The sequence below is a fragment of the Drosophila ananassae genome, chromosome 2R (assembly GCF_017639315.1).
Source record: "Drosophila ananassae strain 14024-0371.13 chromosome 2R, ASM1763931v2, whole genome shotgun sequence".
NCBI classification, from domain to species: Eukaryota; Metazoa; Arthropoda; class Insecta; order Diptera; family Drosophilidae; genus Drosophila; species Drosophila ananassae.
In genome coordinates, this window is record NC_057928.1 from 11,859,189 (window position 1) to 11,929,833 (window position 70,645).

The window sequence follows — 70,645 nt, forward strand, 5'->3', positions numbered from 1 at the left end:
ATGAAATTCAGTAGCGTCAAACGCAAATCCCAATCCCAAATACAAATCCACACAATGTCCATCGCGATTGGTTTTCATTTGGCTTTCGGGTAACCATGTATTCACTTTAAACAAAACGAAATTGCCGGCACGCACTTTGCATTTAATCAGCCACTGACTGCTCTGCCAATATTAGAGACTAACTATGTTTTTTTGAAAATCGATTAGTTGACGTGTCCCACAGGGATGCCAACACCTCCTGCCCTCCTGCCCACCTGAATCCCACTCTATTGACAGTTGGCGCGTGTGAAAAGCTGCCACGCCCCCGAAAAAGTGCGAACCTTGATTATTCCAGGCACACAGAAGCGCTTTCATGCATAATCTCACCCACAACTACAACCTCGGAACGGAAACGATTCCAAAAAACCGTCCAAGCACTTGCCACACGTGGAAAAGTCGTGAAGGTTTTGAGGCTTTGGGGTTCGTGCGGCTTTAACGTCGAAAGAAAAGCGAAATTTCCGTCGAGACAGCGACAAAACGCTGGCAATCAAATAATTTCATGCTTTTAATTGTCGACGGGGGTCGGTTAGTGAGGATAATTGGATTGCCTGAATGAGCGCGCCAGAACAATAATGAGCCTTAAATGAACAATGTACGTGGCGGTGGGTGGGGCCTTTCGATTCGGGCGGTTACTAAGGAGTTTCATGGCCGAGAAGCGGTTGAACGATAATTAGTGATAAGCGGTTTCAGTTAAAGTGGTGGGGAGGGAAGTTATTCCCAGGGGGTTTAAGAAATAAGGATGAGATCTAATGGGTTTTGAATAAGGAAATACGACCTGGATTGCAAATCCTTTCCACAGTAAGTTGGCTTCAACTTTTCTTTGGAAATTCCCCATTAAATTGCTATAAATTAGCCAAAAACTTCTCACAAACTGCAATCTTTCCGCCAGAGTGGTTCCTCTTTTTTCCCCATTCTCTAATTAAAACTATAGACACTTGACATGTATTATTAATTGCAGAATCCACTATAGTGCTAAATAGGCGGGCGGTAAACTTTCAATTAGAGCCGCCAATGACTGGAAAAGATTTCCAGCGAGTGGCAGATGGCGGATGGCGGTTGGCCGGAAGAACAACAACTAGTGCTACCAAAAATTAATAAACCGGAAAAACTTTTGGCAACCCCCCACCGCGGCACTTGTATTAGCCAAGACTGAAGTCTAGCAAGTTGGGCCAAAAATTAATTAGTCAAATGGAGCAGGGAAATAGCTAAACACCCTCGAATCCACCTCCTACCACCACCTACTACTAGTACTATCCCTCCGGTTTGTTTACTAAAATGTGTAAGAGGAGAAAGATTTTGATTAGCCTGGGGCGAGGGTGTTTTGATGTGATTGTTTTCCCCTTTTTGGGTTTGCAAACAACTTTGCCACCTGGGTGACCCCAAAAGCCAACAGATGTCAGAGTGTATTAAGCCATTAAAACGTTGAATTATATGGTTTCTGAACTTCTGCCGTGGCTTCCCTCAAAAAATAGTTAAAGTTTGCCCAACCGGAGAGTGTTGCCTTGAAATGAAAGTTGATTTTTTTTTGTGAATTGTTCAACAAGCATTGTTTTTGTTATTTCTCAGATTTTACTCTTTTTTTTAATACCAACTTCCAACTTCTTTTTTTGTTATTTTGTTTTTGGCACATTACATAAAATTTCGTAACATTCTCTAAGCCTCGGCAGTCAGTCTCTCGATTTCAGTTTCGGGCTAAGTTGGAAGTTTAAGAAAACTCCACTGACCTGTTAACAGAAATGCTGTGCAGAGAGTTACTGCTTACTATGCTGTGTGTACCATTCAGCGAGTTGGCTCGAAGCGACTTGGGGCCAGCTCGAGTTGGCCAATGGCAGCCCCCACTTGCGAAGAAAGTTATAGACAGCCAGAGCCAGAGCACTACAGTAAAAACAACTTTTGCCCAAGAAGCGGTGGCCATAAACGAGTAGAACACGTTTTACTGTTGGAAGCGTCGTCGTCGTCTTGGCCTGTCTTGGCCAAAACCTCTGCCTCTGTCTCTGCCAGCGTCTCAGCCTCTGTCAACCAATTTTCACGCGTATGGGAAAGCTTCGAGTTCGAGCCCCAGTGCAGTGACTGTCAATTTTCCTTATCCCGGACACTGAAAATGAAACGCCAGTCAGCGAGTCAGCCAGTCAGCCAGTCAAGGCAAATCAAATTAATTACACCTCAATTTATCATCGAATGTGTATTATTTTCTTAAGGCACTTTACTTTTTTGTATCTTTATATTTTTTATATTTTTTTTTTTGGAGCTACCAATACTCCAATGCCCAGCAGTGCGATTTCACTTTGATGTAGCAGAAACAGAAATTAGCACTTGAGGAATGCTGGCACATACGTGCATGTAAATATATCGCCGGCTATATATGCATAATATGCGAACATCATTGCCGGATCGGGGCCAGGAGAACGCGGAATGGGGTTAGGGTGCGGAGCGGGCCGGGCCGGGCCGGGCCGGAGCGATGACTGAATAAAATCAATATTAAGTGCTATATGGCCTCTGATTCGCATTTCCAGGTGCGAAAAAAATATGCATGTATTCTGAAGTGATGGCTTTGGGCGGGAAAACAAGGAAATCAGTGAAGGGATCTTTATTGATTGTGGAAATAAATCAGAGTAATTGATACAGCAGATAAAAGTATATATTCGAAAATAATGATGGGGCATGAAGGTATTTTTCAGCATTTTTATAAAATATTTCAACCCATTTCTCCCGAGCCAAGAAACCCTATTTTAATAATAAAATTTCATCGTTTAATCGATTAAATAAATTTTAATTTATTCCTAATTAAGTAAAGCACTATCTCCTGTTTAAAGTTTCTTGAAAACCTTTTAGATTAATTACAAATGGCTCTTAAATTGGAGCATTTGGATAAGCTATCACTGGAGCCAGTTTTATGGCCTGGCTCTGTTCTATTTAGAGCCACTCCGGTCAATAAAACCTCTTTTCCAACCCACAACTCATTAGCCAGAAAACTCAAATCCAAAAGCCAAAACCCCCGATCACACATCAACGAGACTCGCCCGTCTTAGATCATAATTCATGAAGTGGCCGCTGCTGACAAGCCGCTAACTGTTATAGCTGGCCGTTTAGTGTGCCAAATACTTTCCCAGGCCAGACCAGGCCAGCCCAGACCAGCCCAGCCTGTCAAATTAATTGAAGAATCGAGCTGGGAGAGCTGAGAGCCGGAAGACTGAAGACTCAAGAGCGAATGAAAGCCAGGCGAAGCCACGCAATGCAAGTTCACGCTTCGGCCGAGCTTCGGATTTGTATTTTTTGTAGCTTGGTGGCAAGCTAGTGAGTTGGGGAAGTTGGCTAGCTGGTAAGTTGGTAAGCTGGTAAGCGGAGCCAAGAGCCAGCGATCAGTTGCAGACGGTCAGTCGAGCGAGACAGTTGAGTATTTTGAGTTGAGTGCGCGGCGGTGCTGGAAAAGCAACCGAGCTCCGAAATCGAAATCCCAAATCAGAAAGCCAGGCAGCCAAGCTCAGGCCAGAATCCACGCCACAACCCACTATCGACTCGAATCGAATCGAATCGTCAGAGAAATACCAAAAAAAAAAACAACAGGTAAAGAGCAGCGGCCTCGGCAGCGCTGCGGCAGTAAAAAAAAGAAAGTCTCCGAAGAATCGGGCAATCGCAGGTGGCGGGACTTGGGGGGGCGGCGTCGAAACTCGAAGCTCAAGACTGAAAACTGAAAACTCAAAACCATCCAAGAAGCAATTCGCCAGCGACAGTCTTCGACGGCAACTCGAGGAGAGCGCTACGGTCTAAACTCCGGTCCAAAACTATACAATATATATTCAAACTATATAATCGGTCATTATCGGTTCTGTGCCACAATCAGTGAACAATTGTTAGTCAAGGTTAGCCATTGGATTCGAAAGAGAGACCCACTCTCGCAAAGGATTATCATAATTTTCAAACTAGTTTGTGTTTCATTTCCCCATAATTAATATTTCCAAACATAAACTGATTTTTCGTGAAAAATATTAAATATTGTGAAAAATAATTGCTCCCTATATAGGAGTATAGAAAAATAAGCTTCTTTAAATATTTTTCCACATTCCAAGGTTACAAATCATTGTTAATTGATAGTTTCTACAATCGATTACAAAGAAATGTGTTAGATTTAACGAATTGGCGCTTCTAGCCAGGGCAAATAAAATTCTCGAGCTAATCTCTATTTTTCGGACAAATATTAAAAGCAACCAATACTGCGTCGAAGCTCAAGGGATTATTCAGGCTTTTGCTGTGTGAAAATTTGAGTGTCCTGCTCTCGAATATTGTTCTTAAAGTCGGGTCCCAGGGGCATTGAAATAAAAACTGTGTGAACGTGTAGAGGATTATCAGCGACTTCTATCTGTTTTCCGCATATTTTTTTTTGTGGGAAATCTAAGCGTTTGCATGTCCCCCATGGAAGACCCCAGCCCCCTCGGCTCTTTTCTCTCAAGAATCGGGCCATAAAGCTCTGCTCGACTGGTCTTAGCCTTGGTTGGGGCAAGACGTCTTGGGCAAGAACTTTTAATTGATTTTCAACTGCGGAAGGCAACTTGTACTTGTGCTCGGAGAGTCGGACTCTTAACTGGCCGGGTCATAAATTGTATCTGCGGCAATTTAGGGCCAGCACAATACAGTTCAGCTGGCAATTTCTCTGGTTTTTATGCGCTCTATTTTCACATGTGCTGCTGATGTTGTTTGCCGTTTGAGGGTCAGGGTATTGGGGATTGGGGACTGGGGATAGGGGGTTCTGCGGCTAGAAGACCAAACCAAACAAAACTATTCCAAACCGAACCGAGTTGAGTAATCATCTCTCATGGCTCAGCACTCAGGTTTCTTCTGCCCAGCTGACCCACATTCGAACGACTTGGAGCAGTTAATTTAAGTGTTTCCTGGCCTTCCAGCCGAGCAGCAGCATCTGAAGCATCAGAACCAGCCACCTCAACCAGTTCCTACCAACCAAGCAACCATCTAGCTAGCCAAGCCAAGCCAAGTTATAGTTTACACTGTTTACATTGGCCAGCACTTTGCTGCCAAAACAAAACACACTCAACATAAAAAGGGGCCAACGGGGCGTATGAGTGATACGGATGGGAATGCAGCCAGGAGCAAGGATACTCTAGCAAGGACAAGCTATTAACGAAAGGAGCTGCTATGTCTGCGGCAAATTCGAGTGGCTCCAATTCATTTTGCACTTTTTCGCACATTTTTCGGTAGTGTTTTTACGCAGTTTTTGCTTTTTGCTCTTCTAAGTAGTTAGTTCATGACCAAGTTTATGCAGCTTGTCACTTTTTACGTCCTTTTTGGGAATGGGGGGCTTCCTCTTTGCAGCTCAACCTGCCAACTTGTTCTGCCAGGTGGCAACAAAGTCCTAATTTAAGTGACGGACGAGTACTCTCGAAAAAAAGCAAAAAACTTAAAATGTAAATTTAAAAACTGTGGGAAAAATTAAAGAGAAATTTTAGTATCTTTCTCTGTTAGCTTGTTAGAATTTAAGTTTTAAACTCGCCCCAAACTTGCCGTAAATTTTGGTGGGGCGTGGTCGTTGAAGCGGCACGTGTAAAGCTTATTTTTCCACGCCACCTTCTGGGCCATTGTCTTGGAAAATTAACTGCACCGCAGCTGCGAAGACAAGGAGGGCTCCGCAAACATATGGGAGAAGCCGGAACAAAGAGGGATTTTGGCACGGATGGGGTGAAAATCAGGTGCACTGTCAGGTGTGTCTTGGAAGACGCGAATGCAAATCCTGTCTGCACGTGGCCTTTTGTGCGGCCTGAATATTTATTGATATGACGGCGATATGACAATGTGGAAGGATAAAGGACAAAGGATAAAGGAGTCAGTGCAAAATCTAATGTCAAGTGGCAGCTGCTTCGCCTGAGGCAAGGTCTGCTCCCCTCTTTCCAAGATTCCATCGCCACCCATGCCACTCTATCTGGCTCTCTCTTCCTAAAGTGGGGCTTAAGTAATTTTTGCTGGCTATGTGACGTGCAAGTGCACAGCAAACACTTCTAAAGTGCACAGAGAACAATCAGACACAGCATTTGAACTAGAGCTACTTTAAAATTTCATACCAGATCTGATATAATCTTTCTCTCAGTGCACTATGGCCGGTATCTTCGCCATCAGCATCACGCACATGAATATTAATGTAGAATGCACACACGGTTAGCTGCGTTTTCCTATGGGGGGCATTAAAATATTGTGTAGTGGGAGCAGCGTTCCATATGAGTTAGTCCCTACAATAGACAACACCATGATGGGGGTGGAGGAAACCAATGAGGAAAGAGAAGTGCTATCCTAAAGCTGAAAAAACTTGATAGAGTTTGGAAGAAAGGGGGAGTCTCGTACTGTCCCACGCTTGTCAGAAGTTTTGCATTGCATTGTTGCCTGCCCTTCAGCCTTCAACCCTTCCGCCTTAGCCACGCCCCCCCTTACCCCACTCATATAGCTGTTCTTCTTCTTATGGCCGTTGTTGCGGCATGACGCGTGAAATGCTCAGAGTTCGGTGAGAAAAATGGTAGATAAAAGCGCATTGTGGCAACGGGGGCTGGGGACGGTGCGAAAAGTAAATGAAATTTCCTCAAGACTTCAATAGGCGGTAGTTTATAAGTACTTTGGAACAGAAGGATGCTTCAGCCCGGGGGGAGCAGCAGACTAGAGAGGATTTGAAGGCAGTGAAGTTACAGTGGATAAGCTGGAAGAATTTTAAAACCGATTGCTCAGAAACTAGACTAGTTTTTAGGGTTTTAATTACATATTTCTTTAGTTCTTAAAATTCGAACTTTGTGCTTCAAATTTCTTCACATTTTATTCCTCATTTATTATGATTACTCCCACTGTTTTAGAGATTTTGCGTCCTAGACCAAGTGATATGGCGTCATATTTTGCCTAAGAACTTGCCTCATTTCCACCCACTTGCCGCCGTCTTGGCCCCCTCAGAAGGCATTCGCCGCGAGCATCGGTATTTAATAAACATCGCTCAGGAGTTTCGCATCGTAAAAGTTTTAATTAAGAGCCGCCAACGTTGCTGTGGCTGTTGACACTGTTGTTGCCGCAAATCCGATGCTGCCGCCGGCTGTCGGCTGTCTTTCACCTCAGAAACTTGGGACATTGGAAAACCATAAAACAGCGACTTGGTGGCTTATCTAAAAACCGAAACCGAAACCGAAACCTAAACCCAGAAACTAAAGCCCCATCGTAAAGGCTAGTGCCCTGATATTGCTGCTGTGGCTGTCGTTTATGTTGCAGTTGGCCAGTAGGTCACTGGGTTTTCACTTTGGTTTATGGCCACTTTGCCGTTTGCTTATCAGCTCTGGACTTGATTTCCAGAAAGCGTTTTACTCATTTTTCAATAGCTAGCAGAGCCACGCAGCCAGTCGGCGGCGGCAACAACAACAACAGTTGCTGCAACAAATCGTTGCGAACAAGTTTTTGGGAAAACGTTGCGTCGCAGTCGCGTTGGCTTATACCTCTGTCGCTGCCGATGCTGTTGCTGCTGCTGCTTCTGCTTCTGCTTCAGTCTCTGTCGCTTTCACTAAGCCCGCAGCAGCCACACTTGACACTGCGACAATAACAAAAGCAACAGCACCAGCAACAGCGGCAACAACAGCAACAATTGCTGCGGTTGTTTGCAATTGCCGTTGGCTGTTGGTCATGCCGATTGTCATGACTAAAAAGCCACCAGCAATGGCAGCGGCAACAGCACCACTGCCACACCGAAGTTGTAAATACCCTAGCAATGTGGATTTCCTACGAGAACTTTGGCAAGCGTTTTTGCGATGCTACCCGCTCATCTCACTCGGATTTCAACTGCCACAGTGCCACAGAGTGGCGCCTGCAGCTGTCCGAAAAAGGTGTTGTGTTGCTCAGGTTGCTGTTGCTGCTGCTGATGTTGCTGCAACTGTTGCTGTATGTTGTGTGTCAAGTGCCAGGCAACTGGACAAAGCGGACAGGCGGACAAGCGGACAGCTGCCGGCGGTGGCTTTGAGGCGCTACTCGAAAACATGTTTACAGTCGCACTCTCACACGAGCGAGGAGCCGCTCCTTTGTCCGCTGCTGCTTTCTTTGCTTTGAGCTTTTTTGTATTTTTTGTTGGGTTTTTTACTTTGTGGCATGTTGCCTGGCTTATTGACCGAACGAACGAACGAACTAAATGTGTAATTTGTCCAGTTGTGAAAAAGAAAGTGACTGCCTTGAAGTAAAGAAGCGCCAATTGCGGCCAATTTAAAAGTTAAAAATTTCGAAATTTAACAACCATTTCCACTCTGTCTCTTGCAGATCTAACAGAATGAAGTTCGTGATTTTGCTGTGCGTCCTGAGCGCGTTGCTGCTGCAGATTGAGGCATCCCCGCTGCAGCGGCTCTCCAGAAGCGAACGGGCTGTGGCCCGCCAGCAAACTGTGAACAATGATGTGGCTCCTCCGGCGGCTCCCGCCAGCGAGGATGACGAGGACGACGATGATGACGAGGACGATGATGATGAGCCCGATCTAGGGGATCTGATCGATGATGATGATGGTAGGTCCACTGATCTATGATTAGGTTTTTAGCCCACTGATTGCACCACCGCAAGGCCGCACCACCAGCACCACTGTACGAACTACTCCACATTGAACCACTGAGCAACCGCAATGATCTCGCACCCAGCCATCATACTTGTCATGCTTATATTAACCGAATCCTTTCTTGTGACTCTTTTTTGTGGTCCCCGCTCCTTGGGTAACAAAGTTCTTTTGATTTCGGGACTTTCAGATGACGACGAGGAGGAGGATGACGACGATGACGAGGAGGAGGACGACACGCCACAGGGCCAGGCTGCTCCTGCGGCCGGTTCCAGCGACGATGATGAGGAGGAGGACGACGATGATGATGACTATCTGGACAGGCTGTTCGATGACATCCTGGGAGGTGGGTTATCATAGCTTTTCTTCTTTATTTTTGCGTCTTTTCCTGAAAAACAACGAAAAGGATAATAAAGTTCCTATAAGTTCTGAAAACTAAAGATTATAACTTCCTGCCTCCTTTCTAGACGACGATGATGAGGATGACGATGATGAAGTGGCTCCTGCTGCCAGTGCCCCCCAGAACGCCGTCACAGCTGCCCCTGCCCAAGCTCTGGATGAGGTTGCCCCCGCTGGTGGCTCTTCGGTGACCTCCGGCATCTCCGATGGCGTCGACCTGCCAGCCGAGTCCGGAAATATTGCGGAACCTGTGGCCGCCGGAAATGCCGCCGATGAGTCCGTTTCCGCCGCCGTGGCACCCGCCCAGGCAGCCGCCGCCAGCAGCAACAACGAAGGTGAACAAAATGTTTTTTACGATGAAGATGCACTTGTAGATGGTGTTAGTGGTGGCACAACTAGTTTAAGTAGCACCCTTGCAATTGACGAACAACAGAAACAAACAAACGTACAGCAACAGTTGCAACAGCAGCTGCAACTGCAACAGCAACAGCAACATGCAACCATTATCGGTCAGGCATCATCACAGCATGCAACAACTACAACAACAACAACAGTCACCAAGAACACTCTAACCAACAACAACAGTAACATCATTAACAACAACAACAACAACAATGTGGTGGGCGGTGGTGCGATCTTGGGGCAAGCGGCGACACCTGTTGCAGATATTGCCACTGCCCCGGGAGCGGGCGCTGCTGCCACCACTGCCGACACTGACGCTGACGACGATTTGTACGATGATGACGAGGACGCGGAGGACGATGGGGAGGAAGATGATGATGATGATGATATTGATGATGGAGTCGATGAAATTGGTGAAATTGCAGGTATCGCCGGCGACGACGACGAGGAGGGCGACGATGATGATGAGGACGACGACGACGACATCATTGGCGAGGACATCATCGAGGCTCGCCGCGAAGCACGTGAGTCCAAATCGAAGTCCGAGACGGCGACAAAAGCTGTCAAGGCCAAGAAGTCGACAAGTCCCTCCAAGAAGGCCAAAAAAGAGCTGAAGCATTAAACCAAACAATTGCTAAAAAAAAAAAAAAATTAAAAATCATGAACAACAACAACAACCACCAACAGAAAAGAACAACAACTGAAGACAGGGACCAACAACAACAAAAAAACAAAAAATAATAATACTACGATACTACAGAACAATCGATAGCCCCGATAGAAAAAGGAAAGCGAATTTTCAAAACATTTCTCCCTTTTTTGGGGCAGGACGCGATCCGGACATTTGCAATTGCATCTTTGCCTGCACTGACTATCCCCCCACCCCCACCCTCTATCCTCTAATTTATTTAAAACTGAGTTAAGTATCGCCTGCCCCCTCAATTGGGGATGGGAGTTGTTTATCGAGAGTTTGGTGCTAGTCGAACTATCTGCAAAAAAAAGCAAAAAACAAAACAAGGCACAATTGTTACTTCCCCCAAATGAGCATTCCCACATTCCTTTTCCACAAAACCGCACAATTGTTGAGTTATTTACGCACGGACTGTTTCACCTGACAAGAGATTTGCAACAGCAACTGTAACGCACTACTGCTGCAAGTGGAACATGCCACTGCAACAGCAACAGCAAAAGCAACATGTTTAATGCCCAAGCACAAAACACGAAAAGCATAAGAAGAAGTTGATGATTGATGAAGATAAGAAGATGGCGCAGAAGAGGCGGAAGAAGGAGTAAAGAAGAAGCAGGAGCAGAGCAAGTGAAGCGAAGACAGCAATGTTCGAAAAATGGCTTCCCTCGCTCTCTTTCCCACTCCAACACATGCACAGTTATATCAGAGATGGGCCATATTAAGTATACGCACATCGAGTGCCATTCTGCCATTGTCCATCTCTGATTGGTGCATATCTCTCTCTCCCCCTCTCATTACACATCCCGCATTACACTTATAGCTAAATTGATGTAACAAAACCAACAACAACAACAACAACAAATCAACACCAACACAGCAATAAGAATTGTTCACTTAGTGTAATTTATTTATTTCTAGTTGTAATCGCTCTCCCACACTGATTTCGTATTTATTTTTGTAATTAAAACCAAACAATGATCAGATTCGGAATTTATTATCACGATGTAAACAAACAGCCTATCTCACTTACTCTCTATCTCTATACCTGTCTCTATGTCTATTTCTGTCTCATGCACACGCACACCAACGCATACCAGCACTCTAGCTCTCTTGCTTTCACACATTTGGCTTACAATTGAACAATTGACAAAAAAACACAAAAAATGTAATCTACTTTACATATTTGGCTTTTCTGCTCTCTTTTTCGGCTCGCATAATTTTCCAAACGTAAATAACGCAAATTTTGTAAAAAAACTATAGAAAAAACTGAAACTGAAACTAAAACGACAACAAATTGTAGCTAAAAGTTGAACGCTTGAAAGGCAGCGCAAAATTTCACAAAAAACACACACAAAATGGAAGAAAATAGAAAATTGTTAAACTTTGCGTTTTAGGTCATTTAATTTATAATTTATTTATTTATTTATTTATTTATTATTTATTGTAAAAAACAAAACAAGACAAAAAACAAACAAAAAAAAAAATGGACATCCACAAACCAAGCAAGAACATGAAGAACAAACCACAAAACAACATGAAATTTGCTTAAATAAATTTGCGAAATGAAATTCACTGAAAGAGCTTTTAATGGAAGTGTGGAATTTGTGTTTTATTTCCCATAGCATACTTTCAAGCGTCACCTTATGCGAGGTATTGGCTTTCTCTCCACTCTCTCTCTCTCTCTCTCTCTGTCCTTCAATGTATGTGTCTATCTCTCCTCACACACTCTCATCATTAGCAGTCCTCGGTCTCATTACTGTAATACTCCGCGGTATCTTGGCCAACTCATATCATTCATATCGCCCATCTGCAGCTGTACCATTCGCCCTAATTAGTTCTGCTCCGGCTACCGCTACTGTAATTGTAAACGTGCATCTCAGAACCTCCCACTCCCACGCAGGACATTATCTATTTCAGGACATGCCGCTTTAAATTTACAATTTTTGCTTCAATTAACTGGGCGAGGGAGTAAAGGGCAATCGCTAAAACTAAAACCGATTCTGGGTGTGGGCGGGCACTTAGCGCCGGAGTGCGGCAGTGCGAGGGAGGGGCTGACATGCAAAAAGGACATTAGTACCTCATCACGTTCCCCGGCGGTCGAGTGTGAGATTATATCCGCTTGTGGCACCCGCCCGAGGTTAGGCTCCGTCCGGCTGATGGGTCACGGCGATAAGGAGGAGACAAGGATTAGCTGGCGGGTGCGAAGGACACTTGGATGCTGGCCAGCGGAGGGGACAGTCTCGGAAATGGACTATTTTTGGGGTTAAATTGCATTCCCGGAAAGGTGTCACAATTCCTTGAAATGTTGGATAAATATTTGCTCGTAATTTTAGGAGCTTATAAAAAAGTCCTTATTTTGTCCTTATTCCTTCATGCTTTAAAGTGTAGAAATTGCTAAATTATTGGCTGGAACCAGTAGTCTAACAAATCACTCAATTATTAAATGATTAAGCACCCAATTAATTAGCACTAAAGTTGTGATGATTTATGTCTGCGAGGCAGGACTCGCTGGTTGTGGGCTGAGCTTCATATCTGGTGGGGGCTTTGATGTCAGTGTTTCTTTTTTACATTATTTGCTAACCCCAACCACGATCGAATAATCACTGGGGTCCGGGTCCTTTGTGTCGGTGTGTGAGTCTGTTCTGTGTGGTCAGGACGAAACAGAAACACACGCACTGACACTAGCACTGGCACACATTCCCCATGCACTTGAATGTAATTAGAGGTGGAAAACAAAGCACATGCCTATGGTATACTCACTCCGCCACACGCCCTTCCCGCCCACGCACACAACAACACACAGATACACACACACACATAGCAATTCACTAAAGCAAAACCACAATGTCCGCCCACTCCTTCTCCCCTCGAATTGAACTTTCATTGTGTTCAGTCCAACCGAACTAATGTGAACATTTTTCCGCCCCTCCATCCCGCCCTTCTGCCACCGCCCCTTTTCAACCACGCCCACAGGTGACCTGAAGAACAACGTCATCGATATGTCCACGGATGCTTTCCAGGCCCGGCACAACCACTTCATCGACGCCATCTTCTCGCGCATAAATCGCATTGTGGCCGACAATTATGATCCTTTTGTGGTGCGGCTAGCAGGTCGCTCGGCCACGCCCACTGCTGGAGCCTCCACTGGAGCGGCGGTTAAGGCCACCAGCAACAAGAACAAGAACAAGGTCACCACCACGACCAACCAGAAGGCCGGAGGTCATAAGAAACTGTGAGTGTAATTTTCATTAAGTCTGTCAGCTGATAAGTAGGCAATAGTTTTTTCAACTTAAGGGAATGGTAAGATCCTGGCACTTTTGGCCATCACTTTTTATCTATTTGGGTTTCAAATTTGTAGAATTTAAGAAAATTAATGGAAATTGCACTTTTTTTAATATTTATTGAAAGGTAATTTATAGAACTTGAATATATTCGTCCTAGCGTCAGGATAAAATGTAAAAAAGTTATTATTCCTTAGTCCTTAAAAAAAACACTCTATTTCTCTTGCTTTAAACCTTAAACTATCTTTCTAAAGAGAAAAATGAAATTGTGTCGCACTTTGGCAGGAAGAACACGCGTTCGGAGCCTCGGGCCAGCAATCAGCATCACGTGGAGGCGGATGCAGGGAGGCTGCAGGAGCAATTGACGCAATTACAGTCCGAGCTGGCCATCAAAGCGGTGGAGAAGAAGCCCAGCCCCTCTGAATTGGCCTCCGACCAGGCCGCTGCCCCCTCCTCGGACGCGGGAGCACCGAAAGCGGAAGTGCGCACTGTTTCGGGCACAAAAGTGAGCCAAAAGAAGTCCTCGGCCGGCACTCAGGGCCACAAGCACAATACCAAAAAGGCGTCTGGCCTCAAATCAGGCAACTACAATCAGCCGGCGGGTGCCACCAAGGCGGGGGCTGCAGGTCCTGCCCCAGGAGGTGAGGTGGAGAAACTCCAGAAGGCGGAGGGCAGCCTCTCCGGACTGGCATCCCTGAAGCGAGTCGGAAACGTCAAGGTGATCAGTGATGCCGAGGGACGCAATTCGACGATCAAGGCCAAGTTCACCCTGGGCCCCCTGATCCTGCGCGTCGAGAAGTCCTTCAAGAAGGGCAGCGTACGAAGTGTGAAGAGCGCCACGGCCAGGACCAACGAGATGATCGGCAGGATCAAGTTCAGTGTGCTGGATGATCGGGCCACCCTGATGTCCATCAAGGTGCAGCAGCCCAAGCAGGTGAGTGGTGGCTAGTCCTTTGAGCAATCACCCTTTGACATCCTTCGATTGGCACACAGGTGGAGGTGGAGAGCAAGGACAATCACGACCGCACCCGGGAATTTGTGTGGCGACGCACTCCCAAAATTGCCAAATTGGTCAACGAGAAGCTGAAATTGGCAGCCGAGTCGCTGTTCGCCCCCCAGGGTGTTGAGGTGGTTAGGCTCTGAGCTCAAAGGATTCCGCAGGATAACGCCATTTCCCACTGCTCTGCTCCAGCTATCAGTCTAGTATAGTCTCCTCTTAATCATAGTGCCTTATTTATTTATTTAACTTATTCGCCCAGCTATTTATCGCCCAATCTATCGAAAAATAAATGCAACTCTGTCTATAAAAGTGTCTAAATTTTAATTCTTTCTGAAAGGTACTAGGGAACTAAAATATTATCCATTTATTTGGGGGTTTCTTGAGGGGGTAACTCAGCCAGAAACGGTTGCAGCTTAAATTGCAGCCTTTTGCCGAACCATTAAGCCCAGTTTGGTTGGCAATTATCCTAGATCACCTGGAGGAAAATCAGGCACTGAATGGCTAAAAATATTGTCCAATTCTGGGAAAGCTTTGCCTGCCTGCCTGTCTGCTTGCAATCCTGCCACTCCCCCTGCCCCCCCACCCCCTGGTTGTCTGTAAATAAAGGTGCAGCCATGACCGTGTGTCCTTTGCCGCCTTTTTCCGGTTCTCTTGTTGTGCAACTCACACGTATCTGTGTCAGGTCGCTTGCAGTTTTCATTAATGTTGCAGCTAGGGCAGGCAGGCGGAGTTCGGATGGACTTTGGCGGAGCAAGTGGAGGGAAGGGGGCGGAGAAGGAACAGGAGCCTGGAACAGGATCCTCCGAACAAAGTAAATATGAGTGCGTTGTATATTGTGTTGCAACCTAAGGCGGAAGGACATGCAATTTGTTGTTGTTTGCCTTTGTTGTTACCCCAGCTAGTGCCTCCCTTTCCCTCACATATCATGCATGCTGTTTGTTTTGTCTTCTTCTTGTCTGCAGGATTTTAGAAAGAGATAGGTAGAGAGGGGGAGCGGGAGCGGGAGTGGGTTACAGTGGCAAGGGGCTTGATGCTGCTCTTTGTTGCACCTAAATTGACAACAATATCGTTTCATTTGCTCACTGAAGTGAACTCATCAGTGCCCACTGCCCTGCCCAAGCGGCTCTACACTTGAAAAAAATTAAAATAAATTTTCCAATAATATTTTGTACGAAAAAAGGGGAAGGTAGACAGGCCTGCCTGAAACCTATCAGATTTTAATAGCATAGTATTTCTTATAGTGCACCTGCCCCCACCTACACTCACATACCCCTACATTGGCACTTCATTTTTTGCCAGCTGCTGCCGCTTGATTATATTGGCTCTCAGCGAGGACATTGTGTTCCGACTTGGAGTTTAGTGGCTTCTTGTGACTACTGCTGCCGGCTGGCTTCCTACCCCCATCCCCATCCTGATTGCTGATGCATGGTTAAGATTCCTGTGCTCCCCGCCGCCAGGACCTCAGGAAGGCAACAATTTAAACAAATTCAATTGTCAAGGGGGGGACGCCAGTCGGCCCAAACTCATTTACACTTTTGCCAGCTGCGTTGCCGAAAGCCAAAAAGCACAAATAACCAAAATACGTAAAATAAGCAAGAATAAAAATGCAAAAATAAATTTGTAAAATTTTTGCAACTGAAAATTCTTGAGCTTAAAATTTGCATTTGTTATTACTCGGTCGGTTGGCAGTTGCAATTGTTGAATATGCAACACAATGCCCCAGAACAGAACCCCTTTCGCTCGCAGCAGCTAGGGGGCTGCTCCACCTCTGATGCTGTAACTCGGTTAGCAGATTTAATTCCGAGCCAGATCCTGATTGTATTACAATGTGGGCGGAATGACGCCCTCCTGTTTAGCTGGAAAAACAGAAGTATTCGTAGAACATTTTCATAAATCATAAAATTCTCGCTCGCTCGCTCGCCAAATGAACTGCATTTGTCTCGGGGTTCTTCGGCTAAAGGCAATCGTTTGTCTGAAGGCCTGAAAAATAACCTAAACGGGAAGAACTTTGGCATTTAGTCGGCACCCAGGAGTCTATGGCTTCAGTTCAGTATGGAAGTCATCAATCATTTGGGGAAAATATTTTAAACTGTCTGGTTTTCCGGGAAAGGAGCAGCGAGAATCGAATACCCTGAGAGATAGATTGAAAGATTATTGATAGACGATGGGAATATTTTATAAAGTATTCTATAAATAAAGTATGAATCCTTTTTTAATAGGATATTTAATAGATAGTACCTATCTACTATATTTAAAAAGAGACTTCTAGATGTATGAATGTTTATTTGAGTTTAAATTTTAAATTAAATTTTTTAATATTTTATATTAAAGAGTATTCCCATTCTTCGTTTTTATAAATTTATGAATTCCTGAAACAATATTTTTTGGTGCAACCACATTGAAAACTTTTGGTTTTTTGCCATTTGCCGCAAAGTTTTCTGATACTTGGCTGGGCGAATGCGGCTCATTAGAAGGCACACCCACTGTCCCCTCGTAACCACCCACTTAACCCACCACTGACCCACACACTGCACCACACACACATACTGGGCGACTTTTAAACACCTCTGACAATATGTGCAGAAAGTTGATAACTGGAGAAATGTTGTGAGGTCGTCTGTCCGTCGGTTGGGAGTTGTGGCAAACTTTTCCACCACTGAGAAAATTTGAAGGGGGCTGGGGGTGGAGGGTGGTGGTGGTTGGTGGTTGGTTGCAAGGTCAGCGGGATGTTGGGCCATAATCGGCTTGTTTAATTAGTTCACTAAGCCGCACCTGGATGGGCATTAGTGGCTGTCGGAATAAGATGATCTGATTGAAAGTGTCGCGCGGCTTGCCACAAAAGCGACAACTAATTGCCACATAATCAACAACAGCAGTGGCAACCACAACAACAAGGGACAACTACAGAGTGGGGGAGCAGAGGGGGCAGGCAGAGGAGGGCGTGGGAATAGTGGGTGTTGGGTGGCTGGCGGATTTGGAACACTTGCGCTTTTTACCAACTCAATTTACGCTAATTACTGCCTTTCGCTTCAGCGATAACTGCTGTCAGCCATGCCCCTTCCGGCTCTTCCGCCCCTTTTGTCCCTCGCACGGGAGAGAAAGGGAAATCTCCAAGCTGGGAAGCGTCCAACTCCCGTCACCCATCTGCCAGAATGGCTGCCCCCCCCTACACGCCTCGAGAATTTATATTGTCATTAGCTCTTTTTGTGCAAACTCCGAGTGTATTTTATTGAAATCTCCTGCAGCCTGCTTCCTGCTGCTGGCCGCATTATCCAATTCGCCGCGAAATCCCGGAAAAAATTAAGAGAGCGCCAGTCAGTGGGGAAATCTAATTCTTCAGGCTTTTTTGCGAAACATGCGCGCTCTTCGCTTAATTTCTTCCCATTTCTCTTTGACACTGACCTAAGGCTGTCATTTTGGCTTAAATTATTGTCTTAGGCGAAGGGTTATATACTATTACTATTGGTTATGTTATTTAAGACATATTTTTTGTAATTTATAAAATTTTAAGTTTGAAATTTTATATATCTATTAAAAAGCTAACTAATTATTCAAGTAACTTACTACTTTACTGTGAAATGTATAATATTTTGGCTTAAATTATTGTCTTAGGTCTTAGGATCTTAGGTTCTATTCTAAACTATTTCTATTGGTTTTGTTATTTAACCTATTTTTTTGCAATTTATGATTTTTTCAGAACTTTATTAAAATATTACTTATTTAACTACTTTTGTATAAGATTTTTTACAAATAAAAACTCTTATAAGCAATAATAAGCAATGATAAATAGAAATAATAATTTTTCCAGTTTTATATTTCAGTTATAAGCTATTTTAATTTATGTTTTCTACTTAAAACCCTCCAAAGCCCCTTGCACCTCTCACAAATAATACCCAGGTTATGCCGTACAGTTATTTCCCTGCACTTCCTTTTAATTTCCCTCATTTTTAATACCTTAAATCTCAGTTTCAAGCATAAAAATCCACTCTACCGCTGCAGAGACAATCATAAAACACAGTTTAAGTTGGCTTCAGCCCATAATTCGCACTCATTAACTTATTCCCACGAATTTATAGCGAATTTTCGGAACTATTCCAAGCATTTGATGGCGAGACCTTGAAAGAGCACAGAGCAAGGAAGAGAGAGAGAGCGAGCCAAAGAGAGTGCAGATTGGAGCACACGGCGAATTCAGGAGGCGCCCCCAACTTTTCCCGAGTCCCACTCGAAAGCATGTGGCACGAACGCTGATAAAGGTTCGTGGGCGGTCGGAAAAGCGCCCTCGTGTCCCCGACTTTTGGCAGAAATCAGTTTCAGTTTCTGTTTTCTGTTTCAGTTTCAACGCGACATCGACGGCGACCGAACGGCAGGTGTCCCTCCGACAGTTCCCAAAAGAAAAGTTTCTGTGAAAATGTAAGGCCCGAAAACGACGTGAGACGCGACACTTTCCCGGACTCCATGTTGTGTGTGCGGTGGCAGTGTTGTACTTGTGCCAAGTTCAAAGAAAAAACAACCCAAACGGATAAGAGAAGCGGGCACAATTGGGTCGTAAATTTTGGAAAACGTGTGAAAACGCAGGAAAAGCCTCATTGCCTCATTGCCGGCAGTCGAAAATTGAATGACCTTTTGTCGCATTTTGTTGTTGTTGCTCCAGTTGCTGCTCGGCACGCGAATATTTTACGACATCGTCTCCAAAATATTATATACGATTTTATTTCAAAAAAAAAAAACAAAGAAAATCTAACAAAACCAAACGGAATAAAAAATCGTAAAAAAATAAAGAAATTTGTTGCGTGTTTGCTGCTTGTCAGATTGTCAGCTGTGGCGACTAAAGAACAAAAGTCGGCAGCCAAACAAATTATAAAAGTGTTAAACGCCCCCACAACGACCTCTAGCCACGCCCCCGTCGCTGTTCCCGCTCCGACGCCCACGTCTTATTAGCATATGCAGCAAATTAAGCCGTTTTATATTTAGCCTGGCTGGAGGGAAGGTGGGAGGAGCGAGGCAGCCGTCGCTTTGCCCAAAATACAAATTAACAAAAAACACACAAGAAACAAACAAAAAACTGAGAACAGTGGCAACTATCTTTGATCTGCGGCCGGCGTGCGTCAAAACACACCAAATCGCAGCCCCCCAGATATCGAAAGTGTAATCCAATATTCCTGCAAGAGCCGTGGAATGTGAATGTGACAGAAATTAATAGAAAATACATAAAATATTAACGAGAAAAGCGGCCGGGCGGGGTGCGCAGACAGCCTCATTGCCGCGCGATCACAGTGCGTATGCGCAATGTCGAGTGGTCGGGTGCTGCTGACCAAGAAAGTCAACTTTCGAAGGGGCTTTCGAACTTTGTTTCTGTTTTGTCGCAACTGCACTTGATGGAAAAGTTTCGCACCCAAGACCTGGCACTTGACAAGTGCCGAGTATTTTTACTTTTCAGCGTTTTCCTTTTCATTTCCCGAAACTTTTGAGGGCTATCCCCAAACAGAATTTAATTGTTTCCTTTCATTGTTTTCCCTGAAGAGAAAATCGGTGCGGGCGTTCCTCAATAAAATATGCATAGGCCCGGACTTACGGCCAAACAATAGAACTAACAGGCCCCGGCAGTTGGGGCGAAAAATTAAACCCACCCGGAACTAAAGTTGCCTCCTAATCACAGATACTAAGCATTAGAGCAGACACTGGCTCCCGGCTAAGAGCCAACAAAGTGCAGACGCTGACAATTTAAGGCGGGGGGTGTGGGGAGAAGGACTTCAAGGATGCCGGGGGATATCCAACAGCTGGGGGAAAAGAGAGAGACTGACTGACTGAAACGAAAGAGACGGCCGGAGCAATTGAGTGCGTTAACACTTTTGAGAGACAGTGCTGACGTTGGCAGGAGTCTCAGTGCCGGAGTCCTCGCAACTCCTGCCCCTCTCTAATTCCATTACGGAAGCAACAGTGACAAGTGGCCGAGGATTCGTAGAAGGATACGTAGCTGGGGAGCAGGACAACATGTCAGCAGCAGCCACTCCTGATTGAAGACACATAGAGAAGCCGTTGCACGGCAAGAAAAAACCATTTAAACTCCTCTTCAAGAGTTTCAATCCCACTTATTATGTTAAAGACTAGCATTAGGAGCTCTTATGTTCAGTCCCTTTGTAGAGTATCATTAAAAGTTAGCTGGAAATATGTGCCACATGATGTCATGCTATTTTTTCTCACTGCCGGAAAGGGCAGACCTGCAGTTGAACCTCGGAATTAATCCACTCCCCCGATGTCATTAGTGTTAGTCTGCCGGCGAAGTTTGCAATTAATTAAGTTTTAATTAATTTCACATAGCTAGGGAGCTCTGGCTATTTTTTTTCCAGGAAAGTAGGAAAGCACCGACACCGTTTTCCAGGGGCGTGTGAAAAAGGCAATTCCCCAGCAAATGTTTAACAAATTAGATGCGAGGGAAATGCTGGCCAAGAAACCAAGTAAAGTTTCTCCCCCGGGACGGGCCATTGATTGATGCCAGAGTAAATGGATGGCAATAGGTCTAGAAATAGCCACTGGCTGTGGTGTCTCGTATGTGAGAAAGAGGCGTGATACTCGTGGCTGCCACAAACTCCTCATAATTTGGGGGCTTGAACGCTCGAAGGGGCGGAGATTTATTTTTGGACTCGAACACGAGTTTGGGCTTATGAAATATGCAGGAGAAGCCGACCCGTTCCAACTTCAGAAGCTGATTCCAAAGGGGCTGAGACATTAAGTTTAGTTAATAGTATATGGGAAACTTTTCGACTTGTAGCTGGGCGTTGCCAGTCAGCAAAGACCTTCTAATTTGTAGTGGAAACTTTCTAGGGAGAGGAATCAGGAAAACTTTTCCTTATAGTGGAATAATTCCAATTAAACCGAACTCTTCACAGTTTCGGAGGCGATTGCTGCCCGGTGAGATTCAATCGCTTTCATAATCCTTTCCAATTAGCCTTCTGCAGATTGCATCTCTTGTTTGCTGATTTTTCAAGAATTTTCTTGGCTGCAGGGCCATTTTGGAGTTCTTGAAAATGAAATTTCTACTAACAATGGTCTCTGCACTCAATTAAAATCTGGATTATCATACCAGTTGGGAACACAAATTTAATCAATTTATGATCCACAAAAAAAAGAGTAACAGCAGCAAGCAACCGCAACGCCAATCGAAACAAAAACAATCAAAATGAAATTCTTTTTAAAGATTTTTTCCAGCCTCCGTCGAAAATCAATTTTTCTTGGGGCCAGGTTCCAGCCGGAAAGAAAATAAAAACTTGTTCATGGAAATGCGAAACGAGCAGGGCAGAAAATAAACAATAAAAAATATTATTCCGGCCTAGGACGAGCCAAAAAGAGCACAACTGCAACGGCAACAAGGACGCGAGCAACAACAAGGACAATGCTGAAAAAGTTCAACAAACGAACGTTAAAGGATTAAATTGTCTGCCATTGATATTAAGTGTTTTAAATGTCATTGCAAGTGTTTAATTCACGCGAGGCGGAGAGACAGAATACAAACAGATACGGAGGCACAGAGAGAAATCAGAATAGGATTTCATTTAAAAATACTAATATCTTTCAACTACTGAAGTCCCTTCCTTTTCTCTCTGTGCAGCCTAGGCCTGTTGGCGGCAAAGACAAAAAAAAGTGTAGTGTGCAAATAGGAGGAATCAAAACAAAATATATTTCCCCCAGAGATTGCCATAGATCAGAGCTAGTGGAGCAAACAAAGTGCGAACTGATAGCACACAAAACAAACTAGGGGAAAAGGGGATAACCCTGTAATAAAAGTGGTAGAAACTGAAAGAGACAGAGGCACACCGAGCGGGTCATCGCAAAATGTTGACCCTGTGGACGGCGCTTTTTTGCTGCCTGACGGGTAAGTCAAGTTTTCAGTTCCACAAACCCCCTCCAAGAACCCTTACCCCATATCCCCAACATCCCATATTCCATATCCTGTGTAAGCATGCATAAGATTATCAGCCGCATATATATCCTTGTACATTATAGGCCCTCCTGCTCAAGGTTATTATTGTTTCTGCCGCGCGCCGGGCGCTGAATCCTTTTAAAAACATTTGTGGTTGGGGCTGCGAAAATCCTGATTTATGTTTTTGCCTGCTGCGTTGTCCTTGCAGTCCTGTGCTGTTCTGACATGGCCACTGCCAACCGCAGCAGAACCTCTCGGGTAGAGCAGAGGGAGAGTACTCGAAGAAAAGGATATCTTAAGTCATCCGATTTAATCTCAAAAGAATAGAAATTAAAATTATATTATTGGGTCTATTGGATAAGAGGTATATTAAGAGATCATTCTATTACTTTTAACCTTAAATTAAAATTAAGATAATTATCTGACACTTATTTTCTTTCTGTGTAAAAAGCGCTGAACCAAGGCAAACAAATGCGGTCGCTTGTTGGTCGCTTGGGGTCGTTTTTAAGGGCATATCGCATAACAGCAGCTCCATTGAGAAACGGGCAAGTGGCAAGGGTTATGGGGCAAGCAGCGATGGAGCAGTGTGGGGTCAAGGGTTGGGAAGGGCGAGGTGCCGGTGTCACTGCACTTTAAAATTTAAACACGACTCAAACACAGACAAATTGCTTTCTACACATAATTATGCATAATTGAAAAGTGTAATTATGCCCGGGACTCCGACTTTATGAGCCGCAAACTGAAAGCTCAATCAGCCAGAGAGCAACAGGCGGGGGTTAAGCGGCTGGGGGTTGGGGGCTGGGGGTGATGCCACCACCACCACCACCCGGCGATCCACTCAAGCGCAATGTTTATGAGTCGCAAGTCCTTTTAATTGCGTGCCGCCTGCCAGCGCGGGAAAGCCAAGAAAAAGCCAAGGAGCCCTGCCATCGAGTCCTAGGAAAATAACTCCTGCCATCCTCCTTCCCATTTTTAAATAAAAACTTCTCCTGACACGGGCAGACTCTTCTTGATTCCTGGTAGAAATATGAAGGGGAAAAGTGCTTTCAGTCGAAACGAAAAATAAGCAATTTGACACCTTTTTAGCTTCTCCCAAAACGAGCCATTAAAAATGTTTAAAAGAATATTTGCTTTTTCCAGTCTAGGTGCAGGAAGGTCTTGTAGATGGATTATAGGATTTTAAGGAGGATCTATAACTCATTTCAGGATCTATAATTTACCATTCTATTCTTATTAATTGCATTAAAATTTGTAAAGATATAGACTATTATTGCATTGGGATTTGAAAGGAACTTCAATATTTCAATTCAAAGAAAATATTTGAAAAAATATATTTGCAAAATTGATAGTTTAAAATTAAATTGATCTACAAATAGTTCAATTTATTCCGATGAAGGATCAGTTAGAAATTGAACAAGATATACACCCAGGACTAGGATGTATAAAGAGTACCTGGCCAGGACTAAGAATGGAAATTATTTAGAAGCCTGTTGTAACCTTCATAGGCACTACTCCCTCCCTCGATATTAAATGACAGTGCCAGCAAAACTTATCGATCCTAGCTCTATATGCACCACTCACTCTATATTCAGCCACCTTTCCTCATCATTTCTCTGTCATTTGCTCCAACTTTCTCATTGTTTGTGTCCTTTGTTTGGGCTCTGCTCCTGCCGCCAGTGCTGCCATGTGTTTTTATTGCATTAATTTTTATGGTCGCTTGCCTTTGTTGTTCTTTGTAGCGTAGTTGGTCCGTCCGTATTTCTTATTGTTTTTGTTGGCATTGTGGTTGTTGTTTTGTTGCCTTTTGTTTTTTTTTTTTATTATATTTGTTGTTGTGTGTTTGTTGCTACTGGCGTTACCGTTGACTGCTTTTGTTTTACTTTGTTGCGTATGCCCCAAAGTAATAAAGCGAATTGGTTTTCTTCAAATAATTTCCATTTTAAATCCAGTTGGCAAATCCCCGCCCACTTTACAGGATTGTTGTTATTTTTTTTCCTCAACGCTGGGAGGGTTTTTCCCGCATGTTGTTGTTTCCCTTTGGCCGGGATGTGGGCGCTAAGCAAAAGTGGCTTCATTTTCCCGCATAAAACGCTTCCCAAAGTTTTGGCCGAGATTTGTTGTCGTTTGCCAGAAAGTGGCTAGTGGCAACTGCCAAGTGGCAACTGGCATTTGCAATTGTTTCTCATTGCGCTTATCCTTCTATATATAGACTCCTTGAAATTCATCACCCCTTGCCTGGGCTTCTTACCCTGTCAGTTGTCAATGGAAGGACTCAAAATTTAATTGAAATTTAGTGTAAACACAATGACAGGCAGTCGATTATCCTGCTACTGCGGCTCTGAGCAGCTCTTGCTCCGATTCCTGTTCCTTTTCCTGTTTCAGGGATATACACACATACTGTGGATATACAGAGAGGGAAATTTGTCCTAAAGGATTAAGGATATTGGGGAAATATCAAATCCTTTAACCAATATCCTCAGTCAACATTATCCCTATAATCTCTAGTCTGTGAACTTCAATTAATAATGAATCTCTACTTTTTTCTTCAGTGTTGTTTTCGTCGACAAATCCTTTTGCGCGCAAATCCTGTCAAGTTTGGCTTGACTTTCCAATTTGCCATCGTTCGCCCCTTGTATGTGTCAAAAAACTTGGAATCGAACCGCCTGCCCCCCTCTTTAACTTCAGATATCCTGATCCCCTCGCCTACCCGCAAGTACATAACATTTCACACGTGTCACTGAGCAGTGAGTTGTTGGCTGTCAAGATGCCACAACCCCTCGAACAAGCCGCCCTCCGGATCCGGCAATCCTCCAAAACTGAAATCCAATCCGGCTGCCAAGACAACCGAAGCCAACAACAACAAATGAGGCGGCCTGTATTAGTATTCGTTCACAAAAGTCGCAGGACAATCTCCCCCCAAACCTATATTTGCTTTGTGCATATGGAAATGAAATGGCAAACAAGCCTGGGAGCTGAAGTGGAGCAAAGAAAGGCCTGGGAAAATTAGGTTGACACAGGCCAGGGAGTTGCCACTGCCTCTTTCCACACACTAACACCCCCAGAAACTCCATCAATTGGCCAGAAGGACTTGCCGCCCAAGTTGCAGCAACAGCTAAAGTGCATTTATTAGCTTCTTGCCGTTTGATTGCTTTTATATTCCAGAGGAAAAGAAAATCCCAGAATAAATTTAAATAAATACAAGCAATCGGCATATGTGTTGGAGGCAATACATAATCAATAATGTATCTTTTATTGAAATTGACAATTCGAGAAACCAGCAAAAATAAATCAAATTTAATATGCTTTTAGTTTTCTCGAAAAGAGTCCCTTTTCAAGAGTCAATCAAGAGACTGAATTAATTCAACTATTTGATGGGGCATTAAGTGCCATTAGAGCATTACAATTAAGCAACTGCATTTCATTGAATTTAATGTGATTTGGACTGGTTATCAGGCAATCAAGGTAACTATCTTGCAATAACTGGCTCAATTAAGCAGAGTGCTTGCCGTAATTGGAGTTAAAACAGGAAATAGCCCCTAGAAACACTTTTCAGCGCGTTAAAGAACAATCAGATACCCAGTGTATCATAATCGTTTTGATTAACGATATCCCATAAGTCAGCCCGCCGATACTGGAAACTCCTTCTCCAGCGACACCGCTTAACCCTTTTTTCTGCTTCTCCAATTGCCACCCGGAGCGTTGATTGCCCCTTTTTAACCCTTTTTTTTTTTGTTTTGTTAAATGGGAGAGCGTGCGCTTGAAAAACTTGGAAAATTCCAGGACTTCTAGTGTTTTGCCATTTCGGGATGGCAGTTCATTTCGCTGCTTTATTCTTGTTTTTGTTCGGGGTCTGCCATTTGTATCCCTTGTAATAGGGTTGCCTATTTTCAATTCCTCGCCACTCATTTCTTTATTTTGCTTATCGGGGCCCAGAAATAACAAAAAATCCCTTGGCGAGGAAGCCGGGCCGAAGTAAGGAGGAAATAAAAGCGAATAGGAGCATGAACAAATTGTTTACGGATGTGTTTGTGACCCGTTCCTCTGGAAAATAAGAGGAACGAAAATAGGAAAAATCAAACTTGGGGAAAAAAATGGCCAAAATGCTGGAGAGGATGTAGCAAAAATTCATAACAAACTACATTTCATGGCATTGTGTCTGTGTGTGCCGAGGAAATTCACTTGACTTTTGGCCACCATTTTTTCCTTGGCTTCTGAGGTTGAGGCTGGGGACTTTCGGGCATAAACAAGCCCTGGGCAGGACGGCTGCAGTTGTCGCCGCTCAGGGCCAACAATGGCCAATGTAGCCAATAGGTAGAACCCACACTGCCGTTCTGTTACAAAAACCCATTCTGCCAGCACTTATTTATGGCCATTTGTCGGCGGAGTTGGCCGGGCCAGGACTTTCATGGCATCTTTATACGACCTCCTCACTATATGCATATCACACACAGCATGTTTGTGCAGCAGTCGAAAAGTTTGCAACTTTAAAGTCAACAGATCCAGAGTCTTAAAAATAAAAACACATCTTGGCCAAAGTTTACTTTGCAATTTATTCTCGGCTCTTGCTTAAGCTGCAACTTTATTCATCCTCTTGTGGGAACTGGCAACAATATATTGGCAACTGAATCCTTTAATCACTCCTTGGACTAGATTTAACTCTGCAATGCTTATTGAATACATAATCTGGCAAAAATACTTGAAAAATCATCAGGAAAATGCCCCTCAATGGTGGCCATAATTGGCAAAGGACAGCATCTAGGCCAGCTCACAGATACAGGGCAGTGCCTCCACGGCTGTTTTTATTATTTCGCTAAATTGATTTTGAATTTAGTTCAATGTTTATGGTCAAGTGATTTCATTTCTGTGTCAACCGGCAGGGAGCTACGCCGAAGCTGGGCCGAGGCCCCTTGGCCCTGGGAAGGTGCCTCAATTTTTGGCCTTTGTCTAACTTATAAATCATTTGTGCGGCGATGCGTAAGGAAAAACACCCCAAAGAGCTTTAAGAACCGACCGTACCGTGCCCCCTACTGGGATTATCCAGGAGCCCAAAAATAAATATGTGAAACGAGGTAAAAATGAAAAGCGATGCTCCGAAAGTAATCCCCAATCGATTTAAAAAGCAAAAAAAAAAGCGTAGCGAGACTCATTGAATGAGTTTCCGTTTGTTCGCCATTTGGTGACTTTGAGCAAGGTTCACAGTGTTTCCCTTTTTTGCATGAGGCTCCCTTTTTTTTGGCGGATGGTCGAGGGATTCTATAGAATGTCTCTTTGGTGTTAGGGAATATGTATACATTTTTCATGTATTTCATATCCATTAAGTTCAAAGCGAAAGATGTGTCCTGACGGCAACGGCAACGGCAGTGGCAGTGGCAGCGGAAGTGTCTAATGTATTGGCTCCGACTCCACTTGGGCTACCTAACCTGAGGATGCTTTTCCTGCACCACCACCCCACCATTAGCCCCCCTCACCCCCACAACTGAAACTACCCAGCTCACCCACTGGTGATTGCCCCACTCTGCCTTTTGGCCCGGCGACGTTGAAATTTCAATTACTCAAGCAAAATGATAAATGAACTTGTAGCCGCAAATTTTTGCTTTGCCTTTTGTCTCGGCCAGCTCCCCTCCTCTCCCTTGGATCTTATAACCAAAAGCCATTATGAAGACAGCCCACTAAGTGTGTGGGCGTGGCACATGTGTATATTATGTGTAGTGTAGTGTGTGCAATTTTTGCTAGTTCTCCACTGTTTGACAGTTTTTCGCACCAAAGGGTCGGTCTGTACAGTGACTCATTAAACTTTGGGGAACAGTTTACCAAAATGACACAAAATAATTTAAGAAATTTTAATGCAAATAAAGCTTAAAAGGAAAAATCGTTTTAATTTGTTAATGAAACGCAATCGCAGGTAAACAGAACAAGAAGGAGCCTCTTGAAACTATTTTAAAATTATTTAATGTAGTTGGTAAACAAGTTGCTGGCACTTGGAAAGCCCCCAAGCCAGAGGACACAATTTCCATAGTTTCCATGTTACTTTTTACAGTTGAATATTCTCTAACTGAGCACACACTTTTTAAGCGCACTGTGGGCCTTGTGGTTGAACTTAGTCGAGTGGCAAGGAGGGGCCAGGCCAGAAGGTCCTAGTTTATTTTAATAATATTTGCTTGGCCTGAAGCTTGAAGTGTCGTGACTATACAGTTTGCTGTATAGTTGGTGGGTGCAGTTGCAGTTGAAGTTGCACTGCTGCACTTAATTAGCAGCAGAAATATCCCTGGCAGGGACAGGATTGTAGAACACATTGTTGGCAGTGGAGTTAATTAAATAAGCTGGCATGACAACTGCTACAACAGCGGCTTCATTAGCTTCATGCAACCAGTTAGCCACACACTTCCATGCACGAAGCACTTGAAGTTCCATTGAGAGTGTTTTATTGTCATTTCCATAGAAACCTAATCAATAAGGTTCCAAATTCATTCCTAATCCGAATATACCTTGAGTTGAATAAATAAAATTTATCAAATACTGGTGTTCAAGTTTTCCCTGCTTGTAGGTTTTTGATTATCCACTTTGGTGCATGTGCTTGATGAAGCACCATACACTCGCTTCGACATCGAATTAATTGCATTCATTCATAGCTAAGCAGCATCCTTCCTCCTTTCGCCCTCTCAAGTGTGAGAGAAACAGCCAAAGAGTGTCGGAAAGGAGGCGAGGGCGTCGGTAATGGCGTGAAGTTTTATTTCTCTTCAATGCCGTTTGAAAACTCCCACCAGCGGAATAGTCGAAGAAGTGTTCATAAAAAATTACTCAAGAAAAAAGGGTAACCGACTGTACATACTCATTGCAAATAGTAAAATATTCCAAGATAAATAAAAATTAAATAACATAATCATGCACTGTTTTAAAAATAATATATCTTCCTTCCGATCCAAATAATACCTATCACCTATATCCCCCAAAAGAATACCCCTTTTGAGAGGAAATAACAAAGGCGCAAAGCCAGAATGCAATGCCAAGTGGCTGTTTGGTGGTGCGAGTGCCTGTGGTGTTGGCTTGGTGGGTGGCATTGAAATAGCGCCAGTGTAGTGCAAGGATATTCTGGCGGTGGCTGGAAAAAGGAGAGCAGCAAAAGTGAGGGAGGCTGTCAGAACAGAGAACAAGTACCAAACAATGGGAGCAATGAGCACGCCAAGTGGGGAAAATGCACAACTTAAGCCTTTTGGCTTTTTGCGAGTTTTGTTTCCCATTTTGCCAAAAGTTTGCATTGCGGCTAAATGTTACCAACCAAAATCAAGTGAACGAGTTCGTATGCAGAAAGTTTCCCGCAAATGTTAGGGTGCGATAAGGTCAGGTAATGTGTCAAATAATTTGATACATATTTCAGGAGGCTTATTTCAAGGTTTTTTTTTCAAGCTCAGTATGAGTAATACATTGTTATTCACTCGTCCTGCTGCCTTGCAGTTTAAGTGCAGAGTAAGTTTTCATTTGGACGATAAATAAATTATAATCATTTTAAAAGGTTTAAAACAAGCTGTTCATCCAATAGGTTACGAAACCAACTGTACGTATGAGTAATATGTAGAGGGATTGCTCATACGCCCTGTTGTCTCTTCCTACTATTTATCAGGGCCGGACTTGCCAAGGCCTACGCGACATAGACGCCTCCTTTCCTCCAAGAATATGGGTCATATTGTCTTTTCAGGCATTTTACAAAATTTTTAAGGGGATAATTTAAGAAAAAATATCAAAAATATTTTGTTTTTAGATTTTTAAGCAGATTTATGGAGAATCGATCCACAAATCGTAAAACAAGTCATAAAACTATTTTTTTTAAGATTTAAATATTAAGACTTAAGTTTAAAACCCTGAAGTATTAAATCATAGACCAGAATAGAGTCTCTTCCACACCTTCCATATCCACTGTGCTTTGACTTCTTCCATGTCCTTCCTTTTATCCTTCTCACACTTTTAAATGCGGCAGGGACATTCCAATTGCTCCCGCCTTTTTGGCCTGCGGTGTTGGCCGTGGCAAAAAATTGAGACGTCACCGCCAATGCAGCAAACGGAATGGAGTGGAAGCGAAAAAAAGCAGAATGCTCGCCGGACGAAGGCGGAAAAAAGAGTGAACTTTGTTAATTGAATTGTACGCTGCACGGCTTCAATTGCAGGACGAATCCCATGCCGATTTCCCATTTTTCTGTTGGCCAATGGTCTTTGGGGCTGATGTGGGGGTCTCCGCGCCATTCGACGCTTAAGTTTCGGCGTCTATTTTAAGCGTTTTGGTGTTTGGCACGTTTTCCGTTTTATCTTCTGTGCCACACAGCCACCCAAAGTGCCCCACAGCCCCCTCCATCCATTTTCGCTTGACTAAATGTGTTGGGATCCAAAACATGTTATGTAAACACTTACGACCGCACATCTGCTATAGGAAGCCCACCCCATCACTTTCGCGCCCCAACGCTGGTTTTATTAATACAAATATTAATTTTTGCGGCGCTGCATGTGGCAGGTCTGTTTACACTGACGCCATTGCTAAACCACTCCCCATCCCCATCCCCATTCCCACGCACCACGCCCAAATCGTTGGGTCGGTGTATATCATTAAGGCTTCCCTCCACGCACTCCAATTTGCATGAACAGAGCTGCGAGCTGCTGGCTGGTCCCCTGAAATTATGTTCCATAAAGCCAACGACGCCCCATCGGCTCACCCCTGCCCAGCGACCTTGACTATAGCTTCATTTTTGGCCGCTTTCTTTGAATAACTTAACTGGGCTGAGGGCTTTCGAGGGCTTGTTGGCCAGAAAGGGGAATGCATTTCATAGTTGGTGAACAATGTCCATAAGCAGTAGGTCATTTTTAGCTGGAAAGTGGGGAGATGCACTGGGAAATATAGTGCTTACACAGCAACTTTTTTTTTTGTAGTAGTAGTAGAGAATACAATCATCTTATTGGTTGAATATTTAAAAAAAAGGTAAGCCGAAAAATGGTATAGGGATTATGAATTAATCATGAAAAAACAATACATATTCTTAAGATCTTTTCCGAAACAGGCTCTAGTTTCTCCCAAAATATGAATCCGAGCAATCGCACCTGGGCTGACCCCAACCTGACCCCACCTCAAGGACACCGGAGCCGGAGGAAATCAGATTGAGAAAGCCCCGTGGAAAGTAAGTGAAAGCAGAAGATGAAAGGAAGGCCGGCGAGGACGAGCCAGCTGATGTGCAACGAAACAGCCCAGAGGCCAAACAACTCGGAGAAAGGGGCATCCCAACGGGGTACATTAGCTTTGTGGAAAAGTTAGTGGAAAACTTTTACCCTTTGCGGTTGGGTTTTGTGGTCCAAAGGGTTTGTCTTTAATCTGAAGATAGTTCTGGCAAGTTTTCTGGGGAAAAAACTACAGATCAAACTATTTTCTACTTAAGGTGACATTACTTCGTCACGGTGGTGGAAGTGATTCGGTTAGGGTATGGAAGAAATGTAATTTTGCTTTGGCAGAATTTTCCGCTTCAGCGGCTGGTGCCATTGGGAAGATGTTGATTCTTGAGAATTGTATTGTGGAAGCAATTGGCGAGGTGGTGGTGGGGGTGGTGCTGCTGGGAAACCAATACAAACTGCAGCAAGTCTCAGCAGACGGAATGCAGCAATTGCGCGCCTGCTTGCTTGTTTGTTCATATCCTTTCTACACTTGAAGAAAAGAATTAAATAGGAAATAGTATATGACGTGGTATATTCTATATTTTTAATTGCGAAAATCGTATAAAATAAGAATGGTTTCTGAACTAAAATAAATCTAAAATAAGTCCTTTTAGAAACTATGATTTTTCAAGAACGTTTCTCTCTTTTTCCAACTAAACCTTCGTTTTAAGTATTTTTTCTTAAAGTGTATTCAACCCATTTTCAAGCCCATCTTACAACCCAATTTCTTTCGGCCAAGAGAGAGAGCTTGGCAAATATTTTCTTAATTAGTTGCTGCCAAGGCTCCTCGTTCTGGCTTCCTCGGGACAAAAACAGTGGGTATAAAAAATAAGCAGAAAACAAATGAAATGCGGCCAGGGGATGGGCGGAAAATGGGCTGGGACTGTTGACTCGGTCAGTTGTCAAGTGTGAAAAATTGCAGCTCAAATTGCAGTACAAAATGGCTTGAAGCGCTCGTTAAAAGTCACGCAGCACGCAGAGGAAACGCTTGTCGGGGTAAAATGTTTCAAAATTTATGCGTATGAAAACAGAAATTATATTAATTACAACTGCCACCAGGGGAGAGGGTGCAGCAGCAGTGCAGGTTTGGGGTAAATAACGACAACATAGTCACCGAGGGGTTAAGCAATAGTTCTCTCCCTTGACTTTTGTCCCCGCTCACATAAAAATTGCATAAAATTTGCATGTCAAAAGTGCGTCTCGAGTTGTTGCAAGCTCACCCTCTACTGCCCCATTTGCCACCCCTCTGAAATGTTGCATGGCCATCATCAGCGTTGTTTAGCAAGCAAGCATTTGGGGAATTTACTTTCGCTGCGCTGTTGCTGTTGCTGTTGCTGTTGTTGGAAATTCTGCAATCAACATAACAATTATGCGAAAATGCAGTGCAGGGACCAGAGACCATCAACTTGTTTATGTCGGTTTATACATATAATAGCCCACAAACACCCCCAACACATTTCCCTCCGCCATATGCTGTTTTATAGTGCATTCAAATTTAAAGATCAAGCAGCTAATTAGGGGGCCACACATGTTCTCGGTTGGCGGAATTTAAGGGGGGACTGAGTCCCCCGAATCATTGTCTGTCTGGCCCACAATCAGATAAGCGGAGCGGAGCACTCGCAGCGATTGTCAAAGCGTATTTAATGAGAAGCCTCCCCGATACCAAAACCACCGAATCACGGGCCTCCTCCTATTCCTGCGAAAATCACAAAATCAGTTGGCAAGAAATCACTGCAGACTGTGGGCAGCGGCAGTGGGTATAAGGGGGACTATGGAGGTGGAGTGGAGTAGGTGGGGCCCAAAACCGCGGCGACAACATCGAAACAACGACAGCGAGACAACGACATCACGACATCATGCTGGCAGTGTTTGCTGGGGATTGTGTTTTTGGGGTGACATTTTTGTGCGACTGTGTATTTTAGTGCACTCACAGAAATAATAATATTTTAAGAAATATCACAGTACCTGCATGGCTTGTTTAGAAACATTTCTAAAATGTTTAGAAGACAATGCCTAGAAATAATAAAAAGTAGTAACATTTTCTGTGTCATTTAATGCCAATATTTCATTTGTCCAAGCTTAAAATATTATATTTCTGAAAGTGAAATAATATTTATGATATTTTCTCGACTGTACTATTGCTGGAATGGCTACAAGCAGCCGGAGATAGCAGCTTGTGGCATATACCAGGATGCGTGCCTGTCTCCGTTCTCCCCGATTGCATCTTTCGGCTGAAAGCCAGGGGAGAGCTACAGGGGGGAGACTGGTATTTGCCTGAGGGGGCAAGCTGGAATTGTCTAGGCTGAGGTTTCGGCTTTTGTTGTTGCCAAGGTAGGATAATGACATCAATATGCTTGACAACACATCACGGAAGCCGGGGACCTTGAACTGAACTTTTCGGGGTGACTCTCTTAAGAAGATGAGCGATTCTTAGACAAAAGGGGATACCTGAGGCATACTCAGGATAAAAGAGCTTCATTAGCACTCCCACTCGATAGTAAACGGACTGGCTTCTCCTCTAAAGCGACCATTCTGCCGACCTGGGCACAAAATCTTCAGAGAATTTAACCACTTTTCGTAGAAGGGCCGGTATAGGGCGGAGGCGCAACCACAGGACTTTTTCATTAGTGCAAGTGCCGCACAGCTGCATGCCACACATACACTCCTATAGACCCGTACACCCCCACATGGCCAACTCCCAACACGTTCCAGGCATTGCGAAACGTGCCAAAAAGCATTGCATAAGCGCTGGCGGACAGTGAAATCTGGCAAGAGGAAAACAAAAAGATGGCCAAAAAGGTGGAAGGAAAACAAAAACTGAAACGTAAATACGGGCAAGGCGAGGACAATATTTTTGCTTCTGCTCCGATTGCTTCCTACTCCTGATTCTCCATTTTTCCCACTTTTTTCCCCCCAGTTGCGAGGCAAACAAATCTCGGCCGCACACACTAGTATGTGCACTGAGCAAAAAAGTGTATAAATCAGGTGGGCGGAAGCCAAATGGAGAAAGAAGCATTAAAATCAATAGCTGCAGGCCCTCCGAGTTAGGAATAAATATGGGAAAGTAAGCTGGCGTTTTTATTATTATGGTCTCTCAGCGACTTTAGTTATTTATGTTTATGAAGGAATATTTAAATAAATTGTTAAAATAAATAGAAACTTGTGAGAAATGTTTCGAAACTTCTACTTTTGATACACAAAGATGTCCTTGCAAACTTTAAACTTAATTACTAAGACAAGGCTTATAGTTTAGCTTTAAATAGAAGCCGAAAAAGTTACCCAACTTCCTAAATCTAATCCCGGAGATATAAACATTTCTCGCTCAGTGCCACCATTGGCATTGCATTTAGCAATCAGCTCACGACTTGGCAGCCAGTCCGAGATGCAGCTCCTCTGTCTTCCGAAGAACTGGCGTTGCGCATACGCCACGTTGCACCCGTTGCCCATACGCCACGTTGCCACGTCGCCGTTGGAGTGGAGCGTGTGTTAATAATGCGTGACATAAAGTGAAGCTCCCGACAAGTCCCGTCGATGCGACAAACGAATTGAGTTGACTTGAACCCAGTCGAGTTGAGTGGGGCATTTTAAGTGACAGTTTGCAGTCTGTCAGCTTTACGGGCGGGTGGGCGTTGTTGGTAACATTGTGTGAGTCCTGCAGAGACTTTGTCTGCGATTGAATGACACAGTCATTGTCTTAGTCCTCAGAGCTGGAGTACTCGAAATCAAGTGCGAGTCAAATCGCATCCTTAGCATTTAAATTTTTAAGTTAAAATATGCAAACAAGTGTTGCCAAAGTGCGTGGAGGCACTGATTCCCCCCGGATGGCCCTAGCGTGTGTGCGAGAATGTGTGAGAATTTCAATTTCCTGCTCACACCCGTGCCAATCAAACGAAACCCCAATCGAAGGACGGGTGAATATATTTCACCCCGAGGAGTGAGGAAATTAAACCAAATTGAAATTGTTTCGCTCGCACAAAGTTTTCTTTCAGTTCTTTTAGCCGCTTTTGCTTTTTGGGCTTTTAGTTTAGACTTCGGGCTGACTTAAGCCCGGGAAAGTTTTAATTTGCAATTGACATTTTGCAAGAGCATCCCTAATCCCGGCTCACACAAAGAGCCCGATAAGCTCGAAGGGGGAAAAATAATTACAAACTGCAATTATTAGCTTTGGATGCATTTAGCCATGGAGGCCAGGGAGCCCAGGGAGGAGTCAGTAGACCGGGAGAGGACAAATCCAATTAAGTGAAAAGCAAGTGTAAGCCGATGCCTTACCTGACAAACTGCTTCGCCCTTTCGTTTTTATTTTTTCTCCCCAGCAGTTTACTGGCGGTCTGTAGCTGCAGCTGACCTTAGCCTGTTTTCACTGCCCCTTCCATCGGCTTATCTCATGTATCCTTTTTCCTGGGTCCCCTTCTGTCTCCTTGCCCCCACAGAGCGTAAAATGAAATTGCCCAGCAACAGGAACACAAGCAACAACAATGACAATAGTAATAATAAATAATAATGGTTAAATGTGTTTACAAAAAGACTGAAATCTTTGCTATCTGGACCGAGTCTGCCGCCTGCTCTTCACTCTTGGACTTGGACTTGGATTACTTTTGTCTGCTGAACTGTCATTGCGTGTTGCTCACAAAAAGACTGGGACAGGCGGCTGTGGGGACTCGGAAAGTGGTTGAAACGAAAGAGAATGCGGTATTATGTGGCAAGAGTGGCAGTTCAGCAGTTGACGGAAGTCTGGCTTAATTTTTGATGCGAAAATTCTGCATAATTCTTTGGGGAGTGTTGTATGATTTTTATTATTTTGGCTTGGTTTGTGGTAATCTTTAAGTTTTTATTTTATGACAAGCTCTTGGCTTGTGAGTTTCTTACGAATATATATTTTAGTTTTCATAGAGCCGCCCTCGCAATCTTTTCCTCCGTAATGAAAGTGAAAAACTGTTGCAGAGGCAACAACAAATATTTTTTCAGCCGAGGAGAAAACTATTTCAATTGAGGTAGAAAATGAACGACAAGGACATGGCGGCATTTTCCACTGGTTTTTTTTTCCCTGGCTGCTTTTCTCGTATTTTCCTTTTCCATCTGTGTTTTTCCTTGGTCTTGCCATGAATGCGATGCCCACACCACTCTATTCCTCTCTGTGCGGCTGTGTTTGCAGTTTAAATTGCACTTTGAAAGAAATTTTTTCACATTTAAGCATTCGTTTTCATTTGGCTTCTTTTCTTGTGCTTTTCATTTTTTTTTTTTGGCCAAGTGGGATAATATGTCAAGTGGCATAAGTCGGTGGGCGAATGCCACTGCACCTGTCCATTGATAGGATCGAAGCAGGTGTCATCCCATTTATCCAGACAGCCCCTCCTCCGCCTTCACGTCTTGGCCTTTTACGGACAGCTGTTTGTGCAGGACGGGCTTAGACCCGGCTCGAGTCAAGTTACAGTGGCAGAAAAAAAACCAGCTGGGGCAAGTGGCCCGATTGAAAATCAGTTGTGCCAGCACTCGCTCGAATTCGGGCCTGTATAAAAGAGAAACTCGACTGGCAAACGGACAGTCTAAGAACTTAGTAGAATCATGTCACCAGCTTGGACATTGGCATTCGTCCTGTGGGCTGTCCTGCATGTTGTTCGCTCTGAGGCGGATGAGTCGGCTATTCCTGCAACAAGCGGGCTTAAGATGGACGCCTCGAATGCAACTATTGTTCCCACCGACTACTGCCAGACCGACCTGTGTCCGCCCATGAAGAAGCACATAGCCTGCAAGAACAAAGGAGTGAGTTGGCTTTGATTTCTGGGACAAAAAGAGCCTGGCTTAATGAGTTTCATCGCATGTCCTGTAGGGTCTGAGTGCTCTTTGTGCTCCTGGCGTCCAAATGGCCAATCTAACTGATCTTCACGATTATATTTTGGACGAGCATAATGCTTACCGCAATCTGCTGGCCGGGGGAAAGATAGAAAACTTGCCACAACCAGACCGCATGGCCACCTTGCAGTGGCACTCCGAGCTCGAGGAACTCGCTGCCCTGAATGTGAAGCAGTGCATTCTGAAACACGATCCGTGCCACAACACCCTGGAATTCCGTAACTCTGGCCAGAATTTGGCTCTCATCAGGCTGAAGGACCTGCCGGGTCTGGCAAACCACACAGATGAGTGTCTCGTGAAGGAAGCCATGCGGAGCTGGTGGGACCAGATTGCCAATGCCACAGAGGGGAACGTCCAGCATTTTCCCCAGGGAAAATTGGGAGAGTGGGTAATAGTTTTTTCTTGACTTTCAACTGCTTTAACTTTACACTCCTAGACCGATTCGATACTTTGCCAACATGGCTCGGGACAACAACACCTTCGTGGGCTGTGCCGCCTTGCGGTATGAGAAGCCGATCGGAGATCCCTACTACCTCATGGCCTGCAACTATGCTGGCAATGGCATACCCAACTATCCCATTTATCGGGAGAAGGCAATGGGCTGCCAGAACGGCACGGATCTCAAGTACCCATCCCTGTGCAAGGTGAGCGAGCAGTTCGAGGAGCCTCCTGTGGAGGCCACCACAGTAAAAACAAACTTCTGGCGGATGTAGGAGGCCCAAAATAAATAGCGTCGAAGGGTTAGAGGGAGGATGTGCTCTCACAGTCTATTTAACATGTTGATTTGTGTCACAGTGCGTGGCGGTCATATATCATCTCACAGCAAGCACATTAGCACGGACACCTGCAAACAGTGATGGCTACTTTGGAGATGGAAAAGGCCAGATCTAAATAAATATCACATTTGCATGGCTAAGAAAGAGTGTCATTGTTTTATTTTACTTGGTAGTTGTATGAAAGACCTATACAATATACCTAGATCCATTAAATAGGCCAAAAAATGGCCAGCACTGGCACTCCCCCACATCAAAATCATTATCATCTCCATCAGCAGCTAAAATATGATACGCGTTGTTTGGGCCGTGAGAAGAAAGCCAACGAGACGACGACAAGTTGGCATCTAATTTTAACGTCAATATACAAAATGTAAAAACGTGTCTTCATCAGCTCGTAATATAGAAGACGCCCCCCTGGCATCGCCTTTTTTCAGGCCCCCCTCCCAGCGCCTAAGTGCCTATTAATAATGCTGCTGACTGGCTGGCTGAAAAGAATATGTTTTCTGTTTTCCTTGGCTTTGCTTTATTTTTAGTGTCCATCTACAATGATGCCCCTGATTGTGGCAGCCTGCCTACGTTTAATATGCCGTTACTTTGTCAAATCTGAGCCTCATTAAAGTCCGCTGAGAAAAATAGGCAACATTTTTGTTCATTTTTTTGTCGTCGCGTAATTAATTTCGCTCTAATGCCGCGGCGCATCCATTATGGCTTAATTAAAATTCAAGTGGAATTAGTTGCCATCACCTCAAAGAGCATTATAAACATTATGAACTTATCAAAACCAGAATATATATATCACTCTCTATCTGTGTACGTTTTCGCGGTAATTATGCTTGGTTCATTTTGTTGAAATATGAACATCATTGTGGGCCCTCATTAAACTCATGTAAACTAGCGTCCATTGCACAGGCTCTCAAAACCATAAACAGTGGTAAAAGTTTTGTTTTTTTACATAATCCGTTTACTGCCAAAATGAGTATTTAAGAGAGATTGATAGACATTTAGTTTATTTCCAAATAAACAAATTTTACAACAATGTTTCAAGTCAAAGGAGACACCACAAGCATTTAAGCAATCAGCATTCTAGGCAGGGGAAAATGATTAACTGCTGTCGTTAAATGTTTATCAGGTCTTAGAGCTTTCCACATAATATTATATGGAGTATAAAATATTTATATTGGTGCCTAATTTTGGAATCCCACACACACACAACACATGCTCGTTTCGCGGCGGCACAAATTCCTATAGAAAATGGACTATAGAATATAGACTGTCCCTGAACGCTTCCAAAATTTGATTGTTGAAAATGATTTGGTGGTGCGATGGCAGACAATGAATGCGCCAATTTATGGCCTAAAGGAGGTTTGGGCATTGCATAAATTGTGGCTGAATTTAAACAGGTTAATATGATATTAGTTGGAAGCGAGCATAAATTATGAAAGCGTGCCTATTGAGGCATCCACGGCGTATAAAATAAACAAAGCCGTCCTGATTTAGTGTTGGCCATTTGACGGTTTAATGAGCACTCAGATGTGTCAACAAGCTAAATGGAAATTTATTTAATTATGATTCATAAGTCACAAAGCAGCTTACAGCTGGCAAAACATGCAAAATGCGCGAAGCTGCCCAGCACCGCTTTCTTTTTGCCATTTTTTTTAGAAGCTTTTGAAATTGTTGGCTTTGGCATGCAAAGTCTAGCCTTGGACTTTTGGTCTAAGTCTCGGACACGAAAACATCTGAAAAGGCAATCAAAACTTTGGCCAAAAGAAGCGCCAACACCCGAAAAATAAAAACACGACAAACATAATACGTATAAAAACAAAAATTGACAAAGCGAAAACTTTTGATTTATGCAATTTGCGTTAAAAATACAAATCCATTTGATGACATTTGGGTGGAGTGGAGGCAGACTGATGGGGATGGTATGGGGCAAATAAAATTTGGCCAACAATTCCAATAAAATGGCAAAGCAGGCTTTGATTTATTTGTTCTTGGCGGGGTCTTGGTTTGCTCGGGAATTCCCCGAACACAGCCGCATTAAAGTGGCCGCAAATGCCAAGCCTGGGATTTGACCCACTCCCAAATCGCCGTCCGCCCATGGAGCCAGCAAATGTCATACATACATGGAGCATAATAAATGGGCGGGCAAAACTTTGGACAGGAATGGGAGGACTCCACTGTCTTGTGTCTTGTGTCAAGTCAAATGCAAATGACCGACAAATTTGCCAGGCCATATAGCGGCGATATATGTGAAGGGAAATAGAAACAGAATAGAACCGAGGGGACCAGAGGCGAACCGGATATATGGTTTGTTTATATGTATAAGCATATATATATATTATATGACCGCAGGGCATGGGCATTCTGGCCACAAATTTCCACACAATTTATGCTTGTCTGCGGACGGAAGAGGAGACATCGAGGATCCCATTGCCGGATCATTTATTTTATAGTCCGTCGCTTTAAGTTATTTTTCTTCATTATTTTTTATGTGGCTCGCAGGCTCAAGAACAACAAAATATGGCGACCAGGCATCGCAACATAGGGCGGGTGCCGAGACCGAAAACAATTGCCAAAGGCATTTGGCAATCAGCGCCAAATGTTTGTCCTGTTTGCACAAATAATTTATACGAAGAGCAAACACCACCCATCACCCAAATCACCCATACGCCGCGTTGTCCGCATCACACATGGCCCATCACCCATACGCCCCATGTTCATGGACTGCTGGCATGTCTGCCTTAACGGTACAGTTCATTAGCGGTCCCAGTGCCAGGAACTTGCCTTATTAATCCTCAAAGGATATAGACAAAGGGCAGTTGTCATTAGGGCTCTTCCCGGCATAAACACCAAATTAAGTTTTACGGTTTCATTTATTTTTGGCACTCTCTTCACAAAGGCGGTAGTAGTATGGCGGCGCGTGTGTGTGGCTTTTGGGACTATTTGCTTTTATGGCTCCGACTGTGAGCCCTCTGCGGTCTGTGTAATTTTTCGGCCATGTCCTATCGCCCTTTGATTGTTTGTAATGAGCTGGCCGGCTTATGGGCGGCGGGTCATAAAGGACATGAATAAAACATCGATCTCCATAGTCTGATAAGGCTGTTCAAATGTCAAGTAGTCGAAATAGTGAACTTGCCCTGATTACAACCAGTGCCCAGTGACTAGTGAGTGGGTAATGCGATTTAAAGGATCTATCCATCATGCAAGGATAATGCCCACAAGCATTGCTCTTTTCCGGACTTATGTTTGATTTCTCTTTTTTTTTGTGCACTGAACTATATCCTTTTTCCTATATCCTTAAATCAATTATTTATATTGGATTAACTGCTGGTTAATTTCTTTATGGCATGGCCGACGATTAATTCCTGATTTAACTGCATTGTTTGAAATGTGATTCCGGCTGATTTAATTCATTTGCAATTTATCGGTCCACTTGACACTCCAAATGGCAGTGAATTACCAATATTTTGTCTAGCCCGGATTTTCGTTTCTAATTCCGCAAGGCCCACTCCACCTTGCCATGTATTTTCAGTTGCTGCACTTGCAACGGCCAATTGTGCGGCAAACATAATTCAATTAACGCCCGCCCAATGGATGCCACAACGCAAATAGATAAAGAAAGAAATATGGTCGGGGAAGGGCTGAGCACGAGAGATAGATGGTCCGTGCAGAATGGCCGGAAAGTGGCGCTTTACAATTTGTGCAATTTCCGCCTCTGAACAACATCAAACAGAAAAACTCCCGAAAATAAATACAAAAAAAGGAAAACTTTGCCCTCGTTTGATGTGTGAATTGCGCAAATATTTTTGTTAAAAAAAATATCTTCAACCGCCCCTGCTCCCCCATCCCGCTGCCCATTTATCATGTTTTTCGTTTTATGTCCATGAGTTTTTTGTTTCCCCAGAAAACTTGTTAAATTGAAAACAAACAAAGAATATTTTTATATAATGCGATTAGCGGCTTTGGTCTGGGTCTCAGTCCCGGTCTCGGTCCCGGTCGCCATCGCAAATTTATTAGCCGCTTATGCACACCGATTGAAGTTTAATTGAAAGCGAAACAATATTTGGTAAAACAATATTAATTGACAGTTGATGTTGCGTGTCAGGCAAATATTTCATTTCAGCTTCAATTTCGCTTTATTGTCGCTTAATAGAAGCCGGCCAGCCTTCCTGCCTCACTTTCATGCACTGCCAACAGCGGAATCTAATTAGCATTTCAGCCGGCTCCGCCTGAAAAGCAATAATTGCTTAAATAAACACCAGCACAGATGTGCATTAATAAACAGCGGCGGGAGTACGAGTATTATATGAATTATGGCAGGCCGGGCTCAAGTCTCTCCGACATGCAATGAAGCGCACTAGCCTTCTCCGTGGAGGGGCTGCCACCCACCGGGGGGTGTCTTTGTGGGGGCAGAAAGTGGCACCGCCATTTGCATGTCGGGTGGGTCATTCACTTTGCCATCAACTGTTCACACAGTGACAGTCATAAGTTTATGGGCCTTCGCGAAAGGGGTACTTTTTCGGCTGTAAAAATGTTTTGATTCGAAGTTTAAAATTTAAATGTTTTATGGGATGAATTCTTGACAGGCATTTAATTTTGGTTCAATTCCCCAAGGCCCTATTATTATCCCCGAGCATGTAAAAAAAGATATGCATAAATAGACTATGCGTGACGTTCCATGTCCTTCCACTGGACTCTAACATGGCAATTATGCATTTTTAATCAAACCATAATAATGCTTCCCGGAACAGTTTTTACTATTGATTTTCCTGGCTCTTAACCGATTGACATACATCGAAGAATAGAAGAACAAATTGAACCTTAATGAACCCTGAATAGTAAACTATATACAAGTGTCTATAGACTCTGTATGCATGAGGGTGTACGGAGCAATAAGCCAAATCAAACATTATGAAAGGAAAATCAAATTGTAAAGAATCACTCCGATTCAGTTTCGGTTTCTGGCTACATTTGCATACAAATGCAAGCTGGATTAAAATCAGAATTCGATATGCCACAAGCCGCAGATACACAGACACACACGCTCGCTGGGAACTGGTTTCCCAACAATATTTTACTGCTCAAGACATTTCGACATTGTTGTCAAGAAAGGGCCAAAAGGGGAAAGGAGAGGCCCGGCCAGGCCAGGACAGACTTACCCAACTTCTTCAATTACAATTTGATTTGCAAATGACACAGAGCAGGGAAACATGGCAAGAAATTGAAGTGGGAAACTTTGCGAGTCAAGAGTTGTATTGCCGAAGGCTGGAGTGGAAGGTGGAGTGCAGAGTGGATCTGAAATGTGACAAGTCGGGTTAAAAAAGTTAAAAGGTATTAAATGTTTTTTAAAGGTTTCAACTGATTAAAAATGATAAAGGTCCTCGCGCCCAGGAACTCCATGAAAAGTGAACTGATATAAACGCTAGAACGACTCTTCGGGCAATTGAGTTCTTTAAGAGCCGGAATCTTTTTTCATAGCTCCCGGCAATAAAATGTTGCAACATTAAAAGGGCGGTGCACATAAATAAAAAAATCGCTGAGTAAAAAATTGGGTTAAAAATTAACTACACCAAATTTAAATCAACTGTGGAAGGGTGGAGGCAGCAGGCAGTATTCAGCAGGCAGCAGGCATGAGCAAGAGCTGGTTGCCTGTCAGCGAATCCTTCCAAACCTTCGGCTATGGCCGCCGGGAGCCGTAAAAAATCGACTCGCTGGGCAGGCTGAATACGGCCGGAGGGCCTGCCTGCCTGCCTGGCAGCCGTAAATAAAGCGCCGCAAACATTAATAACTCCCATTGGGTGTGTTAACAAGCAATGACCAAAGAGGGCCGAAACCCGGCAGGCAGGGATTTCGGATTCGTTTTTGCTGTCCCTCCCAGCCCTCTCCACTCCAGCTGCCTCCTGCTTCCACCCCAGTCGCTCCACAACCCATCGTCAGCGTGCATAAATTGCAGTAAAAATGGCGCAAAAATTTTACATTTTGTGGCTGTTGTGAAAAACGATGTGCAACAAAAAGAGTACAGCATAAAGTGACGGGCGAAAATAAGTAACAAGTAACTGAGAAGCTCGCAGGCAAGTAAAAATTGCGCATACGCCAGGTGCGCCAGCCTGTGTAAAATGCTTGAGTGATGGGATGCCCATGCCCACAGCCAGCGTCAGAGCCAAAACCCGAGGAGAAGAGGAACCAGAGAGCAGGAAGAAGGGCAATGCATGTAAGACAATCATTTTGACAGGCACTCCGCCGTATTCATCCCCGGGACTACGGGCTGCCTACTCCGTACTCCGGACGCCGGCTTTCGTTCCGTGTTACTCATTGGGCCGTCGCTTGCCTGGCTGCTTTCTGATTACTATGCACTTTGATACTTATCTTTAATTGAGGTAACATTCTGCACGGCACGGCAGCGGAGAGCCGCACACAAAAGTCTCGTCTGCCACGCCACGTCGAGCACACTTTTCATATCCTTCGCACTCGTATCCTTCGGCTGTCAGGATCTGCCTTTGGCCAAGACTTGAGCGGGGTTGCTTCGAAAAGGTCGGCCACAGATCTGGTTGCGGTAAACCAAAATTCTCAGAGATAAGTAGGCAATTTCATATTGTATTACACTTTGTTTGCGACTAAGGGAACTTAAATTTTTGTATAAAATTATTTATAAACAGTATTTGAATTTTATAATTGATCTAAGCAGGATAGAAAAGCAGGATAGTATTACTCCGAAAATATCTAGGCAAGTTGCTTCTAGTTTTCATAATCCAAAGCATTCATATACAGACCCTTTCATGTCTATATCTCTATTGATTCCTATCCTTGCCAAAATTGCCTTCAATGATATGTACTTTTAAATGGTACTATTAACATAAATAACTTATGAAACCGAACTATGGATATTCAGAAGGAAACGCAGAATAATTAAAACCATTATTAATTAATAATTCGTTTAACCAATGCCCCATAAACAGGCCGCATTCAGAGACAAACAGCTCACGAATCGGACAAATCAATTAATTTAAACTCCCTTGATCCGACCCCGGTGTATTTATGCGTCGACCCCTTTCAATATTTAACCACTGGCCGCAGGAGTAGCTCAACTTTGTTTCAATTAATCGTTAACCCTTTCAGCTGGCGGTATTCATGGGAGTTCGACGTTTGCTGCTGCTGCGGTTGCCCAGCGCTTGCTTTATAAATATTTAAGACCATTAAACAGACAACACGACGGAGCAGAGCGGAGCGGAGCGAGCCACATACGCATATACCCATTACAAACAACTCACACAATGCAAAGTACACATATGCATACTTAATCCTGGCCACATACACACAGATGGCCAGGACTAAGCGTTTTATGGCCCTTTGCCATTGTTGCCGCAGAGCTGAGCCGTAGTTTTGCGGCAAGGAGTTCCAACTCCAGAGTCCGGACATCGGACTGTGGACTCTGGGACTTCGGACTGGCTGTAGTCGTAATCGTCATCGTTATCGTTATCGTGTGTACCTGGCTCCAATTGTTTCACGGCTGTGTCTGCCATGTCTGCGGCGGATGCCAAGGCTAATTTTGCGTAAAATGAGAGCTCGGATGATTCATTATGGGCCCCCAGAGGTCCAGGTCAGAGTGCCAGTGCCTGTGTATGTGCATATATGCAAATGAGCGCCGAGGAACAAGGACTCCACTGCACCCGCACAGCGAATCAATCATAGATTGTCAACGACAACGATTCGCCCTAGTCGGTGGCGTATACGTGATATGCTCACTCCCCGTAAGCCGGTGGCGTATACGTGATATTTCCACACCAGCCACAGCGGCCAGGCCCCGCGGTGCCATAATTGATTTATTGTTCCGAAATTAATTCTGTCCCAGTGCATTAATATTTATTGCTCAAGTTATCCAATTGTTCAGCGTACAATCGGCACCTTGACCTTTCGCCTGTCAGCGGAATCTGTCATGAATCCGCTTTCTGAATAATTTCCATTCACCCATTTCGGATTTGCCCGCAGCCCTTTTTGTCCACCCTCGAATGGTTGCTATGAATAAATGAGCTGGCTGGGTTGGCTGGGCTGACTGAGCTGCCCGAGCGGGCCGAGTACAAAAGCCTGGCTAACGAGTCCGTGCAAACAATCTGCCAGAGGTAGTCGTCGTAGTCGTCCCACACCTGTATTTGCTGTTTTATAAAAGCAATACGCATATGCCAATGCCTGGTGCTCTGGTATTTGCATTCACTTTTCTGCAGTGTTTGCCAGTGAGTGGAGTGAAGCCCCCCATATCCCTTTGTACCCCACAAACGCTCTCTAAAAGGAGCTTCTGGCAGCTCTTTAAGTTCTGCGGTCCGTTCCTGCGTCCTTGTTACTGGCTGCTGCCTTTGGGGGATCTGGTGGATGGATCCTGACGATGGTAAACAACCGAAACCGAAATTCATGGAGAAGTTGCTGGTACTGTTACTGGTACTGGTACTGGGAGCTGTTGCTGTTGCTCCGCCAGCTCCTCGAAATGAGCATTGACTGATGGCATTACAGGTGGCCATTGAATGCATTTTCCAACCAAGGGCATTTCCTCCACAGGCAGCCTTGAATTTCCTTTCCCCGGCTTCGGTTTTTGTGGCAGAATTCCATTTCGGCTGGCATGGCTTGCTTCTGGCATTCGAGCCGAGCTGCTGCTGCAAATACTTGACTCAATTACCAAAGAAATGTGGACGAGGGGGGTATTTTTACATATCTTTGGTTCTTGTAAATATTTTTGAGCGACTTGGTCATCTCCTTAATAATGCTTCAATTCCCTGGCATTCCCCAGCTATTTTCGATGTTGAAATGTATATCCTATCAAGCCACCACCCACCAGCCATTAGCCACCCACTCATCCCCTTCACTATTCGTAAATGGGAAAGTTTATGAGCTGCGCCATTTGGGAGTCAGTTTAGATTGTTGTTTGTTTGTTCAGTTTGCTGTTATTTTCCCTTTTTGTTTCCCCAGCTAGATTCCTTTTAGGCGGAAATGAAATTTTTGCAGTTTTACAATTTTGCTCAGGCCGTTGTTGTTTTTGTCGTTGGGACGCAAAAGGGTTCCATGTTTCAGTGGTGAGTGGTGGCTGGTGGCTGGTGAGGGTTAAGTGGTAGGGTAGGGGGCTATAAAAGCTTTTTGCTTTTGCCATTTTACAAATGCTGACGACGAAGTCATAGAAAGTCGTCGTCGCGTCGAGTAATTAGAAAATTAACCCCAGCCAGCAGGCCATAAATGAAAATGAAACAACAACTAGCTAAGCAAATAACAAAAAAACACAAAATAGGAAAGCACCCAGTACTGCCACTCCACATGGTCCCTACTAGGCAAGCCAGCCAGGCGAAGGCCACTTAAGTGACTCTATTTTTTTTCCGTGCAAGGGAACAGGGCATGCTATAAAAAAAATAAATAAAGCATTCTAAAGGGGGTTGTGTCATCGCTCTAATTAAAGTGCGCTAAAACGTGTTAAGGTGCAGTTTGGCGGAATTTATGGGTTTCCTTTTCTTCTATTTGTACCGAAACAGTGGATTATGTCGCATTATGGAAGAACATCGCCATCTCCAGCCCCATCCCACCAACTGTGTCCACTTCATTTTGGAGACACCTAATTTTTCTCATTATTTATTTTCATCTTTTTCATTTGCAGGGCTGGCCATGGGCTACCAAAGGCAATCCGTAAACAATAACCACAACAATGCCGAGTCGAAGCCCACGCACTCCCCGCCCTCGCACTATCCTCACGGCCACAAATGGAACGAGCCCTACTTTGATCTCACGATGCCCAGGAACATCACATCGCTGGTGGGAAAGTCGGCGTATCTCGGCTGCCGAGTCAAGCATCTGGGCAATAAGACGGTAAGTCCGAGGGGATGATGTCCCCAAAACACTACACTGGAGGAGAAGAGATAATATGTATCTTTGCTCCTTGGGATGATGGTGAGGTCCTGGAATTACACAAGTTAATATAACTTTTCCCCCAGTGCCCCAGTGACCGAAAAAAAGACAAGGCCCGGAAACATTTTGTATTAATAATCTTGATTTTTATTTACATTTAATAAACAAAGATAGAGGGCTGGCAGCTCCCCCTGGCAGACAGCAAGTGTGGCGAATGTGTCACCAAATATCCACTTAGATGGCCAACACTGGCCGAGTCGGGTTATTAAATTTGCTGCCAGTTTATTATGTAATACGTGACAGCAGACGCCACACATGCCGGCCACTTGCTTAGGCTTGTTTTACTTTTTTATTTGTCTTTTTTCGGATTTGTGCCGTCACTTGATCTGCTCGACCCAATTAAAGTCGCCCTTTGGCAGTTGTTGGCCGCTCCTCAAAGTGTTGCATTTCAGCAATCAAAATTAAATTGGTTGCCATAACAAAAAAAAAAAGTAGATACGGCGCTGGAGGGGTGTACGTTGTCTGGTCTCAATTTTCCGCAGACACAATGCGGAAATATTTTGCACGCATTTGCCAAATTTCCCGCCCGACTCCGATGGGAAAGTTTGCAGGTGTTGGCAGCCAGGCCCGATTCGTTGATTACGTTAAGCGATTTGGCCACACACGGCCGAGGATGGGGTCATACTCGTAGATTTCCTCATGGCCAAATCCGCTTCCGCAATCAGTAAACTACACACACGTCCCCTAGTTAACAAAGCTGGCCAGAACGGTCGGTTTTTGGCCAACACTAAATTTATGGCCCGGCTAAAGTTTGCTTTTATTCTTTTTTGGCTTTTTCCTCGGTTTTAGTTGGTTTTATATTTTTTGTTGGCCTCTGTCCTTCTTTTTTTTTGTATTTTTCTGCTGTTATTGCAGAATTAGGTAGGCAGAGGGGCAGGAAAGTGTAACTGCACAGATGGATGCCACACAGTTGGCTGAGTTTACTCCGACTGTCTGCCAGTCCGGTCGTGTGTCCCTCTGTTCACTTGTCCGCCCGGGCTTGTCTTTTTTCTAGAGGTTATTGGTTAGACAGTTAGCCGCATAAACAAGGAGCCTACCCGACAGCCTCCCTCCCGATAACCTGGCCAAAAAACAAAAAAATTTGTATCAAATGTAGAGGGCAATGTCGAGTGAATGTCGCTCTGAAGGGCCAGGCAGTGGGCAGGGAATACTGGGAGCGCCGAGGGGTATCATTTTCCGGGTCTGTCATGCGTTTCGCACACTAATTCCAAGTCGTATGAAAATTTGGTCTGAGAGTTGCATAAATTTTGCGGTTCTTTAAAGTGCCCCTGGTCATCTTGCAGGTTGCCTGGATTCGACACCGCGACCTGCACATCCTTACGGTGGGCACCTACACTTATACGACGGACCAGCGCTTCCAAACCTCCTATCACCGGGACATCGACGAGTGGACCCTGCAGATCAAATGGGCCCAGCAGAGGGATGCCGGGGTCTACGAATGTCAGATATCCACACAACCAGTGCGAAGTTACTCCGTCAACCTGAACATTGTGGGTAAGTACACTGGAGAAAATCAAGGATACTGAGGGTGTGGTAGATATCAGGTCTTGGTACTAGAATTCATACTTTTATTTTTTATTTCTACTTATTATATTTTTTGAGCTTATGTTAAAGTTTGTTTGGCTATGGAAATTTTTGTTCAAGGCCTCCACTTTGTAATTTAAACGCGAAAAAATTCCGAGGCAGACGAGAAACGTTTTGTTTGGGGAATTCCAAGAGTTTTTGTATCGTTTTTGCATGTTCATGCAATTTGCAAGAGTGTAAATTATGCACACTTGGCAATCGTCACAACAGGATATAAAAACAGGACGCGACCTCGCCGGTAAATATGACACAGGAATTTTTTCCGAACCAAAAAAAAAACAAGGAATTCTCATGGAGAGATTGATGGAGTGAAGGGACCCGTAAGGAAGCACCGGGCTCAACGGATATTGGCAACCCACCAGCCAAAAAAACCCCAAATATATATTTTCAGGAATTAAGGTGTAGACAACGCAGGAAATAAACTGGTCCCCTTAAATCCTGGGGCCACCAAGCGTATTTATTCACTCTGCTTGAAATATTTTTATAGGTTTTTTCCAAAAAACAAACCACGCGCCATAATGGAAATAGCCAGAATAACAAATCGGAATTCGTGTTTGGAAAGCTAATTTAATGGCATAAAACTTTAAATTTGTTTTCTTAAAATAATAGCCAACAAATTGGGAATGAATAATAGAGCAGACGGCAGTGGCAGTGGAGGCTTAAACCAATAATTATAATGGCTTGTTTTATTCTATTTCTGTTTAGCCCATTTTAGCTAATTGATTTTAGTTGGGCTTTTATTATAATTATATCCGTTTTTCCTATTTTTGTTTCACCATTTGTTTGTTTTCTGTTTCTTTTGTTTATGTTTTTGTGATATCCATCGATGTGCGAAGACCTGATTGACGCCGAAACCAGCAATGTGATGCAGCAGTACTATAACGACGACGCCTTCTATATAGCCGCCGATCGGGTCTACCAGTCCAGCGATGATGAGTTCGCGGGCATGTTCGGGCCCATACAGACAGTTGCCGGTTAGTTAAGCTGTCGTTGGGTTGAAACGAGTTCCCAGCACATCCTGTGGAGTATCAGTGAAGGATTTTTTTGGCCAAGTGACAAGTCTAACCGCAGGGAGATTCACAAAAATAAAATGGGGAAAGCAAAGGGGAAGTGAGAGATGTGCTCGAGAGCTGCCATGCATGAATATTATTTTTTTAATATTTTACAACATTCTTCATGGGTAGAGTCAAGTGGCGGGGCGGAGGGATGCCCAGGGCAAGCACTTTTCTGGCTCATGACGAACAAATTGCTTTCCAACAAGCTTTTACCCACTAACTTTGCCAGCTTGTTTCGGTTACTCCACCCATTATTTTCTACCTTTTTTGCAATTTCTCGGTGGGTCTGACCCTGGCGAAACTTCTAATTGTGGAAGAATATAAAATATAAAAAAGTACAAGCTACAATTACTAATATTTATTTCTAAATTTACATTATAAGCTACAGTTTCTAACAAAATCACAAATGAAATTTGTTGGAAAAGAACTGAAACGCACCACTGTTCACTCCTCTCAGATTGGCAAAGTGTTTCCCACATTTAATTATACCCATAGCCTTTGCAATATTTATTTTTTCCGGAGATGCTGCCACTTAGTCATTCAGGGGCAGGGTTTTGCAGAGACTTGGGTAAGCACCACTGTGTCCATGGGGACAGAAGCTGGCATTGAACTTCCCGACATCGTACAGACTACTTCCTTCCGGAGCTCCGGCGCTGTAGTAGCAGACGAGCACAAAGTGGATGTTCCACAAGTCGTAGTCCTTGCCAGCGGCACAGCCCATGTAGGCGGCCTTGTCGTTGATAATGTTCCTGATGGCATAGCCCGCCGATTCGTAGCTGGTGTCCCGCAAGTCGTACACCTCGTCCATCCACTCCTCCGTGAGAATGGTCATCTGGCGGACATTCGACTCGGCGACGAGGGGTCTGGGGTAGATGTCCTCCGCAAAGTTTGATTTCGGATCCGGAAAGTCGTCGGTGGCCACACACGGCTGTCCGGGGAGGTCCGCCAGACAGGTTTTCAAGTGATACTCGGCCAGGATAGCCAAATAGGGCTCCCACATCAGCTCTGGCATATTTCTGGCCTCCGGCATATACTCGAGCGCTCCACTGGCCACATCCTCGCGGTATTTGTTGTGCATGGCCAGCAAATAGCGGCGAAACTTTCCGATATTCACCAGGCTGTTGAAGCGCAAGCACCTCTTGTCGAAAACCTATGGAAGTTCCTTACTTAAAGTAGTTATTAAAATGGATGGATATTTTCTTTACCATGGTGTTGTTGCATCCTATGTGTTCTGTACCCTGGCACGAGGCAATCTTACAAAAATCAATGGCCTGACTAAAATCTAACACAAAAAGAACGAGAATAAGCCTAAGCCCCTGCATTTCTGGTTTACTTCTAAAGGTTCTCAGTAAAATGTACTTTTCCTATTTATGTTTTCCTATATTTGAGCATACATATGTTGTAATAGATGGACCCAAGAAAAGTGACAATTAATTCAAAGCATCCTTGTTGGAAGAAAAGCATAGATTGTCCTTAAAATTTCTTCTTTAATGAATTCTCCTCATTTTCTGGTTCAAAAATCCTCTCAAAAACATAACAAAATTGAGCCGTTACCCATTTTAGAATCACTTTCAACTTTGTGCAGCCTTGTCCTTTGACTTTAGGAAAACTTTTCACTCTCCCCGGCAGTCTGACGGCTGGTAATCGATTATTTAACGTGCTGACTTTGACTGGCAGAGCATTTCCCACTACGGGCCACTATGGAAATTTCCGACAATGCCAAAGCTGGACCGGACTGGCCAAAAGGCCAGTGAGTGGGCGGTCATGGGGTGAATGGGAACTTGTCACTGGGTATTTGGGCGCAGCCGATGTGCTGGAAATTGGGAAAACAAACCATTTTGGAATTTCACAACTCGACAGAGACGAGATGTTGATTAGGCAACGTAACCGATTGATTAGCAGAGCTCGGACATTTTTGCCGAGCGGAAAGTGGATCCCTAAAGGGGGCCCTGGATATATATTGCATAATGAATCACCTTCCATTTTCCATTTTCTGTTCGCAGTGCCAACGGCCACCATTTTGGGCGGACCCGATCTGTATGTGGACAAGGGCAGCACCATAAATCTCACTTGCATTATCAAGTTCAGTCCGGAGCCACCGACCCATATCTTCTGGTATCATCAGGACAAGGTAAATATCGGCGAACTCTCTTAAAATCAATGTACAGACTAGCGAGCAAAAATATAAAAAAAAAAAACAACAGAGCTCAAAGGGCGAGGGGAAAATCCAATTTAAGGTTTTCCTTTTTGGTGCCAAATTATCTTGCAATAATTGAGTTTGTGCGCAGTAAAAAGTCGCGAAAAAAGCAGAGAAGGGGCGGGGCCAGGACCCTCCCAGCCAATTGCTGCAGGATAAACGTTTTTAACTTTTATGAGCTCTGGGCTGGCGCCTCTCTGAAGTGTGTGTGTGTTTGTGCTTAAGTGTTCGTGTGAGTTTGCTCGCGTTTGTTTACGCGTCGTATACGCAACGTATTTAATTTTGGCTTTTATGATTATGAGAAAACATGCTTTTGCATTTAGCTTAGCCTGTCCCAGGTCCTGTTGGGGCAAAAAGCGCTTTTAATGCCATACCACCTCCTCTTATCATGCCACGATTTTTTCTTTCCCCACCAGGTACTCAGCGAGGAGACCTCCGGCGGCCGTTTGAAATTCAAGACCGTCAAGTCGGAGGAGACCAAATCCATTTTGCTCATTTACGATGCCGACCTTCTGCACTCCGGCAAATACTCTTGCTATCCATCGAATACCGAAATAGCCAGCATCCGCGTCCACGTCCTGCAGGGTAAGTACTACACAGTCCTTCCACTTTCAGTTTCAGGTTCAGGGATCCTTTTGAGTTTCGGATTTTCCGGGGAATGCTTTAAAAAGAAGGCCGCCTTAATTGGATGCTCAAGTTTGATTATGTGAATGATACATTCATGCATTTGCTTGACCTCGATTTGTATGCATTAGACTTGCATCCCGCTCGCTCTTTGTTGGGCAAACTTTTGCGCAATTTATGAACTGCGGCACACACAGAAGTACACTCGAAAAAATAACAGTTTCATAAAGAAATCTAATGGTAGTGTTACCTATCTGTACCTTTAAATTTTATAAAATAGTCCTTCTGTTTCATACTTTTAGTTTTTGTTAGTACCTCTTTTATTTCTCCATGTAATAACCTTTTTGTGGACAAACTGCAAATTGTTAGTCATTCTTGTCAAATCTCATGTCATTTGTGAAGGTCCCCTTGTCCCTCTACCCTCTATGCTATCTCACAGCTCACCCTCTATTTTCCATTTTCCGGCAGGAGAGCGACCCGAAGCCATGCAAACGAACGCGGCGCCGGCGGCCGTCGCCCTGGCCAGTTGGTCCTGTCACTTTGGTAAGGACACGCAGGCGGTCAGGGTAATTAGCACAATGGTGGCGGCACTTGTATTGTTGGAGGCCTGCTCCTCGATGCTCCTGCAGGGTGCTGGAGGAGGCGTCGGCGGCGGTGGCGGCGGAGGGAATCAAGGAGCGAGCAAGGAGGAACATGGCAAGCGGGAAAAGCTGGAAAAGCTGCCACCAAGTAACCCTGCTCTCGACCCAAAGGAAGCCTGCGGCCACGTCAATACTGGCAGCCGGAATGCACGGTGATAAATTAATGTCGCCCAGTTGGAATTCCACCGCCGATGCAGCCCCTAAATGCAAGAGAAGAAATGATTTATGGCAAACAGCACAGGACGAGAAGCAGTAGCTGGATCTGAGGCCAATGAGAAAAATCAGGAGGAGCAGGAGGAAGCCGGGAAAGGAGAAATGAGAAAGGAGGAACAGCGTCGCGTTGAGCTGCATGTAATACCTTTAAAAAACCAACTAATTATGCTAATGATGCTGCTGCTCCTTGTAACTTGTAACTTGTAGCTTATAAGTAAGTGTGTCTCTAATTAAGTGGGCTGGGGATTAGTTAGTTAGGCGAAAATCAGAGCCATGTACATAAACTTCTCACGTAAATTGCCAGCACCCTAGCGAACTTAGCTAAATGGAAAGAGTTTTGAACGAATCATCAAGTTAGAGAACTATAATCATGTGGTTTGCTTATAGAGCCATGCCTAGTTGGTTAAATATTGAAGCGTATATGCAAGGCGATGTGTCGGAGAGTCCTCGAGCGCCCAAGACAAAGGCTAAGTGCCTCAAGGGCTATCCGGTGCACTCCTCAATAGATTAGGATTTCAAAGTAGTGCAAGTTTACTCAGATTGTTGTAAATATTAACAGAGTTATCCTGTGTGTGCGTGTTAACATTTTATTTCGGTTCTCCTGTATAAACTAGACCTTAAGCCTTGTATATATTTAGTATTTAAACGAAGAATAGCCATGTTTCGATGTGAAGTTCTCCGAACGGTTCCTAAACTGAACAAAACTTGCATGTCTATTTCTGTGTCGGTAATCCAGTAATGGCAACATGGAGAATTCATGAGAAATTCCTGCCAAAAACTCACTTCGGTTTGAAGTGCGACTTCCCGGTCTAACAATTTATTTAAAAGAATTTTACCAAGTCATGTGGGCAGTTCCTGTTCCCATTGCTGAATGGGTTCAATGCTCCATTCTGGCCAAACTCTCCAAGTCCAGTGAAATTTAGAGCTACCATTTCAGCATGTCCGGTTGCATTTTTACCCCTTTTCCTCGGCTAAGGACAGAGCTGGCAAGTCACTTTTCACTCTTGTCAACAAAATATTTGCATTTCCATTTGCCTGGCGAGCTATTTGTTGGGGCTGGGCTGGGCTTGTCTTGAAGGACTTCGCAGGCAAGGCACGCCAAGGAGGAGTCCTTCTTCGTGCTGTCCCACATTTAAAAATGTATCGCCATTGTCCGGAGTCCCTAGTCCGTTATCCTCCGGAGCCATTGAGAACCTATGGCCCGTAAGCGGGTTGAATTAACTGATCAAAATTGTAAATAAACCTACATATACCATATGAATAAACTATAAACTGTACTCAAGTATTTATGTGGTAGTCATACATAACGTACGTACATACATTCAGAAGACACTTTCTCACATAAGTATGCACACTGCGCGGAAAAAGGGTTACATACATATAAATAAATATTAAAAATGTAAGCCGAACGCATGCAAAATTAGACGCGACATGTAAATGAATGTTTAATGGGTAAATTAAAATGTTGCTATAAAAGGGAAAAACTGGCAAAAACAAAACACAAATATCCATGAAAATAATTGCAAATTAAGCAAAAAAAATAATATATATTATAAGCATTAAAAGAGGAAAAATAGCGAGTAATACCATAATAACAAAACCCAAAAGCCGAAAACGGAAACAAAAACAAAACTCTGTTGACTTTTGTTGCAAACAAAATGGCAACGTATTATAAAGATTATAAAATTGTTTTTAATTTTTAAGCGCGTAGCCACGTAAATATGGAAATCGGTATGAAAAATTTCAATAAAGTTTTTTTAGTTATTACCATCAAATGATAAATATGTATAACAAAAAGCTTCCGTACTTTTCTTTGATTTTTGGGGCATGGGAGTCGGTGGGTTGGTTTTTCGCTGTGATTTTGGTTTTTGGGTATTTTTGGGCTTCCTGCGTGTGATGAAAAACTGGGGGCCACATGCTGAGCGAATCCCGGCAAGATTTATGCAAATATTTTCCATTGCCATTCATGCATTTAGCCTGGGAATTTTAATGGGCCACACGCACACCCTGACAATGGAATTTTTCGGTTGGAGTTTTTCGGCCCCCGGGAGATTGCAAGTTTTCTTCACTTTTTTGCCTGGGAGGATGGTTGGCGCTTTCCATTTTCCATTTTCAGCCTAATAAAGCCGCAATGCAAAGACAGGAAAGGCAGAAGGAAGAAGAATGGGCATTAAGTGCCTGCCAGCTGTCCCTACGATCCTGGAGACTAGAGGCGCAGGCCATGTGTGGCTGGCAGGACTCTGTTTGCGCTTTGGTAAGACATCAAAAGCCGTTAACATAAAAGTTTATTATATGACAAGTAAGTGTATGTATGTGTATCTCTATCTCTCTCAATGTGTGTGTGTGTTGGCACAGCCAAATAACGGTAATATCATGCCAAAAAGTTTAATAGCGCACAACGCGTCAACCCAGCCCCACAGCTCACTTCCCAACCCACTCTTTCCGCCTTTGCCCGCCCTGACCCGTCAAGCCGAATTGAGTGGAAATCGTAAGGAGCGTCTAAGGCGCATAAGGCACATGAAGCGGAAAGTTTCCCCGCTCCGCCGGAAAGAAAGTATTACCCGGAATGATGACGACGATGATTGGAATACTCTGGTTCTGTGGGGCAATGCGAAATAGATGGACTGCCCCGGCCAAGTTGTCTCTACACATTGGTTACTCTTTTAAAAAGGCTAAAATAGTAATAATAAAAAAGGCTAATAGTAATAATAAATTGGCTTGAATAAATAAAAATGAAACCATTCTAGCTTTTATTTGTATAAAATTTTTATTCATTTTGGGGTAAGAAGCTGAATCCTCTAAAAAATTCAGCCACCTAGCAAGACGCCACTCCTGTGGAAAAGTGGCAAAAAAATATATCCGAGGCAATTGTCGGATATTACCTTTAATTGCACATAGCTCAGGTCACAGATGTGGGCCGTGGAGCAGATGAAAGGCGGAATGCCGGGGGAATGTGGCTCGCAGTTGGGTCCAGAGAACGGCAATCGTCGCCGGAGAATATAAATTATCATCATTGTGACATTTTCATTTGTCAACGTAATTTTCTTTGTGTCGCATTCCAGTGCCGCCTAAAAGCACACGGCACACCCTGTGCTACCCAGTCCTGCCAGGATCACAGTTAACATTAAAAAAAAGGCCGGCAAAAAGTCTGGCAATTTGGCAAGGAATTTCACTTCACTTTGACTGGCAGAACGGCGGGAGGAAAAAAAAATGTGGAAAGAACATCGAGCAAACACAGACACGTTTGCCTTTTATGTTCTGTCCTCGGGTGGCCAAGATGTGAAGGTCCTTATTATTGCCGCGTACATTTTTAATGTGAAAATATGATTTGATTTTATTTGGCCCCGGCATACATTTGTTTGTCTGCAGCACAAGTTGCAATTTAAATTCGCATATTGAACATAAATCAGATGTCTAAGGCTTCAAATGCTAAACAAGTCTGTTTGTGTGTGCTGTTCTGTGCCTTTGCGAAAATCCAGTACATAATTTATTGACATGGCCAGAGCCATGTCGGGGATTGCCGAATATTGTCCTCCAGCTGCCAAGTGGAATACTGAACATTATTTTACAGATCCCCCGCCTCATCCCCAATTTGTGGCATTTTCGGCGTGTTTGTGGCATTGTCAAAGTGAATGCCAATGGCGTCCTTCTTTGATGGCCGATTTCAAATGCAGCTCAGCATTTAGCCCATTAAACTTGCCATTCTGATGCTGATTTAAGTTCAATTTTTTATCCTTGTTAAATGCACTCCTCCCGAGGGCTTCTCATTGTCCTTCAAGAATCGCTTTAACTTCTCTACAAGTTTCCCTGTTGAACTTCCCTAAAGTTTTGTTTGCTCACTTAAAGCCAACTTTACAACTTTTTCTCGAGGAGTCTAATGAGTTGAAAACAACACTTCCTTCACCCTCATTAGTGCCAGCATCCACTGTTATTAATATGTATAATTATTTCAGCATTCTTTTTAATAATTCTCTTATGAAAAAGTGGGTAGAATAAGCGCAGAAGAACAAAATTTGTTGGCTATATTGTTTACACATGTAATGAAATTTCTGCGGTTATTCGGGCGATAAGGTGGGGGCCAACAAGGGGGCGTTCCCATGGCAATTATTTTGGCGCCAGTTTTTCAGCCAAATTTCTCATTTTTGGCCTTTAAAAATACCAAATTAATTATATTTCACGCCGCGTTGTCGACGGCAACCCAACGGCAAAAAATAGAAAATGTGCTTCGGCTCATAATTAAATTTCGCATTGTGTGTGCGAGGTGAGTGGAAAATAGGTAAGGGGTTAAATTGCTCCTAGATGTAAATATATTTGAATGGAAAAAGGATATATCCATGTGTGACTCTCTGGGTTTGGTTTTGGGAAGTAATACGGCTTTGATTAGAAAATCGGTTTAAATGGGTTCGCTGGCTGACTGTTTGTTTTGCTTTTCGGTTTGTGTGTTTATTTCTGTGTCGGTTTGGAATTTTGTTTTTAATTTTTCCGAGTATCCTTGTGGTTTTGGCAGCCCCTTGTTTAACGATGTGAATGTGTTTTAGTCGGCTTTAGCCGAGAATTGCTTTTTGAATATGTGCGACATTGTTGCTGGTGCTGTTGTCTTCATAAATGGATAACCAAAAACCGAGTTGGGTTCCGGGCCCACTGTGTGCTGTCATTTTTGCGGTCAGCTCCGGCACCCACTTCACAAATTCAGAAATTCCCTCTGTCCTGCACCCATTCTCCGTCTAATGCAATTTGTCATTTTCAATTTTTGCCGCCATGGCTCCTCTGCCAGGACCTTTGTCTCAAATGGAATTTTCGGCATTTCGTTCACATAAATTAGGCATGACACTCTCTCTTCTCGTTTATTTTTGCCCAACAATAGCTGTTGCACCCAAATTGCTCTGTAAATAATTATTTTTCGCATTTTGTTTATATGTAAATTGCTTATAAACGTTAATTGTCATAAACGTTAATGCACAGGGCTATCTGATCTGAGTCCTGGTGAGAAATAATGGAATTTGTTTGCTAGAGTTCTTCGTTGCCAATTTCAGTTGGCATCAAATGCAATTACTTGGCTTTCCTACAATCATGAACATATGTGTCATGTCTCTGCTAAATTGAAAGATTTTTAAAGTCACTGGCACAACTTTAATATTTATTGTGTAGTTAGGATTCTAGTTTTTGCAAGAAATAACTAAAAATAAAATCAGTTGGCTTGGCCCGAAGCATTCTGTCACTTTTTCCGAAACGTATTTCGAGTTATGAGCTGTCTGCGTGGATGAAAAATCTCCCCTCTCGAAAGCTACACCCGTGGCGAACGTTTAATGCCATTTAAGCCGAACCTTTTTCAAGCGGACAGTGTCCAATTGCTGGGCACTTAACTGAAATACAATTTTTATGGCCACCCAGCGAAGTGGGCCATAGCGTAGTATGTCCTTCCATCCTTTTTGACATTTTTTTCTTTTTATTCTTTATTTTATTGCATACTTTGGCGCGTTGGCTCGTCGCTCGAGTTGCGACTTTTCGCACATCCTTGTGACTGCATAATTTTGCTGAACGCCGACACGCTGGCATATTCTCATCTTTCGTTTGTATTTTGCATGATTTACTCTGATTTCAGCCAGCTCGTCCTGTCTATCTCGTCCCTATACGTCAGAGTGTGTGTGAGGCTTGTGTGCGCGACTGCTTTGTAGTTTTATCACACACTTGACCCATAAATCAAACATGTGTAAATGTTTTCACTTTATATGCACACTTATACATGCACATCAAATACTTTGGCCGCCTCTCTATCTATTTTGCCTCCATGGAGTGGAACAAGGTCCTTGGTCCTTGGTCCTGGCTCTTTGGTCCTTGGTTCTCGCTCGTCCTCCGGTTCGTGCGTGAAAACGAAGTAGAAAAGCGTGTAAAATATGCCTCAAATAGCTGGCTTCTTGTTATACCCAATCCAACGTATCGTTCGTAGCCTTTCTGTCTACATTATTCTTATATACATTTATATATATATTTTTCTTACCTCCTGTGCTCGGTGTCAATCCCTTTTGATGGGCCACTGACATTTTTGGCGGCTTGTCATTCCGTTTTTGTGCGAATTTTTATTGGCTTAGTGGGCATAAATTTCGCATACACATCGTGTTTATATACATATTTTTGTGGCAGACCCCAAACAGAGTTTTCGCTGCATGCCCAAACACCCCGCTAATTGTGTCAGAGAAACTGAAATTTATATACATTTTTGTCAAATTTAATTTCTGCTGGTAGCCTCTGGAGGCGCAAACAACTCGATTTGTCGGCATTTGATTTTGAACTCTTTGCAATTCCTGCTAATGATGATGTTGATGGTGTGATTTCACAAATTGAATTTATCACTCAGCTGAATTAAATTAGCGTGGTTAGGCGCTGGATGTTGCATGGTGTGTGTGTGTGCCACACGGTCAACAAATTGCTTGCCACACATTTTCACTTATGCATAACATAAATTTTGACTGAGAAATGGCCGCAATTTGTTGGCCAAACTGCCAGTACACAGCTGTAGCAGCAACTTTGTGACCCTGAATGAACACGCCTTAAATTCGAGTGCAACTTTCACACTTTCTAGTGTCCAAGGATGCGTGCTGGGTGTCCTGCCACACTGTTGGCAGTTGCAGATGCCTCAACATCACGTTTCCGCCATACTCATTATAACGCCACTCAGGCGAAGGCCCTAAAAGTTATATGAGACACTTTTTCGACGAGACGACATTCTTGGAAAAAGTGACGAAAATTGGCACATAACGTTTTTTGGTTCAATGTTTCATACAATGTTTTCCCAGATATAGGCCATTTTTGTAAAAAAAATTTTGGTCTTCGAAGCATTTTCCACATTTTGCAGAGGGGATACCCAAAAAAATTTAAAAATATTTTGTTCTTAGGGTTTGATGCAGATTTATGGAGAATCTATCCACAAATCGTTTAAGGCATTCCGATCAAGAATCGGATAAAAATTGGCAAAGATATGGCCATCGTTGGAGCTCATATTGTCCTCCCAGGCACTTTTCATAATTTTGAAGGGGACCCCCTAGGAAATTTAAGAAAAAATCTTAAAAATATTTTGATCTTAGGTTTTGATGCATGTCCATGGAGAATCTATCCACAAATCGTTTAAGGCATTCTGACCAAGAATCGGATGAAAATTGGCAAAGATATGGCCATCGTTGGAGCTCATATTGTCCTCCCAGGCACTTTTCATAATTTTAAAGGGGACCCCAGGAAATTTAAGAAAAAATCTCAAAAATATTTTGATCTTAGGTTTTGATGCAGATCGATGGAGAATCTATCTACAAATCGTTTAAGATATTGCGACCAAGAATTGGATGAATATTGGAAAAGATATGGCCATCGCTGGGGGACCAAAAATCCAATAATCCGTATAGGGCCGGAGATGGCTCCTTAACTGCGGTGTATACTTTAGGCCAAAATATAATACGATATGCAAGGGTATAAAAATGCCATCACTGACTGCAGCGAAAAATAACTAAGTGAGAGTTTGGGTTGAGAACTTTTTCCATTTTACGCTCGGCAGCCTTTTAAAATGTAATTTTTGCCTAATTAGCAACAAACAACGAGCTAACGTCTCGAGTCTCTAATTTGTCGTTGCTCCCGTAGACGCTCGCCATTTTAGAATATGGCCAATGCTCTAGGCCCTCTTGGCCCTGATCTGTCATGGCTTTGGCGGCTTTGTCTCGGCGCACGGTTAGCTCAGGCAAATCTAATTTGCGCCTTAACAGCTGCTTGGCGACAGCTGACCTTGGAACTGAAGAACTCAAATAAAGCTACCCTGAATCGGAGACGGAGACGTAGTCCTACGGCGAAATGCCTTAAACGGATCCGCTCGCAGGAATTAGCACAGACAGGCAGACAGACAAGCAGCCCCACGGGGGGATTAAAGCCATTCTGCCTGATGGATTGCAAGGGTCTCGGCTTACCCTCTTACTGTACAGATACTGTATTGGTGTTTCCACCTCTGGACTTGTTTTGCTTTCATCATCCTTTCCCTTGAAAGGGATGGGGTTCGTGGTAGGGATTTCGCGGGGCGCTCCACAATAATAAACAACGGCGAAACTGAAATGAGTATTTCACATTCGCACGTAAACAACGCATTGAGTGGCCAAAAAGCAGGAGGGCGTTGGAGGGGCGGGGCTAATCCTCATTCAGTTTGCCAGGACATGTATGGACAATGGGGTGAACTTTGATACAAACTTTTAAGGAAGAATTCTAAAGGGCCAGGTGAAAAATATTCAAATAAATTATTCTACAAAAACTATATGAGGAGCTTAAACGTTTTACTATAATATAGGTTCTATAGTATGCCTAATTTCTTCAATATATAAGCAAGCTGTTTAGATGATATAATGCCATAAGTTAAGCTCTGATTAGCTCTAGATTAGGCCCACCTCAATGGAAACTCTTTCAATTTCCCAAGTTCCTGGATTTTCCTGCGTTTTTTCCTTTGCCGCGGTCTGGGCCCGGCTACCGGCTAATAAAAGTAAACATTTCTTTCCGCGTGACTAAATACCTTTCACTTGCTGTCCCTGTTTCTGTCGCTTTTACCGGCCACGCCCCCCCAAAGCGGACCACCCCAGCAGACCGCCGCCCGCTGGCACTTGACTTGACGCTTGGCCCCCCTTTTATTAATCGCGTGTCGAGGCGCGTCATGCGTCGGCAATATGAAATAGAATTTTCCAGCTTTCTTCGCTTTTATTATTGTGGAAGCGTTTGTAGCCGTAGCTGCTGCTGCCGAGCTAATTAAAAATTATAATTAATTGCATTTGTTGGGCGCACAAGTCACCGGCATGCGAGAGTGTGTGAGTGTGTGTGTGTGTCTTGAGGGTGTGCCCAGCATATCTTGGGAAATTCATCTAAGTTGCCGCTCGCTGCCTGTTTGGCCTGAACCAGTAGACGACGCATTAAGCTTATTAAATTCTCTTAGACCAGAAACAGAAACAAAAGGCCACAAACAAGCACACGCGCACAACGCACACACAGGTGTGTATGGTAACTGTGATGTGTGTAAAAGTCCGCATTAAGTTATTAAACGGCTAAAGGAAAATAAGGTAACAAAATGTTATTTAACTTTGTAAGCCAAGATGTTAAGCGGCGATTAGTTGATGTCCTCGTTATGCTAACTGCTTATTAAAAAATATATATAATTACAAGTACTCACTGACAGGTATCCTGGTAGCATGGTAGCATGGTATCCTGGCCTGGCCTGGCCTGAATTGGCCCACTCATAAATTTCCGCAAACATAATTTGAGGCTTTTTCTGTTGTTGTTGCCTGTTGGTTGTTGCAGCATAACTCATTTTACCTGCCATTCGGAGCGGGGGCGTAATTAATCGGATATAGCGACAACCGAATTAATGAGAGCCAGCTGGAAGGGCTGGAGCCAGAGCGGGCCAGGACGAAGAAGGAATACGCTTGGCAGGATGCTGGAAGAGGTTTTGCTCCAAAATCTGCGGGCATGTTTAATTGCATTTGCTAGTTACGGCAGCGGTTACGGCAGCCCTCCTCTCGGGGCTCACGAAAATTGAAAAGGGGTGGGCTTAAGTACGCGTTTTAATTGCCATTAAAGAACGCAGCGAACCCACTCGTACTCTATCGAGTCCTCCGAAAGGACTCGCGACTCGCGCGCATTAATGTGTGCTGTCAGCATTTTAAATAAAATGCAACATCCAAATGCATAAAAACGGGCCATTTCTCAATGATTTATGCCGGTGAAGTTTGCTGATCAATGGCAAATAATAAATTAAATTACTTTAATTGCACTTTACCTCGGACAGCTGTGTGTGTGGGTAAGAGGTCCTTAATGCCACTCTCAAGCACTCTGGAGCACCCGTTTTGGGCCATTAAATATACGAGCAACGATTTACAATTGGCAGACAAATCGAGCAGCGGCAGATGCCAATGACAGCTGACACTTTCAGAGCATTCCCTCACATCCGCATCTGCATCTGCATCTGCAGACATAGGCATTAACCGTCAAATGTTGACTTTAATATTTCATTCACCTTTCATTCACGGAGGGAAACCGCAAATCAATTAATTCATTGCGGCTTGCGCCATTGAGGAGAAAAACTGCTGACAAAGGCCCCATCATTATCTTTCTCATCATCGAAAACTATAGGGGAAAACTGCTAACCAAGTTATTTGCCTCGACTTTCGTGTTAATTATTTCCGCAGGGGCACAGTAGCTGTAGCTTTTATTTATTGTATTCCACGCAAAGAATTCCCTCACTTTCTCGCACAGCCATAAATTATTTGGGCTCTGCTGTCCGAGTTGGACGTAAACTGTGTTTAATTAAAATTTACCACTGAATGGAACAAATCATTTCGCGGGAATGAGAAAAGTTCATCCTTCACTCATTCATCCTTTTCCCAGAAAGTGGTACAAGTTTCAAAAGATCCTTGTATACTTCGGTCTCTCAACTAAATAGCTTTGTGCCTTGTGACAAATTCCCACACATGTACTTCCCTCTTGGCAAGGACTTAGACATGGCTCGATCCTTTGGCTGGTTGTGTCGCAATGTCCTGAGCTGGCATCGCATAAATAAATAAAAGGAAATGAAGGAGCATTAAATGAGAATTCGGAATTCGGAGAAAATCAATTCAACAGACTGACAACAGCTTTTGTATATTATTAAAATTTTCAACTGTGAGCCAATGCCCCCGACCAACATCTGAATAAATCATGAACAGCTGTTGCTGCTGGCTGATTGATTCGCTTACAATTTACATTTGGCCAGGATAGGACAGAACTGGCTCATTACAGGGTGAAGACAAAACAACAAATGGACGAAAAAAAATGATTGGAAATTGGCTCTGCCAGTTGGTAACTAGTTGACGTTGATCGACAGTGCCATTTGTATAGAAATCTGTATAATATTTATACTCGTTCGTACACCCACCTTGCGCCCAATCATTTATTCATTCATTAATTTGTGTTTGTTTTATGTTAATTTATTTATTACACTTTGCCGTTTGCCTCCTTTCCGGCCGCCAAACTAAAGGTGGGCCAATTCCGAATGCCAGAAAGACAGTTCGGCAGAAAGATGGCGATGTGCGCATAAATGAGCGGCCGTGTGGGTGGCCGAAAAGTGATGGCCTCTTAACAAGTTGCTTTTTGATTGGCGCACGCAATAAATGAATTTTTATTTACAGTTAATTTGGTTAATTATGCCAAAAACAAAGGCGGGAATGGCATTTAACATACGCCTGTTGTGAAATTTAAGCCAGCAACTTATCACTTCAATATTTTCTGTCTTTTATGGGCCAGAATATTCCTCTTTTTCGTATTCTGCTCTTTGTTTTCTTTTTGTTTATTACGCATCGTATTGTATTTTAATTAAAGCACGTAGTGGCCGAAGGCAGGGGCTGCATGCAGCAATTAAAGCCAAATAATGGAAGCCAGCAGTGCATACAAAAAATGGAAATGAATGGCAAATGGCGAAAGGCCAGCTAACAAGGCGACAACCCCAGTCGGCATTGCGTATACGCCGCGTTGCCACATTACATAACGCTTTTCTTCGCCTGGACTGGCCCGGCCTGGTCTGCCATCTGCACCCTCTTTTGCAGTCCCGTCTTCTTTTTATTATGTTTTCTTTATTTTTGCACGACTGGACACACATAAAGGTCGAAGGAGCGCAAAGGAAAACTGTAATTTACGCATTTTCTTCGAAAGTAGCCTCGGGAAAATAAAAAACGGAATCGTTAAGCATATGGCAAGAGTTCGAGTTTTCAAAAATTAATTCAAGAGACTATTTAGTGGGTCGGGCAATCAGGAAAAGTTTCACATTTTCGATTAGTAGAAACAGTTCAAAAACTCTCATGTTTTCAACTTAATAACCGAGTATGGCGTTGTTTAATTATGCCAATTTATGCAAACAATCAGTACGCAATAGGCAGACAAGTGGCAATAGCAACAACACCGGCATATAGTCTGTGGCAGCAGTACAAACAGGGGGCGTGCCTCGGGGGCAGAATGGGCACAGATAACACGTAAATAAAGAGACACAAACACAGTGGCAAGGATACTGAACAGCCGACAGGACAGACGCAGGGAAAGTGCGACACATGCAGAACAATTGACTTGAGCTAACAAAAAGATACAAGATACAAAACACCCACAGACACATTCCTACACAGATACACCGACACAAAAGGCACAATTCCAGGGCATTGTTTTACAACTGCCAACAAAAGCAGCAAATTTAACTTCTTTCCCATGCACGTGTGTGGGTGCGAGTGTGTTAAGTGACTTGTTTTACAATGCCAATGATAACACACATACACCCCACCTAGCCTCTAGCCACTCGTCGAGCTACAGATACAGTTACGGCTACAGCTGCAGATACAGATACAAATACAAGTTGGAAACATCTTGATAAGCCCCACAACAGCCGCCCGCTATCTGCGGCTTGTCTGACATTTTGTAATTGAAAATTTTGCTGCAGCCTACTTTCGAGCGCGGCGGTGTTGCACCCATTACGCATACGCCACGTTGGGCACTTAAGGAAATTAGACCAAAAGCAGCTGCCTAGCAGAAAAACGAGAACGCAACCTGAAACGTCACATTTTAAATTAAAAAGTAAATGTGCAAGTTGAAGCATGGCATTGGCCTCGTTACACTAGGCAACAAAGTTACATTAACACTATTAGGTTTAAATAATAACAGATATAACTGACCTTCCAGACTCAATCTATACTCATTTTCAATAAATATTCGTTCGTCAAGTCCCCATCGTTTTATGTTGGCCAGTGCGCCACTTGCACACTCATGTTGTTGGCTGTTTTGCAGTCTGTTAGCCAGATTTTTAGCCATATACACGAGACAACTTGTTGCCCCGACAGGCCGACAGACGGAAACAGTCTACACATGCCCTTGTGCATGAGTATAGAGCTTTTTTGGTTCAAAGGTATGAATGTGTGTGCGCAAGTTTTCAAACTCGACTCAAGGTCAACTCTGGCGCATATTAAAGTGCAAATTTGTTTTATTTTGCTGGGCAATGTGCATGAAAAATAAATGAAGCCGGGCAGTTGAAAAGAGCACTCTTCCCCAACAAATACTGAAAACAAGCTGGGAGCCCTAAGAAAACGTCCCAGCAGAGACAAGCCAAGTGACAGAGGGGCAGGACTTCATTGAACCTAATCAGTTTTGAGGCCGGAGCAGTTTGGGCCCTGGCACGTGGCCATTGGCCGAATGGTCTGAGGCCACTAATCCCATAAATAATGCACGGACCAAAACGGCCAGAGCCGGCAGATTGGCAAGACGGCGAAGGACACGGTCAGTTGGGATACTTGGCATACTTGGATACGGCTCGCAGATACGGCTCAAAGATGCGGCTGGCCAATCATTTCAAGGACATAAATTCACGCAAATGTTTCAATCAATTTTGCGCTGCTCGGGCACAATACAAATTCAATTTGACCCACAAATTGCTGGCACAGCCCAAAAGGACACCCCACCCACTCTACGGTCCTGTCCCTCCAAAGTCGCCTCCCATACGCCCCATGTTGTGTTATTGAGCCATCTTTATGCGATTACACAAACAACAGGCTGAGCGCCGAGGGAGTACAGTGCCCACTACAGTAAAGCACGGAAGGACTGGCGGACGGGCGGCGGCGGGCGGTAGAAAACAGGACACGGGCTGGACAGGCGCACGATGGCAGGATAACGCTCACAAAGGACGAGACGAGCGTCGCACTAAAAAGGGACAGCGCAACGGAAATGTCTAACGATTGAACAAAACGGATGTCACCGGGGCGGGGCCGGAAGGAGCGGTAAAGCGGGGAGGACTGTAGTGGGGAGCCGGGGCACTGAAAGCGAAAGAAGGCAGAGCGGTAATAAATGACATGACAGACATCGAAGCGAATTCCTTTGAGGGGCCCTGAGCGCTGCATCGGAGCCCGACTCCTGTCAGAGTCATAACCGCTTACCCAATGCAAATTGTGAAAAGCGGACACTGGGAGAAAAATAATAATTTTAGAATGAAAAAAATATTTAAAGAAGAATATGAAAGTGACATTAAATAAAGATATAAACTTTATTTAAATACTGCAATGATATCAAACTATGTGACTAATGACAGATATTTATTCATGAACTACGATATCCATCTAAAATCTAAAAATAAACCATAATTTTATTTTCAGTGCTCATATGTAATGCACTAAATCGCATTGCTAGAAAACTGTCTTCCGAAGATTGGTTACTGCTTGCAGGTCTTCCTCATTAAAAACTGACTAAATAGAGTTTTGGGTGTGAGTTGCCCAACATCATTTGCCAAAAAAAAGAAAGACGTTAACACTGCTTGGAAATGCTCTTAAACCGGGCTGGAGGAGGGGTGGCTGTGCGCTCATCCACTGGTTACAAGTTGCGACTGCCACTTGCAAAATGCCTGCCAAGGATTTATAATGTTGTCCTCGTCCTCGAGGCGCTCGAGTTGCCGTTAAGTGCACGAGTTAACCCCATTTTGTCTGTAGAGCTTGCTCCTTTTTCCTCATTTTTCTCCCCTTCCAGGACTAAGTAAAATCTGCAGAAGCAATTGCACTTTGCAACGCCAAGGATAATCGGTGTAAGACAATTGTGTGAGCGTAATATGCAAGTGGTTGGCTAATCAAGCGTGCGTTAAATCCCAATGAGCCAGTATAAATATCAATTTGCAAAGAAAGTTCCAGAACTCTCAAGGTTCACCCAAGAATCCCAAAAGTATATAACAATACAAGCATATAGATGTTTTTATATCCTGTATTCGATGCAGTATCCTGTAATTTTTACCGCAAAAACGCAGACCCACTTCCACGTGCGCAGAAATTTATTGAATCGGCGCGCGTGGCATAAACAATGGCCAGCTGCCTCCGTTGCAGCAGAATGCTGATGGAGAGGCGTGGCACTACCTAAATATAGAACACAATCGTCGTTGCTAGCCATTTCCTTATTGCCGAGATAGAGGGCATTGTCTGAATCCTTCCATCCAGGATTCTGGCAGCAGCCGCCGAGAGGGAACGGGGTTTCGGAGGAAGTTGCATGGAGAGAAAGTGCAACACATTAGCCGGTTCTCAGGGGCCTTTGTCTCTGTCAGACAAGTGCAACAATGGAGCTGAACAGCGAGGGGGGCTTCTTTTTCCCAGGGAACGGGGTTAGTCCTTATCCAATTGGGCCTGCCGCAGAGCCTTTTGTTTAGAGCCCATTGTTTCACCTATTAAGGTTGCTGCAACTGCAAAACGTGTGAATACCACACTACACGGGTTTTCTCTTCTTTTTTTTCTAATTTTTTATTTTAGTTGGGCTTTGTTCGCTTTGCATAAATGACATCGCGAATATTGTTATCAACCATTTGTTTCCTTCCCCTTGGGCTATTTGCTTTGAATGCAATTAAAACTAGTCGTACATTTTATTGACTTTTTTATTGAAAGGGATATAAAAAAGGGAAAAAGCGAGGAGAAATTAATAAAATGTTCTTTGGTCAAGCAAAATGAGCAATAATCAAAAAGAAGCCGGAGTAAAATATTCATAATTGCCACTCAAGAGTGGAGGAGGAAGGACAAAGGAACAATTTTCCCCAGTGGAGTAGAAAAAGTGAAGGAAGAAAAAACAAGGATGATTTTTATCATTTGAAGAAAAGTTGAAAAAATCCAACTAACACTTCTCCTCTCCTTTCAATTAAACTTTTAAAGTATTTGAGTTTTCTCAGCCAAGTTAAAGCAGTGATTAAAAGTTAGGCAATGCTACATTTTTGCACCTCCATCCGATTTAAGTTTGGCTGGCTGAAGAAAAAGGGAGCAAAATACTGTGAGCGCTGTGTAATCTATTTTCTAAAACCATCTGCCATTGCCATTGCCAGCTCCATTTCAATTTGAATCGCAGTTCGCTTTTTTATTTTCACTAACCTAATCAACTCGCTGGTAATTTTATAGCCATTTCACCGGCTTATCCGAACACCATCCTTATGGCTGGCCATCAACAGCTCATTTATCCTGCGCAGCGAGAAGCTCCTCGGTTCTTTGGTTTCCAGTTAATGACATTGCTATGCGGTTCTATCCGCTTCAGAGCTCATAAATTCTGACTGCTCTGGTCATTGGATAGCCATTTCTGCTTCTGTTTTCCACCAGCATTATGAATTGATTGCTTGCAGGTGCTGGCCAGTCCCGGCCAAGGATTACAGCCCGAACCCAGCAGATACCAATAACTATCTGACGTACCATAGATTCCCCGACATATGGTAAGCCATTTTTCATTCTCTCTGCTCAACTGAACTCCTTTGGAAACCCTTTTATTTTGTAT

At 43.7% G+C, this 70,645-nt stretch overlaps 4 protein-coding genes across 14 annotated transcripts; 3 read left to right on the forward strand and 1 right to left on the reverse strand.

The window, feature by feature from the left end:
* Window positions 1-3,308: 3,308 nt before the first annotated feature.
* On the forward strand, window positions 3,309-14,675 carry LOC6506476 (nucleolin). Of its 6 annotated transcripts, none has more exons than XM_044714440.1 (8): window positions 3,309-3,358; window positions 8,314-8,552; window positions 8,763-8,942; window positions 9,064-9,330; window positions 9,823-9,921; window positions 13,059-13,317; window positions 13,652-14,300; window positions 14,360-14,675. In XM_044714440.1, the coding sequence occupies exons 2-8, from the start codon at window positions 8,324-8,326 to the stop codon at window positions 14,507-14,509; spliced, it is 1,833 nt and encodes a 610-aa protein (XP_044570375.1). In that variant the 5' UTR covers window positions 3,309-3,358; window positions 8,314-8,323; the 3' UTR covers window positions 14,510-14,675. The 6 variants fall into 6 exon arrangements, with proteins under 6 accessions (XP_044570375.1, XP_044570374.1, XP_032310056.1 ...); XM_044714439.1 differs by having other exon boundaries at window positions 3,349-3,428; XM_032454165.2 differs by lacking the exon at window positions 3,309-3,358 and adding an exon at window positions 3,367-3,603.
* A 3,998-nt stretch (window positions 14,676-18,673) lies between these two features.
* Window positions 18,674-56,136, forward strand: LOC6506479 (zwei Ig domain protein zig-8). Of its 6 annotated transcripts, none has more exons than XM_001957760.4 (8): window positions 18,674-18,776; window positions 22,053-22,236; window positions 47,725-47,933; window positions 49,316-49,526; window positions 50,453-50,590; window positions 52,675-52,802; window positions 53,285-53,453; window positions 53,961-56,136. In XM_001957760.4, the coding sequence occupies exons 2-8, from the start codon at window positions 22,197-22,199 to the stop codon at window positions 54,287-54,289; spliced, it is 1,224 nt and encodes a 407-aa protein (XP_001957796.2). In that variant the 5' UTR covers window positions 18,674-18,776; window positions 22,053-22,196; the 3' UTR covers window positions 54,290-56,136. The 6 variants fall into 6 exon arrangements, with proteins under 6 accessions (XP_001957796.2, XP_032309943.1, XP_014764788.1 ...); XM_044714431.1 differs by having other exon boundaries at window positions 18,682-18,776; window positions 21,973-22,236; XM_044714432.1 differs by having other exon boundaries at window positions 18,687-18,776; window positions 21,949-22,236.
* Window positions 37,002-38,242, forward strand: LOC6506478 (antigen 5 like allergen Cul n 1). The gene is made up of 3 exons (XM_001957762.4): window positions 37,002-37,230; window positions 37,298-37,704; window positions 37,757-38,242. Exons 1-3 carry the CDS (start codon window positions 37,033-37,035, stop codon window positions 38,031-38,033), a joined length of 882 nt encoding a protein of 293 aa, XP_001957798.1. The 5' UTR covers window positions 37,002-37,032; the 3' UTR covers window positions 38,034-38,242.
* On the reverse strand, window positions 51,015-52,108 carry LOC6493459 (antigen 5 like allergen Cul n 1). The gene is made up of 2 exons (XM_001957761.4): window positions 51,877-52,108; window positions 51,015-51,821 (listed from the first exon to the last, which is right to left on the reverse strand). The coding sequence occupies exons 1-2, from the start codon at window positions 51,991-51,993 to the stop codon at window positions 51,204-51,206; spliced, it is 735 nt and encodes a 244-aa protein (XP_001957797.2). The 5' UTR covers window positions 51,994-52,108; the 3' UTR covers window positions 51,015-51,203.
* Window positions 56,137-70,645: the final 14,509 nt, after the last annotated feature.

Bases quoted from the DNA above. Each gene is read 5' to 3' on its own strand.
- LOC6506479 (XM_001957760.4), top strand. From the start codon at position 22,197: ATGTTGACCCTGTGGACGGCGCTTTTTTGCTGCCTGACGG. The intron at 49,527-50,452 runs GTAAGTACACTG...CGATGTGCGAAG, and splicing joins CGTCAACCTGAACATTGTGG to ACCTGATTGACGCCGAAACC. The intron at 50,591-52,674 runs GTTAGTTAAGCT...TTCTGTTCGCAG, and splicing joins GCCCATACAGACAGTTGCCG to TGCCAACGGCCACCATTTTG.
- LOC6493459 (XM_001957761.4), bottom strand. From the start codon at position 51,993: ATGCAGGGGCTTAGGCTTATTCTCGTTCTTTTTGTGTTAGATTTTAGT. The intron at 51,822-51,876 runs GTAAAGAAAATA...GAACTTCCATAG, and splicing joins TAGGATGCAACAACACCATG to GTTTTCGACAAGAGGTGCTT.
- LOC6506478 (XM_001957762.4), top strand. From the start codon at position 37,033: ATGTCACCAGCTTGGACATTGGCATTCGTCCTGTGGGCTGTCCTGCAT. The intron at 37,231-37,297 runs GTGAGTTGGCTT...CATGTCCTGTAG, and splicing joins TAGCCTGCAAGAACAAAGGA to GGTCTGAGTGCTCTTTGTGC. The intron at 37,705-37,756 runs GTGGGTAATAGT...TTACACTCCTAG, and splicing joins CCCCAGGGAAAATTGGGAGA to ACCGATTCGATACTTTGCCA.
- LOC6506476 (XM_044714440.1), top strand. From the start codon at position 8,324: ATGAAGTTCGTGATTTTGCTGTGCGTCCTGAGCGCGTTGCTGCTGCAG. The intron at 8,943-9,063 runs GTGGGTTATCAT...CCTCCTTTCTAG, and splicing joins GTTCGATGACATCCTGGGAG to ACGACGATGATGAGGATGAC. The intron at 9,331-9,822 runs GTGAACAAAATG...GTGAAATTGCAG, and splicing joins CGCCAGCAGCAACAACGAAG to GTATCGCCGGCGACGACGAC.